The 72,089-nt window shown below is 35.6% G+C and overlaps 2 protein-coding genes and 1 long non-coding RNA gene across 3 annotated transcripts; 1 reads left to right on the forward strand and 2 right to left on the reverse strand.

Annotated features, from left to right (window-relative positions):
* Positions 1 to 1,527: 1,527 nt before the first annotated feature.
* On the reverse strand, positions 1,528 to 11,151 carry fbxo15 (F-box protein 15). The gene is made up of 8 exons (XM_028434768.1): positions 11,104 to 11,151; positions 10,893 to 11,016; positions 6,803 to 7,006; positions 6,597 to 6,708; positions 5,337 to 5,413; positions 4,193 to 4,338; positions 2,628 to 2,752; positions 1,528 to 1,797 (listed from the first exon to the last, which is right to left on the reverse strand). The coding sequence occupies exons 2-8, from the start codon at positions 10,994 to 10,996 to the stop codon at positions 1,528 to 1,530; spliced, it is 1,038 nt and encodes a 345-aa protein (XP_028290569.1). The 5' UTR covers positions 10,997 to 11,016; positions 11,104 to 11,151.
* An 8,990-nt stretch (positions 11,152 to 20,141) lies between these two features.
* On the reverse strand, positions 20,142 to 27,298 carry LOC114454466 (uncharacterized). The gene is made up of 3 exons (XR_003672544.1): positions 27,172 to 27,298; positions 25,158 to 25,249; positions 20,142 to 21,413 (listed from the first exon to the last, which is right to left on the reverse strand). It is a non-coding gene; the product is annotated as an uncharacterized LOC114454466 (long non-coding RNA).
* Positions 27,299 to 31,241: 3,943 nt separating this feature from the next.
* cbln2b (cerebellin 2b precursor) lies at positions 31,242 to 35,692 on the forward strand. The gene is made up of 4 exons (XM_028434960.1): positions 31,242 to 31,353; positions 31,717 to 32,253; positions 34,436 to 34,555; positions 34,627 to 35,692. The coding sequence occupies exons 2-4, from the start codon at positions 31,957 to 31,959 to the stop codon at positions 34,822 to 34,824; spliced, it is 615 nt and encodes a 204-aa protein (XP_028290761.1). The 5' UTR covers positions 31,242 to 31,353; positions 31,717 to 31,956; the 3' UTR covers positions 34,825 to 35,692.
* Positions 35,693 to 72,089: the final 36,397 nt, after the last annotated feature.

Raw genomic sequence — 72,089 nt, forward strand, 5'->3', positions numbered from 1 at the left:
AACCGTAGAGTGTTTACTTTAAGTTTCCAGACACGTTAGAGATGAGATTATAGAGCAGCCCACAAGAAAGTAGAATCAGATTTTAGTACCAAAACTGCTGACTCAGACATATCTATAGATGTAGTTAGTAGAAATGTGCATTGTCATGAATCCGACGATATATTCGTACACTAAACAAAATTGTATGAAACGCATTTTTTTCAAACTAGCGAGAACAAGTAAATGGTAATTAGCTGTAATTGAATTACAAATATCAAACGCTAGTGGTATGTTTATCAAACTGTCAAATTATATTTTTCAAATATGTTTAACTTTTGCTTCTACAACCGATTTTGATTCTGTTAAATTCTTAAGAAAAATTAAACCACATACATCTATATACAGTAGGTGCTCAGTATGTTTTTTTTTTGTTTTTTTTAAAGTGCAATTAACTTCCAGCTAAAATGCATTGAGGAGTGAGGTGGTTTCACAAGGTTAATTTGTTAAAAAACATGATTAAAAAAATCAATTTGGAAATTTTTTTTGGATCTATACAATAACCACGCTGTGAAATACCGCGATACATCGTTTTTTTACTTACATTCTTTGTAGTTAGGGGTGAGACAATACATGAGTTCAAGATACGATACAAATATTCTCAGAAAAAAATCCAGCAATCCGAACAATTTCAGCGCATTTTTGTTTATTTTTTACATTTTTCTGCAACTTCACCAAACTTGCCATATTTGAACCTATTTTCATCACTTTTTCTTGTCATTTTTGCTCATTTTAATGTATTTTTGCTACATTACTCTCATTTCTGACACTTCTACATCACATATCAATGCCTTTTCTGCAATTTTTTTCCACTTTGATGACATTTTCAGCACTTATAAACCCTTTCACCACAATTTCACACCTCCATGTTGAACCATTATTGTCCCTTATAACCTCTTTTTACCATAATTTATGCACATTTTTTGCCAATTTAACCACATTCACGATTTGTCGTGCCCATTATTTGCCAGTTTAAACTAATTGAACCATTTTTACCACTAATTTTGAACTTTTAACCAAATTCTGTGTTTTTTAAAATCCCATTTCACCACCTTTTCCACACCTTTGGCCACTTTTAACCCATTTTATTTCTTAATTAAAACAAGAATTTAAGTCTTTAAGATGATTATATACGATGGCACAAATAATACTTAACTTCCTGGATAACAGTGGATATTATTCATAATTATACTGTTCTTTAATGTTCATGTCTGTGTTCAACCACCTTCAGGTACAGAGGGCGATCCCGGTCTCTGGCACCTTTTATTCTAAGGAGTCGCGGGCTGAAAAGGTTGAGAACCATTGCCCTAAGTGTATCAGTTCATAAGAGAAAGAGGAAACAAAAAAAATTGTAAAAATTTGAGACAAAGCTACTCGAAAATTTGCAATTGAATCAGTGCATTTTATTCACAAATTGTCAAAAACTGAAAGCAAACATTGGTGACCTGCTTTAAATGAACTGAATAAAGTGTGATATCACATTAAAAAAAGTTAGTAATCACGGTTAAAGTGCTGGTTAACGCTGCTAACACTCAGATAAACGACTAAACTAACGACAACAAATGTCTTCTGTCCCTCTGTCGACACCAGAACCATCTGGACCTGCAGGTCTGGGTCCTGGTAGTGGATCAGATAGTTCTCACCGTCATAGTCGTAATAAACACACGACGCCTCCTCCAGCTTTAGGGAAACGGGATAACTGACACTCTTAAAGGGAATGTCGTGCTCATCCAACAGGGTCAACGTCATGAAGCAGCAGTTCTGAGAAACACAAACAAAACTGTCATTGAGAGTAATTGTATTTAGCAATTGAAATTTAGCAATAGAAGTTCTTATTATTTTTCTTCTGCAACTCCTTTGTTATGGAACTCCTCCTAGGCTATTAATGCAGCACTAATGACACATTTGTCATCTCATAGAGACAATGTCAAGGTCAAGGTCACATCAAGTGTCAAAAAAACAACATTTTCCATATCTTCATGAATATTTATCGTACAAGTTCGATGCTTACATTTATGAAAAGCTCATCTCAGGTAGAGTGTTGTACTTAATTGCACCGAAGCTGTACGACCTACCAGTAAAAAGATCGGTAGGGGTCAAAGTTCATTATGTCACAAAAAAAAAATATATATGTACTTTTTTCCCTATAACTTGGCCACTGGTACCATTGAACAACATTTCCCTTAAATGTGTGACCTTGACCTTTGCTCAAGGTGATATTTAAGGTCAATAACTCCTCAGGAAAGTGAACAAAGTGATACCTCAGTACAACGAAGCTCAGCCAAAACAAAAAAAAATTAAAATTTTCCTATAACTTGGCCACTGGTACCATTGAACAACATTTCTTTTGTGGGACCTTGACCTTCGCTCAAGGTCATATTTAAGGTCAAGGTCAGTCCTATGTTTTTTTTCTGCATTATTATTTTCCATTTAATTAGCAAAAACAACACACGTGTCAACAAATCCAGATACAGGTTGTCATTTTTGCCAATTTTCAATTGCCAATTACGTATTTGCCTTGCGAATACAGGTCTTGCCTATTTTATTTTATTTTTAAAAGCTGCATGTGGTTGTGTTAACAGGTAAAACACCTTGACTGTTCCCTGCAGAGCCTCACACCACCACGGCAGAACCACTTCCTGTGTCAGACGTATGTGTTGGGACAAGTTGGACCTGCTGATGACAGTGAGCAGGATTTTACCATCGCAGATTTCACCTGAGGAAGAAAACAAGTGTACGAGTACAGTAACCAAGGCTTTCACTGTGAATTCTTGTTTTAAAATAATCAATAAAGATCTTACTTAAGACAACGGAGGCTAGAAATAGCTGCTAGCTAGCTGGTGTTCTTGTTGCACAGCCTGATTCAAAACCATTTTATTTAATATGTGTGTTTTGGATGAATTCAGGATAAAAAGTTCACTCAACTATTTCACGATTGCCTTTCTGGAAAGAGAAAATCTAATAAAATTAAGTGTAAATGCAAATTCACAAACATGATGTAAGTTTGGAGTGTTGATGTGATGCTGGAATTATTGTGATTATCATATTACATATATATATATATAGTGATCATATCACTTGTTTTTTAGTATTTATTAGTATTTGAAATATAATTAGTTACCATTTACTATTTACTTTTTTTTTTTAAAGAAATAATGTGTATTTCATACCATTTTTTTTACAATTAAAGGTGAAATTTGTTATTAAACATGTGGTTGTGGTTGCAATTTTTTGTCGTTTTGTATGTTGTCAATTTTGTTTTGCTTATTTTCCTGTTATTTTTGTGTATATTTTTAGTCGTGTCATGTGTTTTTGGAATAAACGTATGTAATGAGTTGCCCTTTTGTGCAGTTCTTTGTAATTTTGTATGTCAGTTAGTATTTTTGTGTTATATTGCACATTTATTTTGGGGGCCACAGAAAATTAAACTGAGGGCCGCATGTGGTCCCCGGGCCACCAGTTTCCCATTTCTGCATTAGAGTAAAAAAATATATCTAAAATAACCTAAAACAGTCTTTATATACAGTCATGGAAGAAAGCAAATGTTTTTGGTATACACACGTTTATTTCCTTCATGTACACAAATAAAAAATAAAATGACCAGATAAAATACATGTAACTTGCTACACATCACACGCTCTAAATAAAATGATTTATCCACAGTTTTAAACCAATGTTAACAATGTTGTCTGGTCCATTTTTTTAATTTTGTGTAAAATTATGTAAATTTTGGCTTTTTTCTTCTGCTTTTGTGTGTTTTTCCAATGCACATAAAGTAAATAAACACATGTATACCAAAAACATTTGTAAATGAAACAATTTCTGGCAGAAATTGTGTAATTTTTGAAAAAATCCCAGGGGTTCCAATACTTCCGTCTATGACTGTATAATACATATAAAAAAAACTAGATATACAATAAACTACAGAAGTCCAATCCATTCTTCACCCAATGATTCTGGTTTTTTGAAAGTATTTAATATGGCTGATGTAAAAGTAGACATTGTTGCGTTGAATGTAAATATCCAAGCATAAAAGCTCTTAAACATGACCTAACTCTAAATAATTTAGCTTGTGTTTCAGTCTATATATATATACTGTATAAATGTATATATATATATATATATATATATAGTAAAAAATAATGATATACTGTACCTCTGCGGCAGAAGAGTTTGGAGAAGCTTTCAGACATCAGCTCATTATTAGTGTTGTGGAGGACAACGTGTAGACGGTAACCATGGAGACCATACTCGGGGTCAACGTCATCAAACGGGGGCTTGTTCTTCGGCCACAAATTGTTACTTTAGCAAGAAATAAATAAATAGTTAATTTAACTTAGGGTCTGCATTGAATAAAGAAGACTTTTCTGGGTAGTTCATTAATAATTACCACAACCTTAAGGTTTTTTCAACATTGGGGTCGTGAACCCACGTGGGGATGCCTGGAATGTATATTTATTAAAAAAAAACAAATACTGATTGCAAATGTTTGCTTTGGTCTTCAATTTTAAAAATAATAATATTTTTCAAATTAAAACACAACACAAACCTGAACAATTATTTTATACTTTTACTTCCTCAAATATAAATATAGCTCAAATAAAATGCATATATCTGTAACAAAGTATAACAAACGATTAAAAACTAATTCTTGAAAGAAAAAAAAATGTCTTTGGGTTTGCCAGAAATTTGTGATATTAAATATGGGGTCATGACCTGAAAAAAGGTTGAAAACCACTGATTTAACTCCTCTCTCATATGACTAAATGACTGTTACTGTAGTGTAGTGTACTGTAGTGTAGTGTAGTGTAAAACCAGGAGAGGGCGCTGCATCCACACAACACCACAAATAAATAAATAAATCAAGCATTATAGGAGATTAAAATATTATAAAAAGCTTGTTTTTAAATCGATTAAGGTTAATAAACTCAGGGGAAGAATAATCTATTTTCTATCATAATTATTAAACAAAATAATTAAATTTCTGAGCGCTTTTTAAATGAGTAATCCTCATACTTCATTAACACACTAAACCTGAGAGTGGAATAGTGACATGTGAGTTATTTAAAGACGTTATTCTGCCCCTAAAGCCACGTTTTCTTCCTGTTTCCTGTGAGAAACTGAGGGTTACCCGAGTCCTTAAACTCACTGCTAATGTCACATCAAAGCAACATCAAAGACGCTTCAAAGCACGAGCAGCCAATGAATTCTGTCATTTATCATATTTTCAACGTGACCCACTGTCCTCGTGCGTATTATGGCGTGGGGGAGCGTGTGATGATGGATTCACAGCAGCTTACCCAGCAGACGATTCCTCAGTGCTTTCAATGTTGTTCAAGTGAAGGCTGGACATGATAAAGGCCACGGATTGATCACGCTGCAAAAAAAATCAGGAATATACGCTTAGAATAACTTACAACATAGAAAAAACACAAAAAAAATTGCAGTTAATATCACATTACAACCACAAAAATGTAAAAAAAATGAAAGAAATATCTAAAAAAAAAAAGCAAAAAAACACAAAACAACAAAAACTCTATTTCTCCCTGTATTAATCTTCAGATTTGTCATAATTCTAAATTTTGACATGACTGTTGATACCAGCTACATTTAGATGAGAGCTTTATGAAAAATACATCCTCTTTAAACTGATCTTGTAAACACATAATTGCCAATGAAAAAGACCATTTTAAATTCATCTTAAATCTGAATTTTGTGGCTGGTTAATACTGATTTTAATTCAGAATGGAATAATTCCTCGATCTTGTAAACGTTTCATTCCGCATTAAATAATTCCGGTCGTTCTGAGCATGCTCGTCTTGTCGCAATTATGCAGAATTGAAGGCAAATGATTGCGTTTCCATGAAAACCTCAATTAGGAATTATTATTTCCATGTAAACACGAAGCAGAATACTTTAGTTTTGAATTATGTAATCCAGAATAATTAATTCCAAATTAAATAAAACATTAAGCAACCGTGGCCCTTTTGCGTATTTTTCCAGTAAAATATGTGTTTTTTGGAGTCATACTGTGTAATTGTGTTGCCATTTTGAGTTTTTGGAATAATTTTTGTGTATTTCTGTTGTTGTTTGTAATGCTGTGGGTTTGTGGAGTCATTTTTGTGTACCTTTGTTTTTATTTTCTGTAATTTTGTATATTTTGAGTCATTCTGTGTATTTATGTTGTTGTTTTGTGCTATTTGGCATAATTTTACATATTATTGTTGTTGTTTCGTTCATTTTTGGAGTAGTTTTCTGTGTTTTTCTTGTCTTTTACTGTATTTTCCTGCAATGTTGTAATTCTTTGTAATTTTTTTCAGGTATTCTTGCTTATGTTACGTGTACTTTGCTGGACACATAAAATTAGACTGAGGGCCGCATGTTGCCCCTGGGCTGCTAGTTGTCTATGTCTGCTCCAAACGAAGAAATATTTGTTAATTTGGGTTTATCCACTGATGTAGAGTAAATTCTAAATCATGAATAATAGATTTTCTCTATCCATATCCTATAACTACTTCCCCAAAATAAATCATATTTATTCTAATTTTTAATGACTGTACCTTCCACACACCGATGAGAAAACCAGACTCCAGCAACTTGAGCTCCAACAATCCATCCTGTCCTAAGACCTCCACCCGTTCAGTCTGCACATGTACCGTCTCCATCAGAGACCTAATAAAACCAGGTCAGACAGAACACAACACACTGAGTTTCCAGAGAGAACAGAACACATTGGCATTCTGAGAAGGTAGTGGGCATCCTGTACCTCTTCAGACCAGGACACCTGAGAGCTTTCCTCTCGACACCGCGAAGGTGAAACGTAACGACCTCCATTAGGTTGGTCAGAAAACTTCCGACGTTCCACGACATGGTCACACAGGTGTTAAAGTATTTAACCCTGCTCGGCTTCCACGTGTGTTCCAGGCCTGATTTATTAATGGCCCTCAGCTCCCAAGTAACGTTTGGGTTTCTGGAAAAAAAAAACAACAAAGAACTCAGTTTTACAGGTTTCATAGCATTAAGTGGTGAAAACTAATGTATTTAGTATAAAGTAGTGTTTTTGATTTTTAAATGTATTGAACTAACAGAGAACAAGGAAGAACATATTTCATCGTAAATCAAAAACTAAATAAAACGAATCCAATTTCAAAGTGTTTAAAAGTGGTGTTTACAATGTGTGAAAAAAAACTATTAAGAAAGAAAATTAAATTAAATGTTTTACGTCAGGTATTAAGTTTGTTGTAAACATGTCTTTGCATTATTACTTCCTTTGTGTGTGGGTGTTTTGTTTAGTGTGACTCATCTTTATTATTCATGAACAAAGGTTTTTAAGAAGACTGGCATAAAATTGAAAATGTCCTCCTGTTTGTCACGCGCCTCCTGTCATACCACCACTGCCCACCAGGGGGCACGCCACACACTTAGAAACGCAGTATTGCCATATTCTGTTGTGAAAATATAGAAGCAGAGAAGAAGCGCTCTCCTCAGGAACCTTTACTCTCCCTTAAACAGTGCGATGACCGTCGATGATGGTCGATACCGATATTGAGCCGATCTAATATCAACATGAATCATACAAACTTTTATTACTTATTTTGTAGTGTGGAATGTTAGAAAAGGCTTGATAATTAAAAAAACATACCCATTTATTATAAACCAATGGGTTAGATATAATTAACCTTTTAGAATAAAAATATTCTATGATTGAATAAAATGATTTAAAAAATGAAATAGAAGATATTGAAAAAATAAATAAGAAAATAAAAAAAACATAATATATATCAGAGATTTTAGATGCAGTCCGATAAAATCCGATATTCGTTTTCTGGCTGATATCGGACCGATATCTTTTATCAATATCGAATCGGCACACCCCTACTATTCATTTTAAGTCTAATGCTAAGAAATGTCTGGGTCTCCTCTTCTCTCCACACATACCGCACCATGTTCTCTAAAACAGAAGTGGTCATGTGACCAGATACGTCACGTCCTGTGACGTGTAATTGCGGAAAAAGTGTTTCCGCTGTCCTTTTGCAATAAATTTCAATATGGATACATCTGGAAAATCCTCTTTATGAAAACGTAAAAACTTTTTTGTGATATTTGAGTGTTTTTTTTTTTTTTTTTTAATTCAGGTGTTACCATTACCAGTTTTTATTCAACTTTTTAGATTTTGTCACATTTTGGAGGCCCAGCTAATTGTATACTACCAAACCTCAGAGTTGGAACTGTCGCCCCCTGTGGTCATAAACTGTTTTTTTTATCCTCTTAATGTAAACAAAAGAGATTAACATCGACATCTTTAACTTCTCCTGATTATTTAGATCAACTAATAGCAGCACAAGTAGGTATTTTGACTGAAAAAGCTGCTAAATGATCTAAAAATCAGGCTGAATGTTTCACTCCAATAGAAAACAATGGGATGTTTACAGGCAGTGGGGCCGTGTGACATCATCAATTACATGGTTTATGGATGGAGGAACACAGGCTCTAAAACTGTAAAGTAGTTCCATTTTGAAAAGTTAATAATAAAACAAATATGGTGCAAAATAATGTGTTTTGTTAGACATTGTGTATATCTAATAATAAGTACATTTCAAAGGTTTTATGCCACATTAAATGCAGAATAATGTCAGTTTGAAAGCTATACTCAGCGGTATAGAACAATGAGTCAATATCAGCGTGTCTACATATCATGACACGTCGTTCACAGATTAAACTATACCTCCGCCGTGGTGATAAATATCTTGATCCAGTTCTGTCTAAATAGAGATGCAGTGCGGTCCCACCGAGGCTCCGTCCCGTATTTATTAAGTGTGAGAACAAAGATAAAAAGTGGAGCAGCCCAGGAGGCCTGAGAACACCCGGGGGAATGGACTCTGCGCCGTCTGTGTGTGTGATGTCTGCTGAAATGATTATTAGGAAGGTAAATCGCACGCAGCTCGTTGTCTAACAGACAAAACCCAACAGGGACGTAATTCAGCGAAAGGAAGATTTCTGTGTGTGTGTGTGTGTGTTGGGGATGAGAGGTTGAGGGGCTAAGTAATTTATTTCTACGACTCCGACAGCTTCTGCAAAGAACACAATTTATTTCTCTCTTCCTGTCTGTACCACAGCTTCTGCAACAGAACTTAGAAGTGAGTGGTGCACAGCATCTAATCAGAGGTTATAAAAACAATGGAGGTGACCAGGGACGTATTCCTGGTGTCGTGTCCCCCCCCCCGAGCAGACGTCACGTTCAAACAGACCTCCATCCTCACCCTTAATAACAAACAAAGTGTGTCTTTAAGAAGACGCTATAGTTGTTCTGTTTGAAACTCTCCTCCAGACTTTAACCTTGAATATTTCTCAACGTTTACAAATTGTTCTCAACCATAAACGACACAGAAAAGACGTCTATTGATGTTTCTGTTACAGTTTTAATGATAAACAGATGGTAAAGAATTAGTCATTGTTCTACAGCTCCTTATTTCTAGTCAGAAATGCATCTAAATACTTATTTCCTAGACAGATATTTTAAATAATTTTGGACTCACCGGTGGCTAGAGCTGGGCCATTTAGCCTAAAAAAAAAAATCTCAGATTTTTTGAAGAAAAATTTGAGTTTTGATGCAATTTTATTTTTTTCAATGCACTTAACAATGACTGCAGACATCAGATATATTGTCTAAAGTGCAACGTTATTGCTGTGATTGTCCTAAAAAGTTAAAATGCACAGAACAATCCCAAAATAAATAGTAAATGAGGCTCTGTCATTCAACTATTTCAAGCTTTAACCAAGTTTAAGCTAAAGTGCAACAACAGCAACTTCACAGTAGATCACATTTTCTGATTAAGAAATCAGATAACTACATATTTTATAACATATAACATTACCATTAAAAAATAATAATAAAATCTTCCCTTAGTATCTCAGCATAGTGCGAATAAAAAATGATATAGCCTACTCAAAGGGTAAACAAATGTAAACAAAGAGGGGCTTGGCTAACATCGCGCTACCGATGGAACGCAAAAAACGTCCAAAAAAACAAAAAAAATGTAAAAAAAGAAAAAAAACCTTGAATTTCCAAAATAAAAATTGTTTCTATCTACAAATTCGATAAATCGATTGAATTGATTTTTTTGCCCAGCCCTACCGGTGGCTTTTAAGCACAAACAAAGATTTTAGTTGAACAATGTACAATGAATGCACATTCATACAGTAAAGTTAATGAAATGAATGAAAAGGGGAAAAGAAAAGGAAAAATAGAAAATTAGGAGGAAAAAAAAGAAACAGAAAAAGAAAAAAGGGGGAAAAAGTATGGAAACAGGTTGGGGACAATTTTGATGAAGAAAATTATTTGGTAAAACAATCGAAATGAAGGCGGAACCGTCGGCACAGAGCGACACACATATATATATATATATATAAATATATATTGTTCAACTTCGCATGGTGATGAATGCAGAAATGTGCAGTTTATTTTGGTTCGTGAGTTCAAACAGTTTGTATGAAGCTTATAAGAAAAAAAATATTAGTTAAAAAAAAAATTCTTGACATTTTAAATAAAGAATACAAATCTGTATTTTGACTAATCTGTTTTTTTCTCCTCCGAAATATGATCTCTACGTAATCAAACCGAAAGGAGTTAAGAGCATAATTATGTCTCAACCTGCAATTTTATTTATTTTTTATTTTTTTTATCGGGATTCGAATCGAATCGTTGGTTGAGTGAATCCTTCCGTACACCGCTACTCCTCAGTGTGTTATATTTGTTTTTAATGTTCTTTACTTTGAGAACTATAATATTCTGAGAGCAGTTTATAGTTTCAGTGCTGAATAAAACACACACATGAATAAAGCTTGTGAAACAATACCTTTCCATGAAGCTCTGAGCAGAGGTTAAAGATGATTTCTCAGCTTTTCTGTACGTCTTCCTCACCTCCTTCCGTCCACCACCAACACCTCTGACCGCTGACATTTGTCTTTCCGGTGACTAAACTAATCATAAAGTGTGGGAAATCCACAGTTAAGTCGCTTTAACAGTGCTTAGTTCATACAGCTTTGAATAAAGACGTGTTTTATTACCGTTTTTTACTCAATGGCCCAGGTGTAACTATAGCAACGCAAAGTTTGGCTGACCGCGTGCTGCTGTCGACTTCCTGACACCTTGTTACATCCGCCTTCAAAATAAAAGCGGTAGATTAAGTTTCACAAGTTATATATATATATATATATATATAATACAGATTTATTTTTCAATGTGTTGTTTTAAAAACAAACAAAAAAAAAAAAACAGAAAAAAAAAACCAAAAAAAAAACTGTAAACCCTTCCATGTGCAAATTATGTTTGGTTGATTAATTATTTATAAGTGACGTTTGATATAACCATATACTTGCTTTTTTTTTTTTTTTTTTTTGCTCCTTTTAATGCATTTTTGCTACATTTACTTCAATTTCTGTCACTTCTCCATCAAATTCGATGCCCTTTCTGCACTTTTTTCCCACTTTCAAGACATTTTCAACACTTATAAACCATTTTCACCAATTTAACCACATTCACAATTTGCCTATTATTTGCCAGTTTTAACTAATTGTTTGTACTTTCCATAATACCAAAGCCAAGCCAATATTGATCCTTTGAACCTTTTTTTACCACTTTTTCTGTCCGTTTTTGCCCACTCTAATTTGGTACTTTTAACCAATTTCTGTGTTTTGTTTTGTTTTTTTGTTTTTATTTAAATCCACCTTTTCAACCATTTTTGGTCACTTTCAACCCATTTTATTTCTGAATAAATCAAGATTTTACCCTTTTTCTGTAGCTACACCAAACTTGCCATATTTCAACCTATTTTCATCACTTTTTCTTGCCATATTTTTGATCCTTTTAATGCATTTTTGCGACATTACTCCCATTTCTGACACTTCATCAAATTTAAATGCCTTTTCTGCACATATTTTGAACTTATAAACCCTTTCCACCACTTTTCCACCTAATGTCACATATGTTGACCCATCATTGTCACTTTTAACCTCTTTTCACCATATTTCATGCTTATTTTTGCCAATTTAACCACATTCACCGTTTGTCATGTCCATTATTTGCCAGTTTAAACTATTGTTCCAATATTGACACTTTGAACCATTTATACTACTTTTTCTGCCCGTTTTTGTCCACTCTAATTTGCTACTTTTTAACCAATTTCTGTAGTTTTTAAAAACCCATTTCACCACCTTTTCCACCATTTTTGGTCACTTTTAATCCATTTTATTTGTGATTAAAACCAGGATTTCCATCTTTAAGATGACTATAATAATAATAATAAACGTTCCTGGATAACAGTGGATATTATTCAGATGAATAAATAAATGTGGTTATCACAGATTCATAGAACAATAGACCATCATTTTACTGACTTTATGAATGGACCCTAAAAATCTCTCCCCTTTATTCCCCCTTATAGATGGTCCTGTCTCCACATGACTGTTCTTCAATGTTCATGTCTGTGTTCAACCACCTTCAGCTACAGTGGGGGTCCCCGCTCTCTGGGACCTTTACTTTGGGGGTAAAAAAACGTTGAGAACCACTGCTTGAATCCACCTCCCTCTTTCTTAAAGCCATGTGCTCATGCTTGCTGTCAGGTAGAATAACCATAACACTGTATTCAGCCTCAGTGAACTACGTGCTTGATTTAAAGTCCATCTCAGGGCATCAGCAGCCCATGGTTTGGCTCTGACATGTGGGCCACATTCTTTCTTTTTTTTGTTCTCCTCTTCATTTGAATCTCAAATACTTGACATTTGATGTTTTCTGTGGCTCTATGTCCTTATTAAAGGCCTGGGGACAGCCGTGGTTCATGGATACCTGATGTCACTCTTCCACGTAGCCCCCAGGACTAAGTTAGGTAAATATTCACACATTACTTATCTGCAACTTTCACCAATGCAAAAATACATTGAAATGTATTTTTTGGAGCAGATTTTCTTTGTAAAAAAAAGTCACACCAACTACATCGATGAAAGACTTTTTACAGTGTAGCCCCCGGGACTATGGGTACAACCGATGACGGTGCCGGACCTTTCCTGTACTTTTAGTCACGTGGTGCACCTATCACGTGACCTAAACCGGCCAATGAGGGGCGCTGCGTATGCATAAAGTGGTAGTCGATGGTTACGTTTAACGTGTTCATAGCAACGGCCTAAATTAAATTATCTGTGCTCTTTGAAGTGAACAGAGAGTCTTCAAAACTGAGTGGTATTTATGTGTTTTATTGTGACACTTTATTTCATATAAAACATGACTCAAAAGATGCTAAAAAGATTAGCTTAGCAGTAGCATAAATTCAGCTTCACTTGAAATGGTTGCTATGGTGATGATTTTGGAACGTGTTCTTTTTTCTATTTTTTGTTTTATTTAGAACTCAGTGTCTTTGAAGTTTGCTGAAAGAACACACAAAGCATTTCAAAGCCTGAGAAGCAACATTTACATTGTTAAATCCTCAAACTTCATCTACTAAAATGCCTAAGAACGCTCACAGACAAGGTCGGCGCCGTTTTGTGAGACAAAAGAAAGATGATCCAGTGATGGAAACAGTAGCAGACAACAAGGCTCACAACCCAGAGTCTGTTACAGAGAGTCTGTGCTTGAATACTTCACTCCTTGGCTCTCAGCAGATGGAAATGTCCATCCTCCACTGTTCTCAGGTCCAAAATGATACTTCTGTGCTGGACCAACTGAAGGAGGAAAATGAAAACCTCAAACTGTCTATGAACCTGTCACAACAAGAATTAGAGGCCCAACTGACCCAGTGTGACAAAGACAAGGCCAGATTATTGGACACGCAGAAGGAGAAGGAGACCATCGTTCAGCAGCAACGAGAGATGATTGACCACCTCAAACAGACACTGGAGAAATCATCAGAAGACTTTAAGGTGCTGAAGGAGCAGTGGGCCACAGAAAAAGATGCTCAACAACAGCAAACCAATGTGATGATTCAACTCAATGAAGAGGAAATCTCCCGCCTCAGCGCTTTATGGGAAACAGATGAGCGTACGGTCTCCATCCAAGTCCTGGAACTGGAAAATAAAGCTCATCTGGAGGCTGAACATGTAAAAATGATCTCCACCTTGAAGGCCTGTCTCACTACTGAACAGGAAAAGCTTGAAGAAACAAGAGAGAAATGCAAGCAACTGAATGACTTCCAAGAACAGGACAAGGAGCTGATCCACCTTCTTCAGACTGAGCTGAAGAAGAAGACACGAGAATTTCTCGAACAACACGTTCAGGCCATGAAAGAGCAGGAGAACCTTCATTTTCAAATCATGCTGCTGAGGGAGAAGAAGGCCTCTGCTAAAGTAGAAGCTGAACTGTTGAAAAGAAATCTCAGCATGAACATCAGTGAACCTGAGAAAGATCCTCCAAAGAAGAAATCTGTGTTTAAGAGGTTCATCAACTTTCTGACAAAGCGATGGCAGAGGAGGTAAAAGATCTGATCATGGACATCATCAGCTGATACAGACTTGGAGCAAAATCTGGACTGGAAGTGTAGTTTAATGCTGACTAGTCAAATAAATGGAAAGCTTTAAATGTTGGGGATGCTTGTCTTACTCTGTGACTTCCTGAAGTCACAAGTCAGAAAAGATAAAGTCTTGAAAACTTTCTTTAAAATTCACAAAAACTATTGTTACTCATTCCACAATCAATAAAAAAAGAAATAAAAACTCTCCCAAAATGATGTGTTTCTACTAAATTTCTCTTTGTCTGATTAAGTAAAAGGAAGAAATGAGAGACACAACCTTTTACAGCCTTCATGCTGACTAATCAATTCTCATCATGTTGTTTTATTGCCATTATTATTCAAATTATTATTATTGGTACAATTACTGCATTAATGTTATTGCTATTCTTATAATTACCATTATATTCTCATATTATTTTATATTATAGTTAATGGTATTCTCATTGTATTATTATATTGCTATATTATCATTATATTACTTTATCATTATTTAATATTGTTTATTATTAATATTATAGGTTTTTTTAATCATATTATAGTTACTAGATTCTTATTTTTAACTTCTTACGTTTCAAAAGGTTTATTTTGATTTTGAAATCAACACAAATGAAATCCACCACTTTTCTGTGTCTCTTCTCTATGGTCGTATGTTGGATGTACATGACATGTTTACGTGGAATTCATGTAGTGTTTTTCTTTGTTGAGGTAGGGTCTAAAGACAGGGGATGCTCTGGTACATTTATTATCTATTTATCTAAGTCCAGCAAACATTGGTGCAACCTTTATCTATATATCATGTGTTCATGTCCCATAGAATTAAACCAGGGAAATCATTTGTACCCACAAATGAACCCCTTTATAACACTACAGAGTATGTTCACCTCTTTGTACATCCAACCTTCAAACACAAACTCATTTGACCATAAATGACAACTCTACTTAAGCTCCTCCCACTATATGAATACATACTTCCGACGGGCACTGTACTAGTGTAAAGAAAGTGTCTAGAGATTCGTTAACAAGTCTCTCACTCTGTAAGTGGAAAAAATGCTGAAAACTATCTGTATTTGAAGAAGCAAAAGTCTAAAATGGTTTAAGATAGAAAAGTTAATGATAATGGCTGAAAGAGAATGAGTAACTCAACATTTTACATGTTGAATGGTTAAAATCGGTTGAAGAATGATTGAACATTTGAACTTCAAAGGTAAAGCAAAAGATGAATAATAGGATCTATTTTTTTAATAATAAATAATAAAAAAAGCCAAAACATAGAAAACTGCACAAAATGTTTTGACACTTGTCCAATTGTTGGTTTACATACTCACTAATTAGAAGTAAGAATGCTGCAGTAGCAATGTGGCTCCTGATTGGCTGCTGAGCACAGAAACTGACCTTGAATCTGATTGGCTGCTAAATAGAACCTCTGGCTACTGATAACATCAAAGGACATGATAGGACCCATCAGCCTTTGGAACCAGCATATCTGCCTTTCATCTTAGTAGAACAGCAGTAAACAAGCAGCTTGTGATAGAAATACCCAACACACAGTCTGAAGGAGATCATCACAACAGAGAATTATGAATTACACAATGGCTGACCCTCAATACGCTTCACAAAGTAATTATGGTTTTTGGTATCAACAAGCATTGAACAATGAGACACAGGACAATTTTGACTGGGAGGGGCCTGCTCAAAGATCAAGCACCATCAATGGTGCTCACCAACCTGTGAATGCACAGCTAATGGTTCCACAGGACATAGTTCCAAAAGGACCACTATATGACTTCCTCGTAGGTCCTGACCTACTTGAAATGCTGGCACCAGAAGCTGAATCGAGCACCATCAATGGTGCTCACCAACCTGTGAATGCACAGCTATGGGTTCCACAGGACGTAATTGAAGAAGGACCAGTATATGACTTCCTCCTAGGTCCTGACCAACTTGAAATGCTGGCACCAGAAGCTGAAAATTCACTAGTTGATGGAAGCTCATCACTTGTGTATCCAGGCTCTGTAGCTGCTCTGCCTGCATCTGAGCAGGATGGCAGGAAGCAGCTTACATCTACAATTAAACGGAAACACATAGACACGAGCGACAACAGCTCCAAGGAGGATGCCCCAGAGAAGAAGAAACGCCGCTTATCGAGAAACAAGGAGGCTTCCCATGTGTATCAACAGAAGAAGACACCTGTGGATGCACAGATAATGGTACCACAGGACGTAGTGGAAGAAGGACCAGTATTTGACTTGCTCCAAGGTCCTGACCTACTTGAAATGATGGCACCAGAAGCTGGACCAAGCACCATCAATGATGATCATCAACCTGTGAATGCAGATACTTATAAAAAGAAACTCAGCTTATTGAGAAACAAGAAGGCTGTCCATTTGTATCGACAGAAGAAGAAACAATATGTAAAAAACTTGACAGATCGTGTTGCCATGCTGGAAAAATTAAACAGCAAACTGAAGCAAGAGATTAAAACCCTAAAAGAAATATACCAGAAAACTCCAGGTTGTTAAATGATGAGAATCAACCATGTTCTCCCCTCCCCTCTCTGAATAAAACTTGTTGCTTCTTCATGAACGGGCACAGCTGTGGTTTGTTAATGACTTTTTTTTTTGTTCATCAGAAGATATTATCATTCAGAGGACAAATTCAAAACTACTTGCTTCAAAACATCCTATTTATTATTTATTATTAGTGTTTTTGCTCATATTCACTGAAAAAAAGAAAATGCAGTGTTACACACTGCCATCATAAAATAAAGTGCATCAAATAACCATTGCAACACATTGAAAGCATTGTAACCACCACTGAAATATTGCAAAAATACACACAAATATTGAGTAAATATCAATATATATATACATACACTGTATATATATATACAGTATATATATATATTTAAAAAATGATTTAAAATTGACACCCATACCCAGTATGAATGTGGTTTGAGTGAGTGTTGGTCACTATGGCAGCCTCACTTCTGTCAGTCTGCCCCAGGGCAGCTGTGGCCACATTAGTAGCTTACCACCACTGTGTGTGGAGTGAAAGAATGATGCACATCAATGTAAAGCACTTTGAGTGTCTATGAAAAGCACTAAATAAAATCCAATGCGCTATGATTATTAATATTATTATCCACTGGTATTCATCAAGTTGCCCGTAGTATTGTAGTGGTTGCTCATTATTTCAACCAGAACTCCAAACTCTGAGTATGCTTTACAACGACTGTGTCCTCTTAAACTAAAGTATCCTCTTCACCTGTCCGTCACTAAGGTGAAAGTTGTGCCGACTAGCAAGCAAATCCTTACGATCTTTATAGTTTAACTCGATTTCAAAGTAAAAATCAATAAACGGATGAATATCCAGCACTGTGGATGACGCCATTGTGATGAACTCGATGATGATCCAGAACCAGTCTCTGTAACTCCCAGTGCGACATATTTAAGTCGCACTGCGAGATAATGCTTTTTTTTATCCATGTCACCTCCAGGGTACGTTTCAGTTCTATACTCATGTGAAAATGTTGTTTGTATTTACCAGAGAAGTTTTACGCCCAGAGACGTAATTATTAATTCATAATTTAAATAGTCTTTGCAGAAATATTATTTACAGTTAAAAAGCATCATCTTTGTTCACTAAATTCCATTGCTCTTGTACAAAAATGTAAGGACCAGACAACAATCAAATGCATCACATCATAGCCGACCAATCAGATTAAAGGTAATGATCTGAGCCAAAACAGGTTTTATTTTATTTATTTTTTTTTTATCAGGTTGGAGTTTCTACTTATTGTTGTTACTCACATGGCATATTTGATATGGCAGTGTATTAGAGTTCATAAATGTATCTATACGTAGAGCTTGATCATTTTTCTTTTTATTTTTAATTAAATGTATTTGTTTTATTTTATTTAAAAAAATAATTGTATATTTTTAAAAACCTTTATTTTTATACAGATGCCTTTGTGGAAAATAAAATAAGTTACAATCGTGCAAAATGTAATCTTTTCCTTTTTAAGTTTATACATGGATGTTTACTGTATGCAAGGGAACCGTGGCAAGATTTATGACCAAAAATAAACTTGGGGGATGTGTGAAAGTAACTAGTTACTTTTACTTTCAGTACTATTTAATTAAGCCATTTTTTACTTGTACTTGAGTATTTTATGTATGACTTACATGCAGAGGTGACAACGACCAAGTACAAATACTTTGTTACTGTACTTCAGTCGTTTTTTCTGGTATCTGTACTTTACTTGAGTATTTATTTATTTTTGCCGACTTTTTACTTTTATACTCCTTACTTTTTGAAACCAATGTTATTATTTTCTACACCTTACACTTTAAAAACAAGTTTGTTACTTTTAAAGCCTTGGAATAAAAAAAACACAAACCAACAACCACAACACTGCTTGTGAAAGGATTTTCAGCTCAGCAGTAGTTCTCTGGGTTTTATTGAGCATTTGAATTTGTTTTTTTTGAAACAGTTCATTTACAAATTCTGTTTATATTGAATATACTAAATTCTTCAGGCGTTCATAAAGGGTAATTTATGTCCATGTAATAGTACAAGTCCTTAAAAAAATAAAAGATATTGAACTTGCTGGTTTGAAAGTAAGGGAGCAGCTTCCATCCTTTTACTTTTACCAGAGTCAGTTTTTATTCAAGTATCTATACTTTTACTTGAGTACTGAAGAATAGTATTTTTCCACCTCTGCTGATTTGTACTTGTACTTCAAGTAAAAGTAATTCTACTTGAGTAAGACATGTCAGTACTCTTAACACCTCTGACACACACACACATGCACACACGTGTACCTTTGTTTTTCTGTTCCATGGCGAGCTGCTTCTCGATGGTCTCCGTCAGCTCCCTGAAAAACTGGTGCTACCTCACTCTCACTTAAACGTACGCTGTAAAAACTGTTGCTTAGATCCAACTTAATAAAAATAAGGTCACATTTTCCAACCACTTTTTAGTAGTTTAGTGAACTTCTTGTTTTTTTGATTCAGGAAAACTGAATTTTTTTGATTTTCCTGTATTAAATTTTTCTAGGATAACTTTGAAGAAAAAGCAAAAAAAAAATCGAGTTTGACGAACTTTAAAAACAGTCAGTTTTTAACTACATCATAATTAATGAAATAAAGTCAAATATATATGTATATATTTAGAAATTGATATGGATAAATTCATGCACTCAATCTTATTGATTTGTTTTGAAAGACTAAATGACTTAATAAATTAGTAAGAAATACCTCATAAAAACTGTTAGATTTAAGAAAGAGACGTATTTGTGTCCAACATTTTTATTTGACAAAAGTATTTTGTTACAACTTCACAGTTTCTATCAAATAAAAGTTGAACAGATCAGAGTAATCTTTGACCTGATCTTAAAAGTGCTGAATACAACATCTGAGTAATGTCTTTAGCAAATGTAAACAAAGTGCAGAACAAAAAAAAAAAAAGTCTTTGATTTTAGGAAGCATATAAGAATATTTCAACAATTTTAATTCTGACCTGCAGCTGATAAAACCTTAAAGGGATCCTCCACTGTTTTTACAAATGTGGCCCAAAATCTTAGAAATGTACTTATTAGATCTATGCTTAACAAATGCATTACTTTGCAGTTATTCATTGAATTAACTTTTAAAAATGGGACTACTTTACCGTTTTAAAAGCTTTATTCCACCACACAGCCCCATTTGCCTGTTACATCCCATTACTTTCTGTAGGAGTGAAGCATTCAACCTGCTTTTTAGATCATTGAGCAGCTTTTTTGGTCAAAATGCTAATTTGTGCTACTTTTGGTTGCTCTAAATCAATGAAAAGATCAAGATGTCGATGTAAACCTCTGCTTTACCAAAAGATGATAAAAACAGTCGAGACCCAAAAAAATAATGGAGACCACACTAACTTGAGCCACCAGAGCGAGTCAGCCGTGCACTGAGCTCTTCTTCTCTGTTTCACTGCTACCAAACCTCAGAGTTGGAATCGTCACCTCCTGTGGTCTCCATTATTTTTTGGGTCACAACTATTTTTATCCTCTTTGGGTAAAACAGAGGTTTACATCAACATCTTTAACTTTTCTTGATTTACTGCAACCAAAAGTAGCACAAATTGGCATGTGACTGAAAAAGCTGCTAAATGATCTAAAAATCAGGCTGAATGCTTCCCTCAATGGGATGTTTACAGGCAAATGGGGCCGTGATGACATCATCAATCACGTGATTTCAAGATGTAATACAGGTGTTAAAATGATACAGTAGTCCCATTTTTAAAAGTGAATTAAACTAATATTGTGCAAAATAATGTGTTTTGTTAGGCATAGATCTTCTAATAAGCACACATGTAATATTTTAGACAACATTTGTAGAAACAGTGGAGGATCCCTAGAACAGTGAAAACATTGATCAGAAACTCCACCTACATCTGCCTACAATGACAGATAACAAAGAACAATGAACTTGTTAGTAGGTGCTGTCCATTGAGCTCCACAGCTTTTTTACAAATGTCAACAAGTCTAGAAATCCAAGTCACACATTATTGAACAGGAACTAAAACTGTTCATAGGTGGACTCGCTGGCTTAGGCAACAAGCTTGTTTTTGAGTGTCATGATTTTGCAGTTGCTTTTGGGTGCAGCGAGTCTAGTCCAGCAAAAAGTACTTGAAAGACCTCAAATGTTTTCCAAGGTTTAGGTGGATACTCTAGATTTAGGGCATATGTTCATCTGAGGAGTAGACAACATGCTCTTGCAAGAGTTTCAAGACCAGTAAGCACTGGGACACCCTGGATGATGATACCAGCAGCATCTGGCTCCTGGAAAGTGGAGATTCTCACGCTTTCAGTTCCTCATGTACAGTTTTCTCTGCTGTTCCCTGTAGAACATACAAATAGAACACAATTAGGATGAAAAATCTCATTTGTTCAAATAATGACTACATAAAAAAACAATAACTAAACTTAGTGTCATTTAGAAAGGAAACTATGTTTTAAGTAGTTTCACGTGTGGTTTTGTGTTTTGGGCATAATTAAATATATCTGGGGCCTCATTTATAACTGTAGTGTACGTCCAAAATGGGGCCTGAAAGATGTGCAGGACACTTTTCATACAAAGATTGTGATTTATAAAAATAAAGTGTGTGCACTGGTGCGCTAATGCTGAACCAGGCAAAAGGACATTTTGGAAATGTGGGAAAACAATGGTGCAAATGGTGAAGTGGTGAATTGAAGCCAGACTCATTTCACACATTTCATGTGTTCACATACCAGCGTTTTAGATCCACATAATCATACCCAAGCCTGCTGTGTTATCGATGTAAAGAGTGAGACATTGGGTCATATTAAGGCTCTATTTTACGTGAATTGTAAAATGTGAAAACGTTCCACGTTCGGAAAAAACTTGGTGCAAAGCGGCATCAACACACGATCCATGTTTCCTGATGCAGAGCTGTTTCTGTAACAGACCGATGAGTTTCATGTCCTCGATCCTTCTCGTCACTGTGTGCCGGGACAGCGGGACTTGTTCAAATACTTCTTTTTTTTCAGGACAAATCAGCGCTGCAGAGTCCACCAAGCACTCTTTTACAAACTCTCCCTCTGAGAATGACTTACTGTTTTTAGGGATTTTGTGGGATATTACAAAGCTGGTCCTGGTTGCAGCATCCCTGGATGTGTGAAGCTTGGTAAAAAAATCCTTGTTGCTTTTAGAGCTTTGCTACCAAATCTTCTGAAATCCACGCCATTTCACCGTCATTCAAGTTTTTATATTTCTCTGAATGTTTCGTCTCGTAATGTCGACTCAAATTGTAATCCTTGAACACAGCAATCTGGTCCCCGCAAACCAAACACACCGCTTTACCTCTGACTTCAGTAAATAAATACTTTGCAGCGTTCAGCGTCTACCTTTCTCTTTTTAGTCGACATTTTGGGGGTGAAATGCGTCATACTAAATTAGGCGCATGCGTGCGCAGGCTCGGTGCAAAACAAGGCGATGGTGCACGGGGAGCGGTATCTCAGTCTGGATCCAGTAAAAAGTGACCATAAAAAGCTGTAAATGGACTGATATGCAGTGGGCTTATAGTACTTCATATTGAAATTGTGTTTGTGAACATGTGGGCCGCTGTGCCAGTTTTACTAAACTTTATAGCTACTGATATAGGCTCTGAGTTGAAATAGATAAAGTGTGTGTCAAAATAAAGTGGTCGCTCTCCGTGGTGCTGAAGTGCTGATTTGTTCCACTACTGCTTACGTACCAAAAAAAATGTTTAAACGCAAAAATGGACAAAACGCCGTCACCGTGGTGCAAAGAACATTTTATATGGGGAAATGTTTCAGGGGACCACTTATTAGGTGCACCACCCTCTCTCCTCCTGTCCCGGCTGCATTAAACTCATCTTAAACCACCACAAACACTCTCTAAAACAACACAAATCATCACTGACTCCTAAATACAGAACCTCTAGTGCCCGTTAACTTGGCTGTGCTTGTGAAGCTCCGTCCGTGTTTCGTGTAGCGAAGCGACGCGCTGTGAAAACGTGATCAGCTTTAATCATCTTCACCTGCTCAGCGTTCGAACTGTTATGCCTGGCTAACTAAGAATAACTCAGTCCGTTTTGTCCTTTAGTTCTTTTTATTCCAGTTTTTTGTCCGTGCCTCGTAGTTACACATTCACAGTCAGCTAGCTACCTCAAGTACAACCGTTTCAGTGGGAACTTCCGGTTTACAAAATAAAAGTCCGTTGGAGCAACGTTATTAGAATGTTACATTCTAACATCTCATCAGAGCGACAGTAAAATGCATGTTGAAATAATGAATTAATAAAAAAATAACTAATGAAACACAATAATGAAAACAATCAAAGTTTTAACTTTTTTTTCTATTAGAGTGCATGGCTTATTAGCCAGAACATTGTTTTGTTTTGCTGTTTTCCTGAAAAAGATGTTTTCTTTTCTTTTGTTTTTTAACTTCAGTGTATTGCATGGTGTTACTTTTGTCCTGACTATGGGGGACAAATTGTGTGTACTTTATTTTGACATACATTTTTGTTTAATTATGAGGTTTTTTTTAATTTATTTATTAGTATTTATTTTGTTTCCTCACAGGAGTTAAAAACTAATATTTTCTTTAAAAAATGATACATATTTCTAAGAAAACGCAATTTAAAAAATTAAAGTGGAAAAACCGGAATTTGAAAAAAAAATAAAACAGATTTTATAGGGCTTTAGCTGCCTTGTTATGTAGCAAGTGATGCTCATGCTAATGCTACACCACTTTAGTTAAACAAAGTAAAAAAAACTGTTTGACTAAAATAACTTGTCAGCCTTTTTGTTTGATGTTAATTGTACTAGGAACCAGTTTGATAAATTGCTTACATACAATTAAAATAAAAAGATAATTACCTTGTCCTAAATGAGCTTTTATTCATTTTTTTCCATTTAGGCCGATGATTTTAAGTAGGTGATTTGGTTTGTTTTATTGGTAAATAACTTTATGATAATCTAAATGATTTGAATAAAAAAATGGTGATCGTGATGTCACACAGAAAAAATGGTGATATGATATTTTTCCCATATCGCCCACCCCTACTTTGAAGTCAGTGATGAGCTCCTCAACACTCTCTCCCATATACTCAGTGAGACATCTCAGGGTGACATCTCTCTTGTTAGCAACTGAAGTCATTGGATCCTACAATAAGCGGATTCGGCATCTCGCTGCGCGCAAAGCATGCTGGTCCGGGTCAAAGGTCAGGACTACCCAGTTCCCGCCTAGCTCGTATCATAAAACATAAACATGGCCGAGTCTGACAAAGATATTGAATATTTTGAGCGTTGTAAAGTGGATGTTTTAATAGAATATTGTAAGAGACGTGGACACGTTGTTACTGGGAAGAGGAAGAAAGAACTGGTGGCCCTCGCTTGGGCATTGTCATTTCAAAAAGCGCCTATAGTTTTGACCAAACAGCAGGAACGAGAGGCTGTCAACCTTGATTATAAATCTCTGCTCGAGATCGATGTTGACAGTTGATCCTGGGGGGATCGGGCATATTGTGGCGAGAAAGAAAAGGACGCCAACAAACCCCCGAAACCTGCTGGGTGAGATACACCTCTAACATGTACACCACAATATAATATTTATATACTAGTTAGCTTTAATGTAGTACAGTATATGTCAAACTTACTGATTTAATCCATTCAGCACGACGTTCTGGATCGTTTCTTTCAGTAGGAAAAGGGATGAGTACGTATGGCGGGTCGCATATACATCGTGAGGTTCCTTTATTGCACTCGTGAACGGGGCAAAACTCTTTCATCCACGTATTAAGCCCACGTGTACCGTTGGAACAGCCACGCACTGAACAATGTGACCCTGGCATATTGCCTTAAAACGACCTTAAGCAAAGTAAATGCCTGAAAGTCCGTATAAGTAGCCGGTTGTTCCGCTAGACAGGGGCTTTGTTGACACGCTGGGCAGTCGTGAACTCTGACCCAGATATATTGACCCGGGAATCGCGCATGCGTACTGATAATGCTGATTTGGCTTATTATAAGTGAATAATTAAACAAATGACTCATTGTATTAATATGTTCCTATAACTTTTTCTTCATACACTCTTGCCTTACCTGTATCAGTTCCATCAACATGTTCTTGATGCGCTGACCCACGGCTCCTCCCTTTGCACTGAACAGCTGCTGGAGCTTTGGAGAGTACCTGTCTAATAACAATATATAAACAATGTCAAATCAGTGATGTTGCTAGGTACACGTCCTGTGTCCCTGACGCATAAAAATCTGAAAGGTTGAAGTAAATCCACTATCCATGCATCCCAGGAACGCACCTCATTTTTCCCATTAAAGACGACACATTGTGAACTATAGTTGCACGATACCCAATTGTAACGGTTCTTACTATACTAGAATTTCTACACGACGGTACTACCGTGGATTACGATACTACCGGTGCCAATTCCCGCTACATAGCGGCTGCCTCTACTGTCCTCCCTGCACAGTTTAAACTCACTGCACGCTATTCACTTGAAAACAGACGGTAAAGCAAGAGGAGATCTACTGTGCAGGCGCTGTCACCAGCTATAGGAGGGAACACTTTTTTTGTTTGATTTTTCCGCACAGACAGCGCGATCTTTTTTTATTTTAATTTTTTTTATTTACAGAGATATTTACAATGTACAAACAATACTTATCAATGATACACATACAAAGGAGGGATCACATCCAATCTCATAAAACACCAGTGACATCACCCAGAAAATGCATAAAAATATAGTTTACTGAGGGAATCAGTTCCTGTTTATTGTATTTCATCCTCTATGGTTTAATTTGTTGGAGAAGAAGCATTATTTTTAAAAAGTTTTTTATTTTTAAAGACAGTGGATTTGTTATCCTAAGTTGATTCATTATTTTAGTTAAACATAAATTGATGTGCAAAGGAAACTGAATGATTATTTTTTTATTTTCAACCATATAATTTCTAACTTCATTTATTAGTTGTTTTTATTTCTTATATGCTTTTGTTCATGTACTCTTATCATGCACCAAACAACACTGTAAGTAATTAATAAGTATTTCTAACTCGTACAAATACATTGCAGTTCATAATAATAATTGGTCTTATTTTATGTTTTATTTTGAATTTTAATAATTTATTTTGGTGCTCTTTTATGTTGCTACAAAAGTGCAATACAACCTGCCACTGTAACAGTTGTTGTGCAATAAACTTTTCAGATTTAAAATTGTATTTCAGATACATTTTGAACATACATGAATAAATCTGCTAATTATAGCCATATCATACCACCATTAAGAGAGTTTAACACTACAATTTAAGAAATAGAAGAATATAAGAAATAGAAATTAATCATTTTTTTTTTATTGAGGACACATTGAATTTCCCAGAGACCCACTCAAATCACCACCTGTGGGTCCTGGGGAGTCACTACATTGAAAAACTATCAACATCACTGAAAATAAGCAAAAACTACAACAAAATTGTTAATAATCCAAATTTAAATGAAAAAAAAAACCAAACAAATCAAATCTGCTTTGTAAACAATCAATAAATAATACATATTAACTATAGTGTGTACAATTATAAAAGTGGCAAGTGTAATATATATATATATATATATATGAAATATTCTAAATACTATATATTTATAATAATATGACTAAAATATATAACTATAATGAAGTACTATCAAAAATATATCAAAGTAAAAGGAGGTAATGACAGTAGTTCACTGACTTTTCGGGTCACAGATTATTGCACAACACCGGTATATTTCCAGTCAAATTGACAGTATTTAGGACACATTAAAATGATTTAATACCGCAATTAATATAATACAATTATATGATTCTACTTCATTAGCCCCCCGCTACGGAGGACCAAACCTGCCAAAAGTATTAATAAATACATGTATAAATGAATATTGGAATAATTTAGCACAAACTGTGTGGCTAATGACTAGCTAGCATGTTAGCATTAGCCCCGCGCACATGGACAAAAAATAGTAGGGGGTGAACAAGCCATGCTTTGGCATTAAAGTTGGTATTAAATATTGCAGCACACTCATATTCATTCAGATAAAAGCTGATTTAAAGAAATAAAAACACTTACTTCCATGTCTGCCGTGATGTATTGTCGTCTCTGAGTCTCAGTACAACTGAAGGATTCAGTGCAGGTGTCGGTGACGTCACCAGACGAGTTGACCCTCAGTGTGGGCGTGTCACGTGACCTAAACTGGCCAATGAGTGGCCAGTTTGCTAAAAAGCTTCAGTTGAAATGGTTGCTATGGTGATGATTTTCGAACATGTTCTTTCTTCTATTTTTTTGTTTTATTTAGAACTCAGTGTCTTTGAAGTTAGATGAAAGAACACACAAAGCATTTCAAAGCCTGAGAAGCAACATTTACATTGTTAAATCCTCAAACTTCATCTACTAAAATGCCTAAGAACGCTCACAGACAAGGTCGGCGCCGTTTTGTGAGACAAAAGAAAGATGATCCAGTGATGGAAACAGTAGCAGACAACAAGGCTCACAACCCAGAGTCTGTTACAGAGAGTCTGTGCTTGAATACTTCACTCCTTGGCTCTCAGCAGATGGAAATGTCCATCCTCCACTGTTCTCAGGTCCAAAATGATACTTCTGTGCTGGACCAACTGAAGGAGGAAAATGAAAACCTCAAACTGTCTATGAACCTGTCACAACAAGCATTAGAGGCCCAACTGACCCAGTGTGACAAAGACAAGGCCAGATTATTGGACACGCAGAAGGAGAAGGAGACCATCGTTCAGCAGCAACGAGAGATGATTGACCACCTCAACCAGACACTGGAGAAATCATCAGAAGACTTTAAGGTGCTGAAGGAGCAGTGGGCCACAGAAAAAGATGCTCAACAACAGCAAACCAATGTGATGATTCACCTCAAAGAAGAGGAAATCTCCCGCCTCAGCGCTTTATTGGAAACAGATGAGCGTACGGTCTCCATCCAAGTCCTGGAACTGGAAAATAAAGCTCATCTGGAGGCTGAACATGTAGAAATGATCTCCACCTTGAAGGCCTGTCTCACTACTGAACAGGAAAAGCTTGAAGAAACAACAGAGAAATGCAAGCAACTGAATGACTTCCAAGAACAGGACAAGGAGCTGATCCACCTTCTTCAGACTGAGCTGAAGAAGAAGACACGAGAATTTCTAGAACAACACGTTCAGGCCATGAAAGAGCAGGAGAACCTTCATTTTCAAATCATGCTGCTGAGGGAGAAGAAGGCCTCTGCTAAAGTAGAAGCTGAACTGTTGAAAAGAAATCTCAGCATGAACATCAGTGAACCTGAGAAAGATCCTCCAAAGAAGAAATCTGTGTTTAAGAGGTTCATCAACTTTCTGACAAAGCGATGGCAGAGGAGGTCAAAGATCTGATCATGGACATCATCAGCTGATACAGACTTGGAGCAAAATCTGGACTGGAAGTGTAGTTTAATGCTGACTAGTCAAATAAATGGAAAGCTTTAAATGTTGGGGATGCTTGTCTTACTCTGTGACTTCCTGAAGTCACAAGTCAGAAAAGATAAAGTCTTGAAAACTTTCTTTAAAATTCACAAAAACTATTGTTACTCATTCCACAATCAATAAAAAAAGAAATAAAAACTCTCCCAAAATGATGTGTTTCTACTAAATTTCTCTTTGTCTGATTAAGTAAAAGGAAGAAATGAGAGACACAACCTTTTACAGCCTTCATGCTGACTAATCAATTCTCATCATGTTGTTTTATTGCCATTATTATTCAAATTATTATTATTGGTACAACTACTGCATTAATGTTATTGCTATTCTTATAATTACCATTATATTCTCATATTATTTTATATTATAGTTAATGGTATTCTCATTGTATTATTATATTGCTATATTATCATTATATTACTTTATCATTATTTAATATTGTTTATTATTAATATTATAGGTTTTTTTTAATCATATTATAGTTACTAGATTCTTATTTTTAACTTCTTACTTTTCAAAAGGTTTATTTTGATTTTGAAATCAACACAAATTAAATCCACCACTTTTCTGTGTCTCTTCTCTATGGTCGTATGTTGGATGTACATGACATGTTTACGTGGAATTCATGTAGTGTTTTTCTTTGTTGAGGTAAGGTCTAAAGACAGGGGATGCTCTGGTACATTTATGATCTATTTATCTAAGTCCAGCAAACATTGGTGCAACCTTTATCTATATATCATGTGTTCATGTCCCATAGAATTAAACCAGGGAAATCATTTGTACCCACAAATGAACCCCTTTATAACACTACAGAGTATGTTCACCTCTTTGTACATCCAACCTTCAAACACAAACTCATTTGACCATAAATGACAACTCTACTTAAGCTCCTCCCACTATATGAATACATACTTCTGACGGGCACTGTACTAGTGTAAAGAAAGTGTCTAGAGATTCGTTAAACGTACGCTGTAAAAACTGTTGCTTAGATCCAACTTAATAAAAATAAGGTCACATTTTCCAACCACTTTTTAGTAGTTTAGTGAACTTCTTGTTTTTTTGATTCAGGAAAACTGAATTTTTTTGATTTTCCTGTGTTAAATTTTTCTAGGATAACTTTGAAGAAAATGCAAAAAAAAAAAATCGAGTTTGACGAACTTTAAAAACAGTCAGTTTTTAACTACATCATAATTAATTAAATAAAGTCAAATATATATGTATATATTTAGAAATTGATATGGATGAATTCATGCACTCAATCTTATTGATTTGTTTTGAAAGACTAAATGACTTAATAAATTAGTAAGAAATACCTCATAAAAACTGTTAGATTTAAGAAAGAGACGTATTTGTGTCCAACATTTTTATTTATAACACTACAGAGTATGTTCACCTCTTTGTACATCCAACCTTCAAACACAAACTCATTTGACCATAAATGACAACTCTACTTAAGCTCCTCCCACTATATGAATACATACTTCCGATGGGCACTGTACTAGTTTAAAGAAAGTGTCTAGAGATTCGTTAAACCATGGTTTTTCACTCACATCTGACGCAGTGCAATATGTGTTAAGTAGTCCTGAGAAGGAGGAAAAAAAAGATTGACCGTGATAAAGTTTAAAATAAACGTCTTTCTTTTTGAGTGAATGACTGTCACAATAGTAATTATTGATATGAACATTTCAATTTGCACTATCGCAGAAACTTATTTTCAACTTGTCAAAATGTTCCATTGAATTCCATTCAAATTAAATTCCATCTATAATTCACTTTTGACATGTTGTTCTTCCAAGTTGACATATTTATATAGTGTCATTTTGACTATAGTTGCAGTTTCTATTAATGATAACTACATTTAGTTTCCCACTAGTTACAATGTTAATTGTAGATATGAACAAGTCAGTTAATTGTTGATATCTATAAATTGTTGTTACATTACAGACATAAATGTGATTGTAGATTGTAAACTAGTCAAAGTGAAATTACTGATTTGTCCGCATGGGATTGTAACTCGTAAAAATCAGAATGTATAATTTCAGATATCCTAAATATATTTGTATCTAGTGAACATTACATTCTTATTAGTAATAATTGTATTTCAAAAATCGAGAATTCCTTTTATGACTAGAAAAAAATTTAATTTAATTTTTATGTATATTCATTTATTTTGAGCAAAGCAATAAAACAAACAAACAAACAAAAAAAGGAAATACATATGCAAATCAAGTCTGTTTCTGGCTTATGAAACAAGATACAAAAATAAAACATAACTTCTCAAAAACGGAGAGATGAAGTCAGAATTTTTTTTTTTAAAAAAAATCATTAATTTCCTCAATAGCTTAAAAAAATAATGTCTGCACTATTTAGATCAGCCACTGGATGGCGCAAAAGTATCTCAGTTGGACACATTATACTGCTTGGTTAATTCTGAAATTAATAACACATACAGTGTATGCATGGATGGAGAATGTCACACACAAGAGCAAGGTTGTTATCATCTGCTTCTCCCATTGTTTCAAACCCCATAATGATATTATTAATGATAAACACTGCGTTAATGACTCATATTTAAACATTTCCATTAGTTCACGTGTGTGCTTTTTATTGCTGGGTGGATACTTTTTAAGGATGTCTGTCCTGTCGCAGTAGCTGAAGTACTGGGCGTGAGTTTTCCCTGGTCAGGCTTTAGTTGCGCCATACACAGAGCTGCTGCTGGTGCTGCTGCTGCTGCTGCTGCGCTCACTTCACAGTGTGGAGGAGACACGGAGCACATCAGCAGGAATGGAGAGCACAGGTAGGCTGTTTTTCCTCATTCTGTGAACATGCAAATAAGTAATTTTATTTATGGCAAAAGAAATTGGTGCATGTGATTAAGTGTAAAAGGTGGGAAACACGAGCTTAATGGCATCGTTTGTCATTACAATGCACTGCGGCTGCCAAACGATCTGCAACTGTGTAGTGAAATAATTTGTTCACAGTAAAATAGATATTATAGAACATTTAATTTCCATTTATTTTCATTTGTTAATGAAATTGTCAGTTTTACGCACAATAGTAAGTTTTACGCACGAGTAACTGGCAAAGTTTACACAGTGAAACCTTTTAAAAACATGTTTTTTATTCTGACTGTTTCACATTAAATTATTATCTCTTTCAGGATTGTTCACGTTTATCTGAATCCTCCCTAAAAAAAAAAATCCACTCAGACGCACAGGAGGGAGGGGAGGGGAGGGGAGTCTGAGTCGGAGCGCGTCCTTGTGTCAGAGGGTGTTTGAGAGAGTGAGGGAGCATCCCACCATAGAGGAGGAGAGGAACACAGAGGGGACCAAGTCTGGACCAGGTGATCGACTCCTAACGAACCTCCAAGGGGCCACCGTGTACGTGTGCGTGTCCGACCATGGTGCCAGCGCGCTCCCCGGGACCCTGTGCCAATGCCACCCTGGCACTGAGCCTCCTCCTCCTGGGATGCGGCGTGGCGCTCTGCCTCGGCCAAAACGACACGGAGCCCATCGTGCTGGAGGGCAAGTGTTTAGTGGTGTGTGACTCGAACCCTTCGTCGGACGGGGGGGTCACGTCCTCGCTGGGCATTTCCGTGCGCTCCGCTGGGGCAAAGGTGGCTTTTTCCGCCGTGCGGGGAACCAACCACGAGCCGTCGGAGATGAGCAACACCTCCATGACCATCTACTTTGACCAGGTCAGATGTTCCCACCATTAAAATCACTAATTAATAGAAAAAAAACACAGTTAATCTTGTCAATGTTCTTGGATAATTAAACGCGCGTGCATGTGTGTGCGTGCTTAGATTAGTGTTTTTTTCTGTTACTTGTGACGCCGTGTACATATCCATCATTCCACATAATACTTAATTATTTATTTATTTATTTTTTTAAATGAAAACCGCGATTACGCACAGGTATGTGGACTGGCGCCCTGTCCAGGGTGTACCCCCGCCTAGCGCCCATTGAGAGCTGGCAGCAGCCCCCGGTGACACTGGAAAAAAAGAACAAATGGGTCAGAAAATAAATGGATGGATGGATATACATGTTGTGCGCAATATTTGTGATTTGGAAACGACTCATCATCCCTACACCCGCGCGTCCGGGGCCTCTGCAGCAATTGCACGTGCGTGGTGTCGCTTTGATTGGAGAAAACCAATAAGTTTTCACGGCTGATATATTTGGACCATGACCTGCACGATGCTGTGTGCAAAAAACAAAAACACAATTGGGAAATCTTTCAAACTGCAATTGAAGTGAATCCCGATGATCTTGGCGCGCCACGCACGCTGATATTTATAGATGACACTATGGTTCCGAATGTAAAAAGTCCTTCTGTTTCGAAACATTTTGAACATTTATCTCACTTTCCTCACATTTATCTCATTTTTCTTTGATTTGAGTCAGGAGTTCATGTAAAACAGCATTTCTCTATTTCATTGTTAAAAATGTGTAAGTATGAACAATACATCTAAATCTAAATGTTTATTCTAAATCTAAATGATAGATCTACCTTTTGAATCTAAATCTAAATTTTGAATCTAAATCTAAATGTTAAATCTAAATCTAAATGTTAAATCGCCAAGTGTAAAGCTTAATGTTTTGAAATTATACAAAGTGGGCAGGTCAGCGCCGGTAGATCATGAAGCCTCACCCTTACTCCCACACACCCCCACCACCCGAGGTCTTCTTCATCCATCTTCATCACTGGCTAAAGTCAGTGTACATACATCATGCTGGTACTATCAGTGAATCTACGTCTGTTAAACTGTGTGAGGACAGTTCTTCGATCCCACCACGTCTTGCTCTTGCCCTCCCTTCACTCACTTCGCTGTAGTCTGAGGTGTGGGCGGAGTCTCGTGACTGACAGGTGCTGACCTGCTTACTTTGCATAAATTCTAAACATTTAGCTTTACACTTGGCCACCGATTCAACATTTAGGTTTTACATTTAGATTTAGATTTAACATTTACATTTAGATTTACATTTACATTTAGATTCATTTTTCACGTGTAGTTTTAACAATGATATAGAACCCGCTGTTTTACATGAACTTCTGTCTCAAATGAAAGAAAAATTAGCTAAATGTGAGGTCTTGGTGACCGATTTAACATTTAAATGTAACATTTAGATTTAGATTTATTTTTCATGTGTACACAGTTTTAACCATGATATTTACATGTTTTACATGAACTTCTGTCTGAAATTAAAGTAAAATTAGCTAAATGTGAGGAAAGTGAGCCAAATGTTTAAAATAGGTCAGCTATAAGAAAAGTATGAAAAAATCTAAATCTAAATGTTAAATCTAAATCTAAATGTTAAATCAGTCGTTAAAGTGTAAAGTTAAATGTTTAGAAGTTATGCAAAGTGGGCAGGTCAGCGTCTGACCTGATTTGACATTTAGATTTAGAGATAACATTCAGATTCAGATTCAACATTTACATTTAGATACATTTTTTCATGTGTACACTTATCAGTGACATAGAGAAATGCTGTTTTACATGAATTTCTGTCTGAAATGAAAGGTAAATGTGAGGAAAAAGCCAAATGTTTAAAATACTTTGTCTATGTAAAATGTAAATGTTGAATCTAAATCTTAATGTTGAATCAAAATCTAAATGTTAAATCGGTCGCCAAGTGTAAAGCTAAATGTTTAGAAATTATGCAAAGTGGGCAGGTGAGCACCTGACCTGATTTCGCATTTAGATTTAGATTTAATATTTACATTTAGATTTAATTTTCATGTGTACACATTTTTAACAATGGTATAGAGAAATGCTGTTTTACATGAATTTCTATCTCAAATGAAATAAAAATGAGCTAAATGAGTTTTTACATCCAACACCCTATAAAACACTGTAAATCTTGTATTTTTTGCAGGTTTTAGTCAACATCGGCAATCATTTCGATCTTAAAGGAAGTGTTTTCCAGGCACCGAGGAGGGGGATTTATAGTTTCAGCTTTCACGTGGTGAAGGTGTACAACAGACAAACCATCCAGGTGAGATAGTGCATGTGGTGTGCAGTGCACGTGGGTGACTATTATTAACCCCTGGGATCCTCTCCCTGCAGGTCAACCTGATGCAGAACGACTATCCGGTTATTTCAGCCTTCGCCGGGGACCAGGACGTGACGAGAGAGGCTGCGAGCAACGGCGTTCTGCTGATGGTAGAACGGGACGACCGCGTCTACCTGAAGCTGGAACGCGGAACCCTAATGGGCGGATGGAAGTACTCCACCTTCTCAGGCTTTCTAGTCTTTCCTCTATAATCACATGATGGCACTTATACTGGACTTCTTCTTTAAACTGAAGAACACGCGAGACCAAGAAACAACAACACGCCATTTATTTTCAAGTGTCAGCCAAGGAAGCCGACGTCTATCTGTATACACGTCACTATCTATCGTAAAAAAAAACAATGTTTCCTTTGGAGTTTCATAAATTCAAAAACCCCATCCGTGAACTTTGACGCAATCTGGATAATTTAACGAATCGATGGCTTGGTGGGCGTGTGCTGATGGGATCCGTGGATTTTTCCTCCTCCTCCCCCTCATTCCCACATCCTTCTGCTTGGAAAAAACTCAAATAAATGGGAGAACCTGGAGGAAAAAAAGGCTGAGTGTGTTATGCTCTATTTTACGTTTGTATAGCCTTAAAGATTTTTTTTTTATGATTTTTCGTCCAAAGTGAAGTTTTTATGGATTTATGGACAACCTAAGAAGAAGATGAAGAAGATGATGATGAAGAAGAAGTGCTTTCACGGCATCTTTTTTTTGCACGAATGGAAGTTTTTCTTTGTTTTGTGCTGTCTATGGTGTTTGGATGCTGAACATATTGAAAAATAAGCCAAATGTAGGCCTGCCTATATGAGTTCATGAAAAGAAGGAGGAGAGAAAAAAAAAATGGCGACATATTTCTGCCACTTGAGACAATTTAGAGCCCTTTTATCAAAAAAAGAGAGAGAAATATATGATTTATAACGTAAATATTCACATTATTGTGTGTTCTACATTTCGGGATCTGCGTAGCTTTGACTGATTTTAATGTTCAGTGACGTCGTCGCTCACCAAATGTACATTGTGGAAATATTAGAAGAATCCCTATATGTCTGGCTTAATAAAAACATATTGTATTGTATAGTGCATTTTATCACTTATTGTTATTCACAAAAACAAATATTGTGGATTAAGTCAGACAAACTCAAAGGCCTCCAGGGAAGGAGCTGATAACGTTACGTCTTAAGTCGTCTCAGTGGAAAACAAACAGAAATAATAGGCGACAAAGGGTAAAAAAAACAAGCAGAAAAGGACAAATATGGACGTCTGCTGTAGGTTATTTTGGAGCCGTTTCTTGCCGTATTCTTGTGCTGTTGAATAGAGCGAGTGCTGCAAAGCCTTTTCTGATCCTCAGGTAATAGCAGAGCTGCACAGGCGTGCACTCTAATCCACAGAAATACAGCATTTACACTGCATAGTGGGGATAATTCAATGAGTTTCCTCTATAGAAGGAATTTTATTGTAATTCATAGATTAGGCACTAATTTATTTAATGATCTACCCAACACGTCTCAAATGATCTTTTTCTCACACACACACACACACACACACACACACACACACACACACACACACACACACACACACACACACACACACACACACACACACACACACACACACGCACACACACGCACACACATACTTGATTGAAATTTTACTCAAGTATGTTATTATTATTATTATTATTATTATTAATAGTAAAAAAAAAACAAAAAAACAAACCTCAAAGATGCTTTCATACATAAAATACTTGAGTACAAGTAAAAAGTAGCTCAATTAAATAGTACTCAATGTAAAGCTACTTTCACCCTTCATGTTTATTTTTGGGAATAAATCTTACCACAGTTCCCTTAGATACAGTAAAACAGCTCATGTATAAACTTAAAAAGGAAGAAGAACTGAGCAATAGAAGAAGAACCAACCTAAAGTCTCAATAATTTGGGACCATTTCACTGATAAAGTATACTAGTATTTTTTAAAAGAACAACAAATTAATTCACATATATTTTGTTCAGTCACTCACTGTGTTTTATGGCACCTACATATATGTGTGTATTATGTATATTATATTAAGAATTGTATTTTTTCGAATAAATTTGGGAAAATTGTAATGAAATCATTTGGGAGTAATGTAGCAAAAATACATTAAAAGGAGCAAAACTATGGCAAGAAAAAGTGATGAAAATAGGTTAAAATATCTCATGTATAAAATTAGAAAGAAAGAAAAAAAATCTTGCAGAAATGGAATTTATTTTCCACAAAGGCATCTGTATAAAATAAAAGGTATGTCAAAATGTACAGTTAGGGCTGGGCGATATATCGAGATTCGAGATATATTGAGTTTTCTATTTCGGTGGTATAAAAAATTACAATATCACCTATATTGATTTATATATATATATATATATATATATATATATATATATATATATATATATAATGTATATATATATATATATACATTTTTTATAGCTTATTTTGTTTTAAAACACTTGTTTTAGGATTCACTGCTTTCACTATTTCTCAGAACAGCATTAAAAAGCACAGTTTCACTCACACATGCTGTCCTTTACAGGAGAAAAAGCCAAAAGTGGCACATTTTGTGCAACTGTTTGTTAATAAATTAGCCTGTGAGGCATTTTGCATCAGAAAATTTAACCCTTAATTGTCTTTCTGGTCAGACTTTATATGAATTAAAATAATAGAGATTTATAGCGTATATCACCATATTGAGAAAAAATATCGAGATATAAGTTTTGGTCTATATCGCCCAGCCCTATGTGCAATTGTTAAAAAATAAATGATGTGATGCATTACGTTTAATCTGATTGGTCAGCGATGATGTAATGTATTACATTTAATCTGATTGGTCGGCTATGATATGATGCATTACTTTTGTCGGCTTTGATGTTTAATTTGATTGGTCGGCTTTGATGTAATGGATTACATTTAATCTGATTGGTCGGCTATGATGTGATGCATTACATTTAATCTGATTGGTCGGCTTTGATGTGATGCATTACATTTAATCTGATTGGTTGGCTTTGATGTAATGCATTAATTTGTTTTCTGGTTATTTCATGTTTCGTAGTTTCACAATGTCCGTTGTCATTTTAAAACCAAAATTAATAATTTACTCAATCACGGTTGGGGTGTAGAAATGTAACTACTTCACTTCTTTTAAAACGTACTTAAGTAAAATGACTGATTTATGATAAGTACCCATAAAAGTAACTCAATTACAGTAACGTAATTACTTGTAATCCATTACTTTCACCTCTAATTCTTATATAATAATTCACCTGAGCTAAGACGATTCATGGGGCGACAAGGGGGCGTGGCCAGCCTGACAGAGCTGTCAAGTTGACCACGCCCAGAAATAACTCATGAGGACACATCAAAGTGATCAGCAGATGCCTCTGAGGAGGACTGACAGTTGGAGATCAAAGGAAACTAGAAACTAAATTTCCTGAAAAACAACATCTGAATAAATGAAACCTTAACATATTATTTAAAAAAATAAGACAAAATTAAGTTGGTGGAATTATCTCTGGATCAATGACGGCTGAATTTTTGTTGATGTCCAAAAACATATTTTCAAACTTCCACATTAATCAAACTTCTAGTGCAGGTTTTGTGTTAAAAAACTGTTATTTATTATTTTTTGCTTTGATTATAAAAGAATGAGAATTAGGGCTGGGCGATATATACATTCTATTATAATATATTGTATTTTGGCGATATAGAAAATTCCGATATCATCTATATTGATGTTTTTTATTTTATAGCTTATTTTGTGTCAAAATACTGGTTTTAGGAGTCGCTGCTTTCACTACTTCTCAGAACAGCATTAAAAACTCACGTGATGATTTCTGAGTGTGTTCTAACCCAGACCTTTATCTGAACAAGCCACATTACAGAACTCACTCACACGTGCTGTCTCTTAGAGGAGAAAAAAACTAGCTTTGTTAATAAATGTCACATTGTGTATTTTTTTTCCTCCTTTTGTGCATTTTGTTGTCCTGTGTATTTTTGTTGTTCTTTTGTGTATTTCTCAGTTTATTTGTAAGTTTTTTGTGTTTTTTAATGTATTTTTGTTCTCATTGTGCATTGTTTTTTGCCCTATTAAGTGTTTGTGTTGTTATTTTGTGTATTTTTCTGTAATTTTGGATCTCAATCTAAGTTGTTTTGTGTATTTGTACAAATGTGAATTTTTTTTATTTTTGTGTATCCTTTTGTGTATTTTTGTTGTTCTTGTTTTTGTATTTCTCAGTTTATTTATTTATTTTTTAATCAATCTTAAATCACTGTGATATTATTTTAGCCTGTGTGACATTTTGCCTCAGCAAGTTTAACCCAGAATTGTCTTTCTGGACAGACTTTGAATTCAAATGATCAAGATTTATAACGTATATCGGCTTTTTTGAGAAAAAGGATCGAGATACGAGATTTATCGCCCAGCCCTAGTCAGAATTGTTTGGATATGTACAAGTGATGGAGATGTGGATGGTGCAAAAAGCAGCTGAATCAGAATATATAGTTAAAGTATTTATATTATATTTAAAGGCCATGATGATGATGATGATGATGATGATGATGATGATGATGATGTGCATGAGACTGTGTTGAAGGCCTTACTGTATGCTGTGGGCTATAGCTTTGTATTTTTAAAAAAACTAGCATTGGAGATGTTAAAGGAGGACACATAAGAAACACTTTGAACATGTTTGAGTGTGGTACACACACACACACACACACACACGCACACACACACACACACACACACACACACACACACACACACACACACACACACACACACACACACACACACACACACACACACACACACACACACACACGTACAGCATGTCCCCACTGATCCCCGTGCATCTGTTAAGTGATTTAGAGAAAACGAAGCCTTTCACTAAGTTAATAATAATTAAAAAAAAAGCCCATCGGAATTCATTAAAATCATCACATATGGACGTCTCACCTCCTTTTAAATAAGGATACTTTATTATATTGATTATCTGCCAGGAGAAAAATCGTTTGCTTTGCAAAGTACCCACCAAAATAAGAGTTGTATTTTTGGTTCATGTCCAGGAAATTTAGTTCATCTTGTTCTCTTCATGGTAATGAAAAGTTGTTAAACTTAATCTATGTAAAAAAAATTACTTTTTGTTTTTAACAGTTTGAGCCCATTTTTGCTTATTTTTACGACACCAAACTTTCCATATTTTAACCTATTTTGATCATTTTTCTTGCCTTTTTTTTAATGCTTTTTTGCTACATTACTCCAATTTCGGACACTTCTACATACATACTTCTACAAATTTCAATGCCTTTTTTGCACATTTTTTTTTAATTTTTAAGATATTTTCAGCACTTATAAACCCCTTCCACCACTTTTCCACCTAATGTCAGATATGTTGACCCATTATTGTCACTTTTAACCTCTTTTCACTATATTTCGTGCTTTTTTTGTTTGCCAATTTCACCAAATTCACAATTTGTCATGCCCATTATTTGCCAGTTTAAACCAATTATTCCAATATTGACACTTTCAATTCATTTTAGAATATTTTCTGTCTGTTTATTTGGTTTTTAAAATCCCCTTTTCACCACTTTTTCCACCATTTTTTGGTCACTTTGAACCCATTTTATTTATGAATAAAACAAACTTACCAAACTTAATTAATCTTTAAAAAACACAAAGAATTCAAGCTCCAACGACTCACAAATCCAGATATTACTTATGCATTCAGATTGTGGCGCCCACATGCTTAAGTGACTTGTTGAAGATTGTCTGATTTTGTTGTGCATCATAAATCTGATCCTCGTTCTTGCATCTAAAATGAGGAATAATATACAACCGATACAAAGCAAAGCCAGTGTGGCATAGGCAGAAAAAGTTGCATCTTTATGAGTAATGAACAAACCCTTCACTGCAGCGCTCTGTGATAATCCTGAGCTCTTCTAAAGCACATCAACATGGTATAGAAACATATAGAAACGTGTTCAAATCAGCTGGTAATGAATGGAGAACAGCAGCAGCTGCAGGACGTGAAGTACACATGTCAGCATCAGCTCAGCTCTGTTACTGTATCTTTACAATCTCTGCTTTGATCTTTTTTTTATCGCACATTCATCTTGTTTATTGCAAAAAAATACAAAAGCTGACAACAACAGATGGAAATGTCCTCATAGGCACACAGCAGCAAATCAGGCAGTTTGAAATATGTTTTATACGTTGCTAAATGATCATAGAATTATTTATTTGATTATAATAATCAATATGTTTTAAAAACAACAACAATTTTATTGTATTTTATTTTATTTTATTTTTTTTTACCACCAAGTGATTTTACACATTAAAGTGTATTCATCATTAATTCCTGCATGCCAATCAGAGTTGGGGTCAATTACATTTGTCAATTATAATTACGTTTTCAACTATGCATCTTCAATTACAACTCAATTACAATTACGTCTTCAATTAATCATGCTCAATTACAACTCAATTACAATTATGTCTTCAACTATCCATGTTCAATTACAACTCAGCAACATTTACGTCTTCAGTTACTCATGTCCAATTACAACTGAATTACAATTACATCTTCAATTACCACTGTTCAGTTACAACTCAATTACAATTACGTCTTCATTTACCCATGTTTAATTACAACTCAGCTACATTTACATCTTCAATTACTCATGTCCAATTACAACTGAATTGCAATTACATCTTCAATTACCAATGTTCAGTTACAACTCAATTACAATTACGTCTTCATTTACCCATGTTTAATTACAACTCAGCTACATTTACATCTTCAATTACTCATGTCCAATTACAACTCAATTACAATTACGTCTTCATTTACCCATGTTTAATTACAACTCAGCTCCATTTACGTCTTTAATTACTCATGTCCAATTACAACTGAATTACAATTACATCTTCAATTACCAATGTTCAGTTACAACTCAACTACATTTACGTCTTTAATTATTCATGCTCAATTACAACTCAGCAACAATTACGTCTTTAATTACTCATGTCCAATTACAACTGAATTAAAATTACATCTTCAATTACCAATATTCAGTTACAACTCAATTACAATTACATCTTCATTTACCCATGTTTAATTACAACTCAACTACAATTACGTCTTTAATTATTCATGTTCAATTACAACTCAATTACAATTACATCTTCAATTACCAATGTTCAATCACAACTAAATTAGAATTACATCTTCAATTACCCATGTCCAATTACAACCCAATTACGATTACGTTGATCTGCAATCTTTTCCAATTACAATAAATAATTATAATTATTTCCTCCCCTTAAAGTCAGTTACAATTACATTCTCAACTACTAAATTTCAATTAAGTACAATCAATCATAATTATTTAGATTTTGATAAATAAACCATTAAAAGTGAACCTTCCTCATGTGTTAGCTTTCTGTTAGCATCTCTAATGCTAACGGGTCAGTTTGATCCATGTTTATGATCAGCTGTAAAATACACTAATAAATAATATCTATCATCTTATTTATTTCTTATTTATTGGTTTCCTTGTTAGGCTTTTTTTCCACAAGAAAATATTGTTTTTAATATTTTTAGTCTGGGGTTCTGTGCTTTTTTTTGTGTCAGCTTACCCCTAGATTTCAATAATTAAAAAAAAAATTGAATTGAATTGAATTTATTTTTTTTATTTCAAGTAATTAATTTTTTTTAAGTATACAGGTAAACTTGATATGAAACATGTTTTAATAATTGCTAACTCTATGCGTATACACATGGTTCTCCAGTTTTACGTTTATTTAAACTGTAAATGATTTTCCATGTCAATTTACAATTATACAGTCAATTATCTGAACTCAATTACAATTGAAATACGATTACAACAGCAACATACAGTATTTCTTACAATCACAAATATAACTATGTCATAATTGTAATGAATTACCAATTACCCCAACCTTTAAATTCCATTAAAGCAGAATATAGCTGGATTTTCTATTTGATGTTAATATTAGTAGCAGTAAAAAAGCAAAAAGCACCGAGTCATCCTCATTATCAAGCTGTAGAAGATGTCTAATGTGTCCACACCTGTTGTACGACAGACTTGGGTTGCTTTTTTATTGATGAACAGATGGTGTTTTATTTCACTGCCGTGCTGGACACGCACACATAATTGCAGAACTTGTCGAAGCCATTAAAAAATCCCTGAACTCAAACGGCCTTTTTAGCCACTCGACCGTGACGTTTAAAAAAAAAAAAAAAAAAAAACCTCCACATATGGTAGCTCGTGTATTTGCAGGGCCCGAGTTCTTTCATTTATACTGCATGAGTCGAGGACATGAGAAGAATACACACAGTTATGATTATTAAATTGCGAGTGCTAAAATAAACAGCAACTTTTGCAACATTTAGCAGCAAAAAACAAAAAAACAATGATTTTTTTGTTACTTTTGACCAGATTTACAGCAAAACGTGATTTTTTTTTTGTTACTTTTGACCAGATTTACAGCAAAACATGTGAAATTTTTGACAATTTTTTTCTCTTGTAAAAATACACTGTAAATGTTAAATCTAAATCTGAATGTTAAATCTAAATGTCAAATCGAAATTTAAATGTTAAATCTAAATCTAAATTTAAATGTTAAATCTAAATTTAAATCTAAATGTTGAATCTAAATGTCAAGCATGAAAGTAAATATTTAGCAAATGTGCAAATTCACCGGAATGAGCTTTTATTTTGGTACTTCCATTGAATTTGCATATTAGCTAAATATTTACTTTCGCCTGTGACATTTAGATTAAACATTTAGATTTAAAATGCATATTTACATTTGATATTCAACATTTACATTTAACATTTAGATTTAAATTTATATTCATATTTATATTTATATTTGTATTTATATTTATATTTATATTTATATTTAACATTTAGATTTATATTTAACATTTAGATTAATATTTAACATTTATATTTAGATTTAATTTTCAACATTTACAGTTAACATTTAGATTTATCATTTAGATTTAGATTTATCATTTAGATTTAATATTTAGATTAAGATTTAACTTCAACAAATTTCACAAATATTGCTGTAAATCTGGTCAAAAGTAACATAAAACCAAATTGACACATGGTTTTAAAAGTAGTTTGTTGCTAAATGTTATAAATAGTTGTTCATTTTAACATGCGCAACTTTACGATCGGCAGAGCGTCCGTACAAAAAAAGATCAGGCACTGCAACGTGAGTGCACGTGAGTTTGAATTATGGATTAGACGCATGTCAGTAATCCCTTATTGAGGTTGTTTTAGCCCATGTTGAAAATACAGACACATTTACACTTGAAATCCTCCTAAACATGTGCTTTTACACACGACACGCACGCTGTAGGCGGAGCTTGAGGAGAAGCAAAGGAAGGGCATCGCTCCCCCGGCCCCCGCGTGACGCACACGCTTTAGAACAGGGGTGTCAAACCCCTCTTCAGTTCAGGGGCCGAATATGCAACAGTTTGATCTCAAGTGGGCCACAGACTTTAGGGTGGGAAGACAACAATTAGCATCAATTGTGTTTTAGTTTTATTATCCGTCCCGCCCAGAACTTTACTTCAAAATTTTTGATTTTGTCACCAATTTTTGTGTAATTTAGAGGAATTTTTGGAATTTTTTTTTTTGGTAAAAAATTGCAATTTTTTTTTGAAAAATTCAAAATTTAAATAAAAATGACTGATATAAACAAAGGAAAACTGCAAACCTCTGAAAATCTTGTGGAGTGTCATTAAATTGGGGAATTTGAGAATCTACAATGGGATGATTTGGTCATTTACTGTCTCCTTTGGGCCAAATTGGATAAAAGGCTGGATTTGGTTAAATAACAGCTCACTGAGGTTTGAACAAAGTGGAAACGTCATCTTTAGTCCATTTTAGTAAAAAAACACATTCAAACCTGTAATATGGAGTTGGTTTCAAAGCCATTCTCTGAAGATCAAGACGATTTAGACATTTATTTCCCTCCTCTGTCTCTAAATATTGATGTACAATTCATTTTTTTGTCTTTAATCTTTTGTTAAGGTTGAAAGTTAGTGGGTGGAACAAGTTCCCTCTTTATTATCTCTTGTTTCTTGACTTTTCTGCACATTTTTTCCATTTTAAAGACATGTTCAGCACTTATAAACCCTTTCCACCACTTTTCCACCTCATGTGACGTATATTGACTCGTTATTGTCACTTTTAAGCTCTTTTCACCATATTTCATGATTATTTTCTAGACAAACATCTAACAACATTCATGATTTGTAATGCCCATTATTTCCCAATTTAAACTAATTGTTCCAATATTAACACTTTGAACCATTTTTTCTGTCTGTTTTTGCACACTCTAATTTGCAACTTTTTAACCAATTTCTGATTTTTCATCATTTTTGTTCACTATTAACCTATTTTATTTTTGATTAAAACAACTATATACATCTTTAAGATGACTTTATACAACACAAATAATAGAAAACTTCCTCGATAACAATGGATATTATTCACGTCAAGCAAAGTTATGGAATATTTTAGGTTTTGCTGCATTTTAAAGACCTTTTTTTAAATAATATTTGAAGTGAGTGTTTTTTGTTTCTTCCCAAAGTTAAGAAATAAGATTAATATGCTTTGCACTGTGTAGCAGCACTAATCTCAACTTGAAAACTATTAGAATGAATGTTACGCTATTTCCAGGAGCAGTTATTCCTAAATGTGTATTTTACTAAAGGGAACCGAAGCCTGGATATTTTCTAAACCTCTTCTTCTCATTCTTTTACTTTTCCTTCAAAAGAAACCAAAGTGTGAATTTTACCTTTCAGCGCACACACGCACGCACGCACGCACACACACACACACACACACACACACACACACACACACACACACACACACACACACACACACACACACACACACACACACACACACACACACACACACACACACACACACACACACACACACACACTGCCATCTCAAAGAGACCCTAACAAGATTTTCAACCTTTCCTTTTGATCACAGACTGAAAACCCATTGATATGCATGAGAACGTGTCTTTAACTGTATCATTTTCTCCAAGTCCAAGTTCCTTTTATTAGGGAAATTGCCTAAAGTGTGATTATGAGTGTGAATATGGCTTTCACAGCATTATTTTTATTCAAGCTGTTCGCGGGCAAAGCTACAGGCACTTCCTTTTGGGTCTGAAATGATGCCTGGGGGGGCACTCAATCTGAAATCTAATGGGACTGCAAAGTTAAAAGGAAATGCATATTAAATAATAGGGTTTGTCACCATTTTAATGGCCCAGATGCATTGAAACTTCTTTCCATAGAGTTCCTTTTTCAACTGAGGCTTGTGTTAATTTTCATGGGTCACAGTAATGATCTTATTCTGCCAGTAAGAACCTGAACACACCTTTTAAATCAGCTTTAATTCATCATTTCTACACATTAAAACAGTGGTTCTCAAATAGCTTTGGCTGAGATCATAATGATGGAATAAATGAGTAATAACACACATTTTTAAAGAATCTCAATTTGTCAATAAGTTGAAATAGTATTTAGCGCCTTCTGAATATATTCATTTATATAGTTTTTTTTGCATTTATCTTCTAATCAAGATAGATTCTTCATCGTTTTGTGTGTTTTTGGTGTCATTTTGTGTATTTTGTTGTTGTTTTTCTGTTCTTTTTATTATTCAGCATATTTTTTTTTCTTACTTTGTGTGTTTTTGTTTTCATTTTTGTGTGTTGTTGGTGTTATTAGAATTATTCTCTCAGTGTGTGTTTTTTGTGTTGTTTGGTTGTCATTTTCTATGTTTTTCTGTTACTGTTGTGTTGTGTTACTGTTTTTGTTGTCATTTTGGTGTCATTTTGTATATTTTGTTGTACGTGTGCTTTTATTATCGTATATCTTTTTCTTATTTCGTGTGATTTTTTGTCGTTTTTGTGTGTTCTTGGCATTATTTAAATTATTCTCTCTCAGTGTGTGTTTTTGGTGTCATTTTATGTATTTTGTTGTTTTGTTTGTTCTTTTTATTATTCAGTATATTGTTCTCCTATTTAGTGTTTTTTTTTGTTGTTGTCATCTTGTGAGTTGCTGGTAATATTAAGTATTATTATCATTTTAAACTGAATTTTAACTGCATTAAACTGTTTTCTTTCATTTGATCCGAACTCTACGAGTCACGACTCTGGAGTCCTGAGTTAAAGATTTCACCTCGGGCTCCGTTATTGCAGTTGTGTTGTTGTGACCCAGCTTCTACGAAGGAACAGTGATGCAAACAGAGAATACACTCAGATGATAACATGTGGCAGTGGCTTGTTAATAATGCATCTGTTTGCCAAACAAATAAATAGACGCGTAACACACAGACAAACATCAGTCACACACACACACACGCTTCTCCGGCAAGGCCGATCCCTTAAGAAATGGAGAATTTGTGGAGGTAAAACAGAGAAAGACTGTTTATTCTTACTGCCACCGCCTGCAATATCTACAACTGCTGAAACATGCAATTCCCCAAAGGAAATACAACCCAATCTAAGGCCTTTAACCCCCACCCCCCCAACCTACAAACCCACACCCTGCCATCCCCCAGCTCATAGGAGTGACTTCCTTTACATGACGGTTGCAATACATCATTTGTCTGCACATTAGATTCTACCACAGCGAGACTTCGAACAATATTTGCAGACCAGCAACTAAACAAGTTATCTATAGATTCACTACACAGAGGGAGATAGTATCTCACCACGCACTGAGGACAGCCACGACATAAACTCTGTAAAATGTTGATCTTTTTCACTTTGGGGCGTACACGCTTCAATGAACTAACAACTAAATTTTAGCGGTGAATGTGTAGAGTTTGTTCAGCAATATCACATTGTACAGTGGACAGTAGGTGTCAAACGATACGCAAATACAAAAACACAAAGGCAAAAAAAAAAAGAAAAATACAAGTGCAAATAGAAAAACATTAATGCAAAAACTCACTAGAACAGATGTTATGGGAACTGATAGGGGTGTATATATTCATTTTAGCAGCAATTTGATTCATGGGTGATATTGGTTAATTTAGAACAATTCCATTTTTTTTAAATCCTAAATAATATTATTAATAACCAGTGTGAATGAAATAAATCCCTGGATACTGTCCAATACAGGTAAGGTTTCATAGATTCCTGAAATTTATTGTAAGAGAATCGTCTATAAATAAATGGACATAAACAAACAAACAAACATTTTTATTTGAATAAAGTCCAACCAACACTTCAGTTTTTTGTACATAAAAATGATACAATATTAACATAAAAAATGAAGTGGAACAAAGGTCTGTTCAGGTTAAATGAGCAGTGGTTGAACCTGATCATTTTCATTTTAACATGATGGTTATGGAGGCTTCTGCAGAGCTAATGCTAACAAACTAATGCTCCATGTGCTGCTAATGTCTTTTTTTAATTATTATTAAAAGCGCTTTTGAAACACATACATATAAAGTCTGCTGTGCTTAAATCCAATGAATTAATTCCTTGAATCAATAAAATCAATTGATTTTAGATCGGTTAATATCATTAGGAAGGACAATCACCTGAGCACAGGTCGATGTAGTTGGATCGTAGGAATATAAATTAAAAAAATAAAAATGCCATTTGTGATAGAAATGAATTTTTTTAATTTTTTTTTAATCTGATCCATTCTATACACAGTGTGTAAACATTATTATTTATTTTTAATATCATGACAAAACAATGTAATTCTGCAGCACAACAAACCATTGAAAAAATAATACAACCACATTTTAAAAATGAGAATAATACACTATAAAACAATATAAGACCTGCAGGTATAGTAAACTCTCCTGAGGGAATGACAACAACAAATGCAAAACAGTGCAATCAAAAGTTAAAATAAAATATAAAAGCTTCAGTGCAAGGACATTTCTACTTGCCTGTTTGGTTTTACTAGTTAGTAACACAAATCTTAAAACCAAAGAACACAATGTGCAAACAACACGGTATAATTAAAGAGAATAGAACAAGAATCAAAATAAAATAAATACAAATAGGCATAAATATGGGCAGAGGATCAGCAGATATAGTTGCAAATTATTTATTTTTTTCACTTTGTCTGCACATGCTGTCAAAGGTCAACACTACAAGAAGTGCAATCTTTTTTAGACAGCAATGCATGTTTTATTGTTGCAATTAAATAAATGAATGTATTTTATTGCATAATTGTGACTATCACCAGCCCTCCCTAAGGAAGGGTAAGAAACACTTTATTATAGGGAGGATATAAAAGAGAGGGCAGTGTTACACCTAGGTGAGGGGGGAGGTGGAGGGGGAGGGGAACAGGGAGGAGAGAATCAAGGTAGAGAAATGGAAGAGTGGAGAAGAGTTTATTATTGTAAAGTGAGAGTGAGATGTGAAGTTGTAGGCGTGAGGCTTAGGTCTAATGGTGGTGGCTGTGGACAGAAGGAAGGAGTGAGTGGTAATACCTAAAACAGGTATTTGGGATCAACGTGTCTAAAGTTTAGCCCACTACAAGATTTATCCCACAGTCCAACACATGCCAGTGCATCGTAAACTGATGTATGTGCAAGAACCGCCACTGCAAACCCAAGCGCGGCCCCGGACCCGATGATGCAGCCAGGCCAGCATAAAGAGAGGGGGCCAGGGAGCCCAGGCAACCCCCAAGGCCGAGCAGCCCTCCAGACGCCCCCAAGACACCAAGCCGAGAGGCAGCCACTGTGCCGACATACACAACCGAGAAAGCACCAGGGAGCCGAGGACCCAGCGCACCCCTCCACCGACCCCAACCCCCAACCCGAAGGCCCCCCACCGACATCCACCCCCACTCCCGCACCCAATCCCCCGAGGTGAGGGCCCAGAGAGCCCCCCGCCCGAGACCCCAGCAGAGGGGCCAAGGCCCACGCCCAGCAGACGGCCAGAGCCGCGCCGAACGGGCAGCCGGCAGATTTTTAATATTAATATTTCTTTAAAATAAAACATGTACAATGATTGTAAAGGGTGTGTTTCACATTTATTATACCTTTTTAAATTATCATTATTATTATTATTTGGCGGTGGGTGCAATTTGGCGCCCCTCCAGCAGATGGCACCCAAGGCGACCCCCTGGGTTGCCTATAGGGAAGGCCGGCCCTGGGCATCACGCTTTATTTCCTCAAAGGGCTGTTGTCCAGGATCCTGTCATTTATAATTGACACCTTAAAAAAGCCCATCGGTACCTACTCATGGAGAATGACACGTTGACAGATACATCTCCACACAGCGTTTTACACAATAACCAAGAGATCTGACGTATGAGAAACGAGTAAAAAAGAGAGCGAGAGATTGGGTTAATCTGCAGGAAATGTTCCAGCTTCACAGTCGACTGGACTGAACAACACTCACAGGAAACGTTAATGACACGAGGAATATTGTATCACATTAAAGTTTTAATGGGGAAAATACACACATTCATACATTTATAACAAGGTTATTTTGATTAATTTATGTTTTATAGGTAGTTCTTGCCGATACACGTGCAATCTTGTGCATATAAAAATCTGCTTTTACTGCAGGAGATCGATGACTCAAAAGGAAAGGAAATGAAACATAAGCATGTCAAGCTCATCTTATCATAAACATGTGGGACGGAGAGGATTGGCAGAGGGGTTGAGTTGGTTCTGTGTTGGTTGGAGTCTCGTCTCAGCCTCAGGCAGCGCGGGGGACCTTGAGGAACGCTACAGGCATGTTTAAGGGTGAAAAACACAAGTCAGAAGTCAGTAAGCAGGAAAGGAAATGTTGGTTTGTGATTCACCTGACATGAGGAAAATATAACCCTCACTCTCTCATTAATTTACCTCAACATCACATTACACAGTAAGGGTGGAGGAGATATACATGTTTTTAACACATCATATAATAGCGCTAACATCTGCATAGCACGTATACTCCCGCTCACTAGGTGTCAGTGAACGCACCATCAACTACCTCACATGTGTCAAACTCAAAGGCTGCGTCCAATTAGTCCCTCCTATCTCCTTTCCTATCCACTTTAAAAGATCCTATTAACTCAGGAGTTCCCAAGATTTTTTTGATATCACAGATTTCTGGCAAACCCAAAGATTTTTCTTTTTTTATAAATCATTTTTGATTATGCTTGTTAACAAATACAGACTCGTTAGGATTAATCTACAAAGTCACAGATTTATTTTATTCATCTTATTTATTTAATGAATTTTGCTTAAGTAATTTTTTTTTTTAAATCAATATTATTTGTGTCATTTATTTATTTTTCTTCCTTTTTATACTGCATTTTATTAGAACTTGAAAAAGTCAAAGTATAGAATAAAGTTCTTTAGGATTGTTTGGTGTTTTAATTTGAAAAAAGAATAATCATTTCAAAAAATATGTTTTTAATAAGTAATTATTTTTATCAATTACTAGACATTTCAGGCGACCTTATTTAAATTCCAGGCGACCCCACATGAGGTCACAACCCCAAGGTTGAAAATCGGTGTATTAACCTATCATACAATGACTAATGGAAGCGTAAACATCTTTAAGCAAAGAAAAGTGAATTTTAAGAACTTTTATGCTTTCAAGCTGCTGAAAACTAAAACAAATCTGTTTTGAAAAAGTCTGTCAGCACCAAGTAAGAAAACAGCATTTTCAAGCTTTTCAAACCCACTTTTATAGCTGAATTTGCACATTTTGAGGCTGAGGTGTTTAAATGCAGTGATTTAAAACTTTTAACATCAAACTCCCACAAAATAGTGATTCATTTGTCCTTTGGTCTGGGAATAAGTGCTTGTGTTGACTCCGTGTGCTCCGTAGCTGACAGAATGAGCAGAAAGAGCCCCCAACCCACCCCCATTGGAGGCTCGAGCGTGCGTTGGCTCCAATCACATGTTTAGAGGATGCAATGGAGCCAATCCACTTTAGGGAAAACCTTGTGTGGGGATCAATGCTGGCATGTTAATGAGCTCTGCTCAGGTGTTGCCAGAGGCAGCGTGATAATGGTCAGAGCATGCCCAGTCATTCCACATCCTCACATAGTTCAGTAGGAATGAAGTCATCACACATGGGGAGGGAAACAATGAAAGTGGAAAGTTTGAGTTTGTCAGGCTCATCATTTGAACAACAGAGACATCATTGTTAAAGGTCACAGGTCGAACGCACACTCGCTCCGTCCAGGAAATTAAAGGCCTCCATCATGGCTGATGCAGAGATTTCAGGTCCAGAAGATTTTTTTCATTCCCACAAACAAAAAAAGAGGTTGTATTGAACATAAAGGGTGTGATCACACAAAGGATGTCACAATTCTATAACAACTCACCTTATATTAGTAGAAGAGAGTCAGTACGAAGGTTTCTAGCAAGTTCATTTTATCATATTTTTTTAATTAAAATGTTACGGTGTCATTTATTCAGACATATTTTTTCAGGAAATTTATTTTGATCTCCTGACGTGTTTTGACTGCCAACTGCCAGTCTTCCTCAGAGGCGTCTGCTGATGGCTTTGATGTGTACTTTTTTATTTATTTTTGGGCGTGGCCAACTTTACAGTTCTGTCGCCCGATGGTCTCTAGAGAACAGAGTCCCAGGTGTGGGTGTTGATGTTGAAGCTCCGCCTCCTGATCCTGATGGCTTCTTTGCTCCAGCGTTTGTCTTTGTTTCCTTCTGTCCCATTTATTGTTGTGTAAAACGTAATATATGCGTGTCAGACCACTGCAAAACAGAAAATCACATCATGGACTGGGACAACGCAACAATAATTGACAGAAGGGTTATTGGGTTAATAAATGTGTGTATCACAGTACATCACTGGTTATTAGCGACATGAACGTTCTGCTGGGTCTGTGTGCGAGTCGTGTTACTTTTGTCCTGCAACACTGTCAATGTCTTCTATGTTTGTAAAAACACAGAATGATTAAAACCTTTTATGGGGACCTGTTTTTTTGTGTAGAAACATCATGTTCCTCTGATGCTTCTGTCTTGTTTGTGTTGAGATTTGTCCTCTCAGAGTCACTCCCTATATACTCTGCCCCACTTCTCCAACCGTCTCCATCTGGTTTGACAATCTGTTTTGATGAAAATCACTTGTGCCCCCCCCGCGCATCCCCTTCCTATCTCCTTTCTCTGCTCTTATAGTTTTTACTTTTAGTTGGTCTGCCATTATGACTGAGATGCTTTAGTTAAAATGTATCTCTAAAGTCGCCAACGTTGCCTCGCAGTGATCGCTCGCCCCAGGGGATGGAACATTCCACAATAGTTTCCCTGAGATTTCACCTTAAAATAGGACTGTGGGATAATTGAAATGAAAATTGAAGGCTTGGTCTTTGTGACATTGTAAAAAGAAGCTTTTTTTTTTCCACCTAAACCATATGTTCATTTTTAAGATAATGCCTTTTTTCCTTCTTCTAGCATTTGCCACTTATTCATCTAACAAGAACATTAGTCAGGCTAATGGCCTTGTAGATCTTTATAGGAGTTGGATGATGTCTTCTTTTTCCTTTCATCATATCTTGCTTTTTTCAGAAATACAGGGCACTTTTATTGTCCTCCTGAAAAGCGGCTGACAAGGTAAAAGGAGGACTGTTTAAATCCTGTTCGCTTAAAGCTGAGTCATATGTTTGAAACGCCGGATGAAAGCGATAAAATATCCATCCAAGCTGTTCATTCCGCCTGCTAACACAGCGTTGGATTTTAATGCTGAATGAATAATAATTTCAGACACTGAAAACAATTGTTGGAAAGTTTTTTTGAATACATTTGGATGTCAGTGTTGAAAGAACAAACATGAGTTAAGAGAATGAGGAAGAAAACAAGAGACGGGAGTCGAGTGCTGCTCGTCACCTCTCCAATGTGTGTCTGTCTCTGTGGAATAACAGGGAGTCCTATCACTGAGTCTGTCTCTGTCAACAACTGCCAATGCATCTTCAGACGCTGCTCCACGATCAACGTGTAGCGACTACACCCAGGCAGACATGGAGCCCATGCATTGTGAATCTCCATTTGTGGCCTACCTTCCAATACTCCACCTTTTATGTTGTAACATTTGGATTTTTTCTTTTTTAAAGCTAAGGTGGTGTTCTTTCTCAACTCCCTCAGCGTGTTCCCATCTCCAAACATTGCTGTATTATTCTTTCCAGTTTCCATTTCCTCCATCACTGACTCTTCTTGATTTGTTAATGACACCATCTCTACACCCTATCATTGCCTCCATCAAATATTGTCATGCTTTTTAGAGGAGACACATCGAGGGTCCTATATTAATAAGTGCAAAGTTGTTGAAGATAAGAATATCTGTTTTAGATTGGCCGGATCTAGCTTTGCTAAAAGTATTTTACTTCATAATGTAATGACTCAAGTAGAAGTAACGGTACTCATCTTTAATCTTTTTATTTAAATCTCCATTAGCTTCTAGAGCCGTTGCTACTCTTCATGGCGTCCACACTAGGGTGCATCAAACCCCACGTTAAAAAGAGTATCTGGCAATTGAAAATTTATAGTTAACCCAGTAACAGGCAATAGGACCAACAGAGGTATTAACCTGCTGTGTTTATAGGTTAACTGCAGGGCCGGCCTTCCCAACAGGCAACACAGGCGGTTGGAGGGGCGCCAAAATGCACCCCCCAATTTTACTTATTTATTTAGTTTTTTAAATAATAATTGTAAAAGGTATGATAAACGTGAAATACACATTTTACAATTACTGTACATGTTTTGTCTTAAATGAATATTACAATTAAAAATCTGTAACTCTACCTGCTGATGTTCTGCCCATATTTATATCTATTTCATTTAAATTCTTGTTCTATTCTATTTAATGCTATTGTGTCGTTTGCACATTGTGTTCTTTGGTTTTAAGATTTGTGTTACTGACTAGTAAAACCAAACAGGAAAGTAGACATTTTCTTGTACTGAAACTTTTATATTATATTTTAACTTTTGATTGCACTGTTTTGCATTGCTTTTGGATTTTGAACCATTTTTGTTATTGTTCCCTCGAGACATTTTTGCTATACCTGTAGGTCTTATATTGTATTATAGTACCTTATTCTTTTTTACATTACTCTTTTTTTTTTTTTTTTCAATGGTTTGTTGTGTCGCAGAACTGCATTGTTTTGACTTGATATTTAAGATAAATAATAATATGGACACACTGTGTATATGGGGGGGGGGGGGCAATCAAAGTCCACACTTGCCTAGGACACCGAATGACATAAAGCTGGTCTTAGCGAGTTATCATGAGTAACATTTCAGCCTACTTACCATCACATTTTTTCAGATTTGATTTGGAATTCTTGAAAGTGGAGATTACCACCGTTTTGGCCTGGCAAAGTAGGAAGTGCATTATGTGACGTTTGAATGTTTCGACGTTATATCATCAAACAAAGCAGCTTCAATTGTAATAGAACACACCCCGGCTTGGACGGTTATCAAGTTTCATCACTTAGCTTGAAGTCTGACCCAAACTGGTATCTCACATCTCCATCAGGCTTGTTTATTACCTTCACCGATGAGGAAATATGTTCACCTTGCTTTTCTTTAAAGGAGCATAAGGCAAGGTCTAGAAATCAGACTTCCGTGGGAAAGCACGTCAACTGTTGGTTTATCATCGGAGCACAACTGATACTGTGACTAGAGGATGGATACCCGACCCGTCGCGTCAGACTGATATTTAGAACTTGTATTCGGGTTCGGTCGAATAGTGTCGTTTGCGAGCAGCGTTCTTCCTTTCCTGCTGCAGCTGATGTAGCAGTGATCCGAATGGAGCAAAGGACAGTTATAAAAGAATATACCGTTGAAACTTTAATTTTTTTAACGTTCTCTTGTTACCCATGTGTTAATCTGATGTTGACATTAACAGTTATTTGTTAATAAAATTGGATCTTACCAATGAAACAAACGTAAATACGTAATTTCTTTGAGAAAAAAAGAGGTTTTAACTGTTGGGTCGGATTCGGAGGAGAAAATGCGTCCCGATCACAGTACCCCAACTGTGACACGGTTATTTATTTACTCCCCCTATATGTGACTGTTTACTGCTAGACCTGTGCACATGCCTCTGCGTACATCTGTGGCACCAAACAGTAGTTTAGTCCACCGTGATTGTCTTCTTTCAGTCTCCAAGACGTCTTCTTCTTTCTCGTTCTTCTTTATTTCCGGTTATTTTGCAAGCCGTCGAGAACTCGCACCAGCGCCATTTGACTTCACGTTTGCAGAAATGCGCGGGGAATGTGGAACAAAACATATCACACAATCTTTTAAAGGCAATAGGTAGAAATGTGTGTGGACTCATTCTCTTTGATTTAGAGCACTTTATCACCCATTAGTATTAAAAAAAACTTAAAATGAATGGTTTTTTTTTCTCATATCCTATAAGCAGGATTACGTCAAAAGTACTAAACGGGTTTTGACAAAATTTTAGCTAAAACTAGACCTTTTGCCATTAAATTACAGAGAGGATCCAGAACAATCTGCTGATTCTGGATTTGTTTCAAAAATCTAAAAATCCCTGTTTCTCATCATAGGAAAAATTTGAATAATTCACTTCTCAGTTCTTTATGAAATTTGACTCCATTATGTTGGGTTAGTTCAGGGGTCTGCAACCTGCGGCTCTGGAGCCTCATGTGGCTCTTTGACACTTTTGCGATGGCTCCCTATAGCTTTTTTTGTTGATGATGAATGACATTAACATTAAATAAAATTATGACAAAACAGTTGGTTAACCTAAAACTAAATCACATTGTGCAATAACTCTGGAACCTCCCTACATCACCTCCTGCAACATCCACAGACCATCAACTTTTCTTGCACCTGTGGCTAAGCTAAAGTTTTAAATCCCTGGTGAAGATAGCTAAACCAACAAAAACACAATCCTGGAAGAAAATAGAGATTTTATTTGTGTGAGGAAACATATATTTAACTGTTAACATGCCAGCTTAATATGCATGCTTGATGTGTTGCAAGAAATTAGCAATTAGTATATGTTGATCGACATGATCATGTGTTATCAAATTCAAGCTTATTTTTGTAGCTCATCAAATTCAATAACTCGTAAAATTATTCGATATTATTTTAACTGTATAGAATTTTATAAACTGTATTGTCTTCATTGAGAAAGGTATTTTTCGGCTCCAGAAGGTCTTTAATCCAGGTCAGATTAAGCAAAATGGCTCCTTTAAGAGTAAAGGTTGCAGACCCCTGGGTTAGTTCCTCAAACATCCCAACAAGTTTCCAGGGATCGGATTCGGATTTCTCATTTTATCACAGTTTTTCCCCCAAAAAAGGGGGTTTCCATACATTTGGACGTACTGTATTGTTATCAATGGGGATAGAAATTTCTTCCAAGCCTTGAAAGTGTGAGTGATCATGGCAAAGAGGAGATTTGGGGCTTGGCAGAGGTTTGCGTTCTCTGAGTGCTGTTGTTGCCAATCTTTGTCCATCCAGAGAGCTCAAAATCCAAAACAGCAACAATTCTTGTCGTATTCTCACTTTTTTTTTTTTAACCCGACGACATAAAAGGCAGCAATTCCATCTTTAGCCACATCTTGGGCTTTGAATGATAAAGACTAAAATATAAGGGGTGATAACAGAACACAGACTATACACCTTGTCCTACATAAAACAATGTTGTGCATAGAGCCCCATGGATTCTAAGAACAAGGTAAGCCACTGGTTTGCAGTGGGCAGAGAAAACAATGAAAGGAGAGCTTGATCCATGTTTGACAGAGTGGGCTGTGTGTTTAATCCTCGCCACAGACAAAATAAAAGAAATAAAATCTGTTATTCTCACATCATTTTCCAAACAGTCCCAGCTGTACTGGCTTATTTGGATGTTCCTGTATTTATGTGATTTAAGGATTTTTAAAAAATGGTGAAAAAGGGGAGAATTGGGACCATTTCCTGCTCTTTTCTTCATGGTTTGTACTTGTTTTGCTCTGCAGTTTTCAAATGCCGTTCTTTGTTTCTGACTGTTTGTGTTCCACTGACAACTGTCGTGTGTTGGATCCAATCAGGAGATTATAAGAGCATTCAAATATTCATGATTGGCACAGGAGACATTAAAGGGATCATTCACTGTTTAAACAAATGTAGCCTAAAACCTTTGAAATGTATTTATTAGTAGATCTATGTCTAACAAAACACATTATTTTACATCATATTTGTTTTATTAACTTTTAAAAATAGGACTACTTTACAGTTTTAGAGCCTGTGTTCCTCCATCTTGAAATCACGTGATTGATGATGTCACATGGCCCCACTGCCTGTAAACATCCCATTGTTTTCTATTGGAGTGAAACATTCAGCCTGGTTTTTAGATCATTTTAGCAGCTTTTTACATCAAAATAACAACTTGTGCTACTTTTCTTTGCTCTAAAAAACCAGGAAATGTTAAAGATGCCGATGTAAACCTCTTTTGTTTACGGAAAAAGGATAAAAACAGTTGTGACCCGCAAAAAGATCTGTGTCAGCAGTGTGCAACAGTTCCAACTTTGCGGTTTGGTAGTAGACAATGAAGCAGAGAAGAAGAGCTCTCCTAAGGGACCTTTACTCTCCCCTTAAACAGTGCGATGACACACTCTGGTGGCTGAAGTTAGTGGGTAATCACAGACTGAAGAGTTGGAACTGTCGCCCCCTGCAGTCACAGATTTTTGGGGGGCATCACAACTGTTTTTATCCTCTTTCGGTAAACAAAAAAGGATTATATCGGCATCTTTAACTTTCCCTAATTATTTAGAGTAATCAAAAGCATAACATGTTGTCATTTTGACAAAAAAAGCTGCTAAATGATCTAAAAATCAGGTTGAATGTTTCACTTCAATAGAAAACAATGGGATGTTTACAGGCAGTGGGGCCGTGTGACATCATCAATCACATGATTTCAAGATGGAGGAACACAGGCTCTAAAACTGTAAAGTAGTCCCATCTCTTTAAATGAATATGGTGCATATTTATGTGTTGTTTGTTAGACATGGATCTAAAAACAAGGACATTCAAAGGTTTTAGGTCACATTTGTTAAAACAGTGGAAGATCTAAAGAGAAACCAAAGCCTGAGGTTTTGGCTGGAAATTCAAACAATGATGACATTCTATATCAAAAAATGCCTTGATGATGGGCGGAGCTCCTGGATCAGTTAAGACACCCCCATTCTATACTATAAAAAAACCAATCCATGCTATGCTAACTAGCTACTCAATACTCACTATACCTCTCTATTCACAATTCTCTAAATCAAACCTACTAGCCATAGATTGCGGAGTGGATTTTTATAGAAGGGGCGGGGCCAACAGTGGCATAAGAAGCCACCAAAATGTCACAAACCACCATTCTCAGCCAAATGCAAAAGTAAAGAGTAATAGCTTGGTTTCAACCCAGAGAGGGCAGTTACTGTTACCAAATAGAAATACTTTGATTAAAATGTCAAGAGTTGGACAAGAATCAACAGCAACAATACTTCATACCCAATTATGTTACTTTTCAGCAAGAAAAAATGTGATTTTGTGGTGTAATTACGATGTAAATCAATCTAGAGTGAAAATGCAAAGAAAGAAGCTCTAGGATGTTTGGAAAATAAAAATCTAGACCTGGCTTGTGTGGAGGGAGGTTAGATTTGATCAAACTAACGTAAAAATGCCTCAGTGTCATTAATTGAATGATTGAGAACAATGTGACAGAGCGCTGCCATGGCTAGAGGAGAACATAATGAATACACAGTGATCATTCCAGCACCTCCAGATTGAGAATGTTCACATTTATAGCGTGACGCTCGGATACAACAGCTGGATCCCTCCCTGTGATTTATGCAATATAAATTGAACATCCAATTACCCAATTCTTGCAAATAGTACAATGCAGGGAGCTGGTGTATCTAGTAAATTGAAGGTATTTCCCAGAGGGCTGTTGAAATCACTTTTATCTGACTTTTGTTTTCCTGAATGACCAAACAATTGACCTATCCGCTTTATTGGTCCGATGTGTCAGGGTTTAACACAGTGTTTGCTTTGAACCAGCCTTATTTCCAGAGGTGTATAATAACCAAGTAGATGTACCTGGTTACTATACTTGAGTAGTTTTTTTTTAAATTATTTTTTAAATTCAGCACTTCTACTTTTAATCTTCTACATTTAAAAGGTAAAAAATATAAATATATATATAAATTCTACCAGTTTCTGAAAGCTAAGCCTTTATTGGTCAATATGAACAACCAAAAAAAAAAATGAAAATAAATACAAAATACATAAATATCAATTCATGAGTTTTAATTTATATCATATTTGATACATCCCATAATAAATAATAATAAATAACCAACATATCAGCAAATTCTTTCATTTCTCATAGTACAAATAGGTAAAGTGGCCTGCACAGTGTTTACATTTCTGTCTGTTTCCCATGTTGTCCCAACTTATGTGATTTAAAAAAGACAGTTTACTTGAAAAATAAAAAAAAGACTTTATATTGCTTGATGATGCGTAAAATGCATGAAATGCAATAAAATTACAATTGACTATCTTCGAAGGTCTTAAACGTAACATTTTTTTTAAATGTAAGCAGTAGAAGTTGTTTAAAAAAGTAAGACGTAGAAGTCAAATAAAAAAAAATACCAGAAAAAACTACTGTAAGTACAAGTAACAAAGTATTTGTACTTTGTTACTTGTACCTTTTTACCTTTTACCTTTTTACTAATGGGGATTTTGACTTTTATCAAAGTCATTTTTAGTTATTGTATTTGTACTTTTATTTTCAGGTACTTATTTTCTGCTTGCAATATAAAGTAACACCTACCAGCTGTCTATAGGCCACACCCACATGCCTGGCACCCCTCCACCCCCTGTTTGGTGAAGCTATAGCTACGTGATAGACCTAGAAGTAAAGTAATTCAATACATTTCTACACCCAACTGTTAAGTTAAGTGAAATATAATTTTTTGTTTTAAAATCAAGGGATATTGAAATGAATAAGACAATCAAAATGCATCACATCATAGTCGACCAGTCAGATTACACGTAATGCACGGCACCAAAACAGACACACACAAAAAAATAAATAATAATAATGATAATAATAATTCATACATTTAGCTTTACTTAGAGTCTGACAATTAATTTATTTTGAATTGAATTCATTTCTTGTTATTTATTTTAATTTTTTTAATTTTACATTTCGGCAAACCTCTTAATTTATACAGATGCCTTTGTTGAAAATAAATGCATGATAAATCAATAATAATAATAATAATAATAATAATAATAATAATAATAATAATAATAATAATAAATAAATTTTTTTGGAACAAAGAAGGATGAATACATGTTCTATAAATGTAGATATTCACAAATGTTTACTTTGCATATAAATTTATACAGATGCTTTTGTGGAAAACAAATTAAGTTCCAATTGTGCAACATTTGGTCTCTTTATTTTTTAAGTTTATACGTAAGATGTTTACTATATGCAGGGGAACCGTACCAAAATGTATTACCAAAAATAAACACAAGGGGTGAAAGTCACGAACTTTTATTTTAAGTACTATTTAATTAAGCTACTTTTCACTTGTACTTGATATATTAGTGCTCTTTACACCTCTGATTATTAGCCCCTTTTTAGGAAAGTGGTTAAAAAGTGGTTAAAAAGTGATAATGAGCCATCATTGCTGAAGGATTAGTGAACTTTACATCACTTTAACAGAGTAAATAATTGTAATTTGAGGCCATTGTGTTGGTAGACTGAGATTTATTTACCAAATGGGGCTCCAGGAAAGCACTTTATCAACAACCTGAACCCAGGTACTGATGCTTCTGTTAGAAAGTCTTTAATTTGCATTTTTGGGGAGTGAATTGCCATCCCTGTGTATTTACTATTCTGTCCTATTCATTTTGTGTTGGCTGCAGAAGTACATGGTCAAGTGGCCATTTGGTAGAGAATTAATCAGCCCCTGTTTGTGCCAGACAAACACTTTCATTAGAAGCAAGCAGAGAGCACGAGTTTGGATGTCATCACATGGCACCCTTCACTTCAATTACTCAGAGCCCTGAGAACACAGCCTCATACATATGCACAAATATGACGTATGAGTACGCCGCAGTGCCAGTGTTGATCACACTTCACAATAAAGCACATCACATATTCAGCATAGAATAGTCTTTGATAGAAGCAGAAGTGTCAGTAAAGACTGTCATAAATATTATGATCTTTTGATGAATGTTTTTCCCAACAAACCCTGCGTTTACAGGCCGAGCTAAACCCCGTTTAACCCAGTCGTCTAACGTCAGCCGTTGATTGGCTGCTACATTTCAGCCAATGTTGTTTTCATGCTCTGTTTACTCGACATTTTCAAAGTAAAGCTTTAAATTTCTGTTGGTTGTTTAGACGACGACATTGATTTACGTCACTTTAAATGGAAATGGAAAATGGAGAATTTGTCTTTTAGACTAAAATCATTGAGCATTAAATTGAAAAAGGAATAATAACTATGGAGCGCCGTTTGTAAAGTTGCGCATACTAAAATAAACAGCAACTTTTGGCAACATTTAGCATCAAACCACGTTTAAAAAAGATACAGTTATGTGAAGCTATTTTATGTTACTTTTGACCAGATTTACAGCAATATTTGTGAAATATGTTGTATTTACTTTTCTCGTAAAAATATAATGTCAATGTTAAATCTGAATGTTAAATCTAAATCTAAATATTGAAACGTAAATGTTAAAAGTTAGTCTTATTTCATACAGTTAACATTTAACATCTATATTTAGATTTAACATTTAGATTTAGATTTAACATGTATATTTAAATGTAACATTTGGATTTAGCATTTAAATTTAGATGTAACATTCAGATTTATATTTAACATTTAGATTTAACATTTAAATTTAGATGTTATGTTCAGATTTATATTTAACATTTAGATTTATATTTAACATTTAGATTCATATTTAACATTTAGATTTATATTTAACATTTAGATTTAGATGTAACATGTATATTTAAATGTAACATTTGGACTTAACATTTAAATTTAGATGTGACATTAAGATTTATATTTAGCATTTATATTTAACATTTAGATGTTATGTTCAGATTTATATTTAAAATTTAGATTTAGATAAAACATTTAGATTTAGATGAAACATTCAGATTTATATCTAACATCTAGATTTATATTTAACATTTAGATTTAGATTTAACATTAACATTATATTTTTACGAGAAAAAAGCATCACAACTTTCACAAATATTGCTGTAAATCTGGTCAAAATTTACGATAAAAATGGCATTTTCAACCTTTTTTTGTTTCTTTTTGGAGTAAATGACGTTTGATTCATTGATCATTGAGGCCGACACCATGATTTTATACAATAAAAAAACTATGTGTATAAGCAGAGTGTGCTAGTTTAGGAACATTCTTGTGTTTTCCAGTGATATTCTTCATTGAGTTTATAAAGAGCCTGCTCATGCATGAATGGAAATACATTATTTGCATTATTATTATTTTTTTATTATTTGTTTCCCTTTATTTTCAGCAAAGTTTCATCTGCATTTCCATTCTAACTTTTCCATCTTGTCTTTGTGCGTTTGCTTCCAATGAAATGCAGCTCCTTGGATTCTGCAGTGCAGCAGTGAATCACTATTGTTCCACAGAGTCTTTGGATGCTTGGATTTTTCCACCTGGATGCGGCACCACTCTGCTGGGGGTGTCTCAGCTTCTTACGCTTGCTTCTCACATGCTGGGTGTCCAGCTTTGAAGTCCATCAGCAGCTTCTGCTCCAGCATTTTCCATTCAGGGCACTGATCCACTGCCATTCCCAGGATGCCTTTCTTTTTGACTCTCACAAATGAAAGGTTTATGATCAGATTTCTACTTGTTTACCTGTAATTTATGGCTAATTTAATAGATGTAAAACTAAATTAAGGACATTCTTTGTATTTTAGACATTTAGATTTGAAAAACATACTGTATTCATTGGTGTTTTCAGTGTTTTTCGCTCTTATTTTGTAAATTAATAAAAAGAATTACCTATATGGAACATCATTTTTTGACAAACCTTTCTGACATTTCAACTACGCATGTGTAAGATCTGCTGGCGCTGTATTTACTTTGTGACAGTGATGTTTTTTTTTGTCCCAATGCATCTCAAAGTGTGTGGCGCGCCCCCAGGTGGGGAATGGAGGTATGACAGGTGGGGCGTGACAAACAGGAGGACATTTAAAATGTCAAGCCAATCTTCTTAAAAACCTTTCTACATTGACAATTAAAATCAAAACGCCTAAAGTCACAAAAAAAAAACTAAATAATGAGAAGCCTAAAAATGAAAAGTTCATTAAATTATCGAACCAATGTGAAAATATGATGATTCACGTGAAGTAGAGCTGAACAATAAACAAACATGACTTGAAAAATAATTTCCTTTTTGTTTTCTTATTGCAAACAATATTTCTTTATTTTCTGTGTTTTTGATTACAGCACTTTTACATTTGTTTTCATGGATTTATTTATGCACCGAAAGACTTTTATATTACCGTTCTAAAATATATGATTGCACATTTTATGAGTTTTGAAGAATAGTCACAATTTCTTCAAACGAGGTTAATTATTCACCTATTTTGTTGCCATTTTGTTGCAATTGGGAGGCCTTGAAAACTTTGTATTCTTCAAAGAGCCACTGGCCATAGCCACGTACATACAGTATAACAACTGTTTGGAATCCAACCATGGATCAATTCATTCATCTGTCCATTCAGAAACACTTTTATTAACATTGTAAATGTGGTGACAATAAATGATACCAGGGTTCTCACCAGTGCAGTTCGAACGTTGGGGCCCCCCACGCTGTGATTTTGAACCCCTACTCTGTAGTTTTTTTTCCTTTTTTTAATCAGTATCGTTATAGTAATTGTTGCACACTTGGACGCAGAAACGGACTTCTAGGCGTGCATGGGTTGTTTGGGCTCTTTTTTTAATCTGTCCATAACCGAGTACAGGCAATTTGCTCGGATGCTCCCGTCTTCACCCGAGGACCCCGGCAACCACTTAGCTGCCCACGATGTTGCCTGAGTCAACCAGAACGTAGGATGTAGCGGCACATGAAGCTGTTAGTCATGTTTATAACTCGCATTGGATCATTCTACATGCACGATGTGAATACCGTCTGGTTGAAACGGACTGGGTCCATGTTTTGTCGGGTTCGGGTCAGGTCTTCTTTTTTCGGCTCGACTAAATCTCTACTGTGTGCATCCTCTGCTTTGAACTCATAATCACTGTATAAACAAAACAAAAAGAAGTACATTCATCATGACCCTTCACCATTTCAAAAATAACTTTTAACTTTCAAGTAAGGCTGTAACAAACTTTAGCTTTACTTCACAAATCATGGCCCTCAAAATACAGGGAACAGTGTTTAAGAGAGTTATACATTTTAGAGGGGAGCCTCCCTACAAAGAGAACCATGGATACTATATCTATTTTTTAGACTTTGGACACTTTGGGTCATTGACTTCCTAATTGTTGAGGCAGTAAGTTTAACCACCATCCTATTGTAATCCCATTGCATTACACGAGCCGGACCCTGTACCCTGATTAAAAACATGTTTTAGGATCCGCTACAGAGTGATTCTCTTTGGTTCCTGAGCATAAATGAGCTCTCTGAGCAGTGTGTGTTCAGCTTATACACACGGGAGTGTTAGTCAATGCTAATTGGCCAGTATGCTGACCAGCCAAGTGGAACACGGCTTCCTGAACACATCACATCTGTTCTTGTTGTGCCATGAATCCAAATGGCGTGGTTCCTCTGGGCCTGTGGAGGCCAAACGCATCTCCACATCTGACAAGGGAATTTACCAAGTAATTATGTATCTACTCACAGTACGGCGGTCAGGGGGAAACAAGAAGGGTCCACAAGAAGAGCCTCCAACCTGCTCCTCTGGTCCTACACTAATGGTGAAATGTAGAATTGCTGACAGTCTATTCATCGCCATTTATTCCATATTATTTCCATGGAGAACGAGTTAGCAAATTAGCAGCATTCACATTGTATCTAGAGCAGCAAAGACTACTGATATATCCTACTCAAGTAGAAGTACAAGTAAGTCATACATAAAATACTCAAGTACAAGTAAAAAGTAGCTCAGTTAAATAGAACTCAAAGTAAAAGTTACTAGTTACTTTCACCCCCACTTTTATTATTGGTAATAAATCTTGGTATGGTTCCGTTGCATACAGTAAACATCTCATGTAGAAACTTAAAAAGGAAGAGACCAAATTACATTGTAAAGAAGAATTGCACAACAGAAGAAGAACCAACCTAAAGTCTCATTTCACTGAAAACTTAAAAAGGAAGAAAAATACCAAATCTTCCACAAATGGGAATTCATTTCTTTTCCACAAAGACATCTGTACAAAATAAAAGGTTTTGTCAAAATGTACAATTATTTTTTAAATAAAATAACACAAATTAATTCAATTTAAAATATAATAAAATCTCAGTCTCTAAGTATAGCTACATTTATTTATTTATTTCCATTAGCCTTTATTTAGTCGGGAGAACCACATTCAGTTTAATAATCTCTTTTACAAGTGTGTCCTGGCAGCAAGTTTACAGTGTCAAAATAATACTAAAATGTCCCTAAAACATATAAATAGCACAGAACACAAGTACATGAAAAACAATAAAAGGACAGTCACATAGAAAGAGCTCATGAAAGATAGAATTATAAAAACCACCAAATAGTTAAAAATAAATTAGCTAAAACAAGAGCAAAGTACTTAATTTGTAAATCATCAGGACCTGGAACAAACAACGGGTGTTGTTCTGGCAGTAAAAGAGAGACAAAAATGGCACAGAATACATTTTTTAAAGCGTTTTTTTTGCTAACTAAATGAGCTAATAATATCACGTGAACACAAACAAAACTGTTTAAAAAAAAGATGGACAAATCAACGTTTAAGTAGCACGGACAATTGCCCGTTTTGGAGCATGCGTCTGTCACTCTGAGTGACAACTGTCACATCTGCCATGTTTCAGCACCAAGGACAGCGCTACATCACCGCTAACTGAACAGACAAAAACCCATAAGGCTATAACTCCTCTATTGAATCAACAGCACAGCACAGCAAAACATGTGTGCTTATCTTTATTTGCCTGCCTTGTCTTTCATAAACCTAGAGCAGCAGCTCATCTTAGCTTTGAAATGAGCCTCTGTCTTAATGTCTATATCAGAACTTTAGCCGTGGTCTCCTTCTCTTCTCTCGTCCCTGAGTCCTCCTCATGTCCCCTGGATAGTTCTCCTCCTGTATCCTGTCTGTTGGAGGCAGGTTCTCCTGCATTAGCATCATGGCTACAGGTGTTGCTAGTCGCTACGCTAACTGATCCTGTCCTGCTGCTTTTTTCCGCGATTTTCGCAGAAACAACCTTGGATTTCTTTACCTCAGGCTAAGTTTCACTTATTGGCTTAAAAAAACTCTTTAAATCCAATTGTCTTTTTTTTAATTTTTTTTTACCATTTTCTGCCGTCTTCCTAAGCTAACACAGAAACTATTTTAGCGAAAATCAAACTTTAGACGTAGCGTGGGGGCGTGGCCTGACTTTCCCCTCTCTTCCTCAGTTTTTATATTCACTTTTGTGTTTACAATGAACTTTCCAGTGATTTCAACTGAATAAAAGACACAGCTATCCAAATATAATACTTCAAAATGTAATCAAAACACCTAAAAGCAAATGAGGTGCTAAAAAAAAAAAACGAGGTGCTGGATCCAATCAAATAAATGCCGGTCAAAATCTGGGAGTTGCCGGCTCTTTCTCCGGCCCAAATTAAGCTCTGCTTGTAACCATCACCCATCACTATGAAAAATAGATAGCTTTGGCACCCGGTAACAGTCAGAAATCACTGGGTGGCGGTGATGTTTCCAAACGCCCTCGTTTAAATGGTGAAGCGATTGTTTCTGTGGCGTTTTGCCTCCTCCTTAACATGCACTTAAATTTCCTTTGTTCTCTCAAGCGCTCATTAAAGAATTCAGTGCCTTCTGATGTCTATCTTTTACATAATTAGAACCCAAGAGGGTTCCACGTGTGCACTAAAGTTCTCCATTTGTTTTTTTGTTTTTTTTTACTCTGCATTAGAGCAGCGATTTGTTTAATTTCTCTGGAGTTTAAGCTTGCTGACTGTGATGGAAAAGCACCTGGAAATGTTGCGTTCAGTCAGAAACACCAGTGAGAATACTGTGCTCTGGACTGGTAGGTTTTCTCTAATGTCTATAATGTGTCTAACGCACAAGGCTGCCACACACACACACACACACACACACACACACACACACAAACACGCACACACACACACACACACACACACACACACACACACACACACACACACACACACACACACACACACACACACACACACACACACACACACACATCATCATTCTTCAAAGCATTATGTTTCACTAATCTGTATGTATGACTATTGTATAGTCATGATGCATGCAGCGCATTATTTCTACAAAAATTGAAAAACTATTAATAGTTTGATGTTTAATTTAACAACATAGTTGGTGACACTTTATCGGCACAGTGTGGTGCATGTGGTAGAAAATAGGAATAAATTGTCTTTTTTCCTCCTCTGACAATTAACAACGTGAACAATTTCAGCATTGACGTAGATGCATGAAAAATGACTTCCTTCTCTTTATATCCTAAAAGTGAGGATGGAAAACCTTACAAATGACTGTTGCAACAGTTTGGCGCGGTTTGACAACCCCCCGGCTGAGTTTGGTCCTTTTTATTACAGAGGCGTCTCGTAAAAATGGATTGTTGGGTTTTTATGAACATTTTCCATTCGTTGCAGGAAATCAACAAATAGTTTAGATATCCAATCAGGAGGACACATTTAATATGTTCAACCAAACCCATTTCTTACTCTATAACCTTCTCATTAAAATAGAATAAAGTGTATTTAAAATAAAGTGTAACCTACATAAACAGTGAGTTTCTCAGGTGTATTTTTTAGGATTCTCAAGAATATTAAAACTACGACTGGGATTTTAGCTCGTTAATTGCAATCGATCACCAGAGTTCTGCTAGCCTTAGCTAGCACCTCAATGCTAAACATGTAGCAGCTAGCACCTTAATGCTAAACATGCTAACCATGTAGGGTAAGGCAAATGTATTTGTATAGCACATTTCAAACACAAGGTAACTCAATTTGCTTTACATGATCAGAAAGTGCAACAGAAAAGTGAATCACCACTAATTAAAACATAATCTAGCTTTTGATTTGGGGGGTTTTCTTAAATACCTAGAGTATATTCCATCTAATCTTGTTTAGTTTTGATGTTTTTTCCTGACTTAAGTCATTCATTCATATCCAAACTAAAATAAAATATGCTTGTTGTCGCTCTCTCGTTGTTTCCTTCCTGCTGGAATAAAGGAAAACATTTGCCAATGTTTGTCGTTCCACCGCTGGTGCCAATGTAATAGACAAGGAAATATAATTTTCTCAGCTTTCTCCCGTGTTTATTATGAGATATAACTCATAAAAGAAGAAAAGTACAAATCCGTTCCTGTTCAACAGCTGCCCTACACAGAAGGGTTAGCAGTCCATATGCGTCTGGTGCGGTTTTGCGTGGTTGTGCTTGTACGCACACAGCTTGATTGTGGTTGTTGTGTGTCGGAAAGGTCTCGGCTTGTGGGGAACGCGAGGTGGGGAGGGGCTGAATGTAGCGTTCCAAAGTGAACGACCCGCTGAGGAAAAACAATAAAGCTGGAACGACAGGAACAGATGGCCCTTCTTTATTGTCCCCTGAAATGCAAACACTGAATATCTTAGTTTGGTGGGTGGCACCATTATATATTTATATATTTATTTCCCCCTCTTCGTGCTATTAGCATTGGTGACTGGCACACACCCACATTTAAAGATTGATAAAGGGCTTAAAGTAGGATGCCAATTATTGGTTGTCTGAGGTTTAACAGGAAGTGACACAGCGAAGATGACACGAGGCGGCACAACTGTCCAAAGTGTGTGCACTGTTGACAAGGAGCCTTCAAGCAAGGCACACAATGACCACGTCAAACCTCATCCTGCAGTTTCCCTCAAGAAATGATATGTTAAGTTGTTAAAAAATGTAAGTTTTACTTTTAATTTCTGTGCATTTTGTAATTCAAGCTTTTCTATACAGTGAGTTAGAGACTGTACATTCCAAAGGTTGTTTTACCTCAAATGTGAGATTTAATTATATTTGATGATTTTAGATTAAAGCTTCCACTCTAACGAAAACTGTATCTAATTATAGTAAATGTAAAGTTATGACCGTACAGTAAAATCTACAAACCTGTAGAAGAAAAAGTGTTTAAAACCAGCGTAATACTTCATTTTCTCTTCTTTTTGGAATAATATGTTAAGGTTTCATTTATTCAGATAACTATTTTCAAGAAATTTACTTTGATCTCCTGACATGTTTTGACTGTCAAATGTCAGTCTTCCTCAGAGGTGTCTGCTATTTGCTTTGAGTTCTTTCTGGGCGTGGCCAACTTGACAGGGGGTTGCCAGCTGCCTTCAAGAAACTACAAATATATGTGCAACAAATTGAGCGCATATTTTAACCTATTTTCATCACTTTTTCTTGCATTTTTGCTGCTTTACTCCCATTTCTGACACTTTTACATCACATTTTAATGCCTTTTCTGCACATTTTTCCACTTTCAAGACATGTTCAGCACTTATAAACCCTTTCCACCACTTTTCCACCTAATGTCACATATGTCGACCAATTATTGTCACTTTTAATCTCTTTTCACCATATTTCATGATTATTTTGGCCAATTTAACCACTTTTAAGATTTGTCGTGCTCATAAATTGTCAGTTTAAACTACTTGTTTCTATTTTTAGCCAATATTGACACATTGAAACCAATATTACCACTTTTTCTGTTTGTTTTTTCCCACTCTAACTTGCAACTTTTCACAAATTTCTGTGGTTTTTAAAATCCCATTTCACCACTTTTGGTCACTTTTAACCCGTTTTATTTCTGATTAAAACAAGGATTTACATCTTTATGATGACTATAATACTATGGCCTAAAAAATAATAAACTTCCTGAATAATAGTGGATATTATTCAGATGAATAAATAAATGTCATTTTACTGACTTTACCCCTAATAACAGCCATTGAGACAAAAACTCTAGCAAATCTGCAAATCTTGGAGTCAAACCTTCATGTTTAACCAGTGTTTGTTAGAAACTAATGAAACAATGAAAGGCAGCTGTGATTCAGATTTGTGGTGTTATACTTTAAGCTCTTCATTTCCTAGATTTTCCAAAGATATCTTCTCTTTCTCTGCAGTAATGTGACATAAAGAGCCAAACTGAGGATTTTCTGCTCTGTGAGAAGGAAAAAAAGCTCTTTTGTTGTATTTTAATCAACCGTTACCTCCGGTCTACCCTTTACCTCCTTTCTCTCTCTCTCTCTGTCTGTAACTTTGGCTCATTGGTTTAACACAACAACCTGGCTTCATCTCACTGCTTATTTCTACGTCTCTTATCTCCCACCAGCCCCTTTCCCTCTTATCTCATTTGCTCTCTCATTGCCCCTCCATTTCCTACATCTTTGGTCCCTCCCCCTCCACTTCCTCTTCTTTTTTTTTTTTACACCTTTTTTTTTTTACGAGACCATAACGCACTGGTGACCGCTCTGTTTTTTTGCTAGGTTCATCGCTCCTCTCTCTGATAATTCCCCTGTATTAACTGGCGAGAGTTATTACCCGTTATATGAGACGTCTACGTTTGAGAGCGCTTTATGAGATCCTGGTCCCCGTGGATAAGATGATGGAGTTGGTGAGTGCTGTCATCCCCCAGTCGTATAATGGCATCAGTTGGGAAATACACAATGCCATGGATTATTGATAGAGCCATATCTGCACTTGTGCTGACAAATTTCCCGGCCTGTGTTGAAAGGTAATCCTGAGGAATATCTGTGCTAATATGGCCGCCTCCTTACCGTTACACACCTCCGTTCTCTTCTCTTCTCTTCTTTCTTTCTTTCTTTCTTTCTTTCTTTCTTCCCCCGGTGAAAAACAACAGAGCAGTGATTCAAATGAGACGGTGAAGATTTATTCTAACAATAGGGTGTTCTCCCACACGCGCTTACCAATAAATATCAGCCCAACCCCCACAACCCCCAACCACAGGAATTATGGGATTGTTTTTTGTCGACAAGATGCCAAAGAAGCAGAGGTGTAAAGAGTACTGATCTATCCTACTCAAGTAGAAGTACTGTTACTTGATTATAAGTGTACTTGAGTATGTTATCAATGACTTATTTGTATTTGTACTCAAGTACAAGTAAAAAGTAGCTCAAGTAAATGCTACTGAAAGTAAAAGTTACTACA

The sequence above is a fragment of the Gouania willdenowi genome, chromosome 20 (assembly GCF_900634775.1).
Source record: "Gouania willdenowi chromosome 20, fGouWil2.1, whole genome shotgun sequence".
Classification (NCBI taxonomy): domain Eukaryota; kingdom Metazoa; phylum Chordata; class Actinopteri; order Blenniiformes; family Gobiesocidae; genus Gouania; species Gouania willdenowi.

Excerpts from the sequence above, each read along its gene's own strand:
- cbln2b (XM_028434960.1), top strand. The coding sequence starts at position 31,957 with ATGGTGCCAGCGCGCTCCCCGGGACCCTGTGCCAATGCCACCCTGGCA. Across the intron at positions 32,254-34,435 it reads TGACCATCTACTTTGACCAG|GTTTTAGTCAACATCGGCAA; the intron begins GTCAGATGTTCC and ends TATTTTTTGCAG. Across the intron at positions 34,556-34,626 it reads ACAACAGACAAACCATCCAG|GTCAACCTGATGCAGAACGA; the intron begins GTGAGATAGTGC and ends CTCTCCCTGCAG.
- fbxo15 (XM_028434768.1), bottom strand. The coding sequence starts at position 10,996 with ATGTCAGCGGTCAGAGGTGTTGGTGGTGGACGGAAGGAGGTGAGGAAG. Across the intron at positions 4,339-5,336 it reads ACTGAGGAATCGTCTGCTGG|TAACAATTTGTGGCCGAAGA; the intron begins GTAAGCTGCTGT and ends TTCTTGCTAAAG. Across the intron at positions 2,753-4,192 it reads CAAACTCTTCTGCCGCAGAG|GTGAAATCTGCGATGGTAAA; the intron begins GTACAGTATATC and ends TTTCTTCCTCAG.